Below are 71,782 nucleotides of genomic sequence, written 5' to 3'. Positions count from 1 at the left end.
CCTTCTCCTTGTAGTAGTATCTCTTTCTCACCCCTTAATCTTATTTTATTTTAGATATCATCTCATCACATTCAGCTGACACCCTTATCCTTTATCTGTGCATTCTACTTCTAACTGCTCTAATTCTTAGGAGTTACAAGAATTATCTTCCCATTCCAGTATGTGAATAGTTTAACCTTATTGAATGTCTTTTGATTTCTCTTTCTTGTTTATCTTTTGCTGTTTCTCTTGAGAATTGTATGAGAATCAGATTTTCCGTTTAGCTCTGGTCTTTTCATCAGGAATGTTTTAGAATCCTCTATTTCAAATGCAAATTACCATCTCAAACCTGTTAGATTGGTCAATATGATAATAAAGGAAAGTGATAAATGTTGGAGATGTGGCCAAATTGGGACATTAATGCATTGTTAGTGGAGTTGTGTGAATTGATCCAACCATTCTGGAGGGCTGGAATTTGGCTATAAATATTCACAGGAGTTATCCTTTTGAGATCTCTTTTAGGAGATGATTGGCGGATTATTTTTTTTAACCCTTACCTTCCATCTTAGAACCAATACAGAAGAGTGGTAAGGGCTAGGCAATGGGGATTAAGTGACTTGCCCAGGGTCACACAGCTAGGAAGTCTGAGGTCAGATTTGAATCTAGGACTTCCCATCTCTAGGCCTAGCTCTCAATCCATTAAGCCACCCAGCTGCCTCCTGGTGGATTCTTTAAATTTTTCTTTTACCCTCTGGTTCTAGAATATCATGGTAGTTTTCCTTAATAATTTCTTGAAAGATGATGTATGAGTTCTTTTTTTGATCATAGCTTTCATATTCTCCAATAATTCTTGAATTATCCTTCCTGGATTTGTTTTCCAGGTCAATTGTTTTTTTCAATGTGGTATTTCACATTTTCTTCTATTTTTTTCATTCTTTTGACTTTATTCCATTGTTTCTTGATATCTCATGAGGTCATTAGCTTCTACTTGTCCAATTCTAATTTTTAATGTTTTATTTTCTTCAGCGAAGTTCTGTACCTCCTTTTCCATTTGTCCAATTCTATTTTTTAAGAGTTCTTTCCCTTCACTAATACACTGCTAGTGGAATTGTGAATTTGCCCAACCATTCTGGAGGGCAATTTGGAATTATGCACAAAGGGTTTTAAAAGAATGCTTACCCTTTGACCCAGTCAAACCACTGTTGGTTTGTACTACAAAGAGATAATAAGGAAAAAGACTTGTACAAAAATATTTATAGCTGTGCTCTTTGTGGTGGCAAGAAATTGGAAAATGAGGGGGTGTCCATCAATTGGGGAATGGCTGAACAAATTGTAGTATCTGATGGTAATGGAGTATTATTGTACTGAAAGGAACAATGAACTGAAGAAAATCCATGTGAACTGGAAAGACCTCCAGGAATTGATACAGTGCAAAAGGAGCAGAATCAGGAGAACATTGTACACAGAAACTGATACATTATGGCACAATTGAATGTAATAGACTTTTCTACTAGCAGCAGTGCAATGACCCAGGATAATCCAGAAGAATTCATGAGAAGGAACACTATCACGTCCAGAGAAAAAACTGTGGGAACAGAAATGCAGAACAAAAACATATTATTGATCACGTAGTTTGACAGGGATATGATTAGGGTTTTGGTATTAAAAAAATCACTCTATTGCAAATATGAATAACATGGAAATAGGTTTTGAACAATGATACATGTATAATGCAATGGAATTGCTTGTCAGCTCCTGGAGGTCTGAGGGAAGGAGACAGGGGAAATCATGAATTGTGTAACCATGGGAAAATATTCTAAATTTAAAAAAATTTTTAAACAGAATTATTTTCCTTAGTGAATTTTTGTACCTCTTTTTCCACATGGCCAATTTTGCCTTCTAATGATTTCTTCTTTTCAATTAATTTTTGTACATCTTTTACCATTTGACCAATTTTGCTTTTTAGAAAGTTCTTCTCTTCAGTGGATTTTTGTGCCTCTTCTACCAATTGGTCTATTCTGTTTTTTAAGATATTATTTTCTTTAGTATTTGTTGTGTCTCCTTTATCAAATTATTGAGTTTTTTCATGATTTTTCTATATCACTCATTTCTTTCCCCAATTTTCCTTCTAGCTCCCTTATTTAATTTTTAAAATCCTTTTTGAATGCTTCCATTAACTTATTTTGGGCTTGAGACCAATTCATATTTTTCTTAGAGGTTGTGACTGCAATAGTATTAAATTTGGTGTCTTCTTCTGAGTTTGTGTTTTGGTGTTCCCTGTCACCAAAATAACTTTCTTTTTTTTAATTGTTTGCTCATTTTCCAGACTTTTTTTTTTCTTTTAACAGTTAAAATTGGACTTAGTTCCTGTGGTGAAAGGAGCACTATTCCAAGCTTTATGTACTTTGTACAGCTTGCCTTAAGAGCTAGCTCTAGGGATTTGTAAGTTTTTAGTTTTTCCAAGGTAGTATTATGTAAAGTGAAATGTGTTTAATACTCTCCTGGCCTGTGCTATGGTCTGTAAAAAACCACAAGTGCTCTTTTCCACCTTGGAACTGTGACTAGGATCCCCTTTTTCCCTGTGGCCACAAGCATTTGTGTATGCTAGTGCTCCTTCTCACCATGAGAGAATGACCCAGGATTGCCACCTGGATCTGCATATAGACAATGAGACAAGAACCTTGCATGAGAGCCAGCAAAAAGAACCCCTGTAATCTCCTTCTGAGCAGCTGTCCACCCCACTCCCCATCATATGTGACTGAAAGTTCTAGAAGCTTTTGCTGCTGATTCAGTGACCTCCAAGGCTTGCCTTGGTGGGACATGCCTTGGTGTGATGCTTTGCACTCTACTTCCAACCTGGTTCAATAGAGCTTTTGTGCCAACCTTTTAAGTTGTTTATGACCAAAAAATTGTTTCGCCCTGCTTTTTTTCTGAGTTGTGTTGCTCTAGAATTCATTTTGAGGCATTATATCATAATTGTTTGGAAGGTAATTTCATAGAGCTCAGTTGGGTCTATGTACCTTCTCCACTACATTGGGTCTGATTTTTTGGAAAGGGATTTAGCAGAAAGTAGTATTTCTGTCTTTCACTAACTTCCTCTTCTGATGCTTCTTTGTGACAGAGAAATGTCCCCCTATCTGAGAAGAGCATGAAACAGAAGAAAGCTAGTTTTGTTCATCCTTACCAACCTGGAAGTTCCCAAGGATGGGCTAAGGATGAGGCATATATATCTGTCTTCCAGAGAGACTAATTAAATTTGAAGAGGCTCTCCATGGTGGTAGGAGTACAGTGGAGATGTTTTTTTAATACAGTAACTCAGAAAGACCACTTCCCAAGCCAAAGAGAATTTGCATTCTATTGGACAGGGAAGGACCAACTCCTGTGAAATCCTAGATCTCTGAATGTTTTAAAATAAAAGTATGCTGGTCATGGATCATGAAGTCCCAGTTCTCTAATTCAGCATTTCTGTAATTACATGTAAGCTCATATGTTTATATTTTTATCTCTTTCACTAAAAAAGAAGAAAAGTCCTTTTAGCCACTAGGGCACCTTCTCTCAGATGTGGATCATCCCCCACCCTCTAGAAAGCTAGACAACATTAAGGCACTCTGAGGCTCAAACCTTACCTCACAAATCCCCACCAGTGTGTTTACATTTACCAATTAGCCAGAGTATGTTAGTTCAAGCAAGACATTTAAACAAAGAACATAGTAAATAAAGTGAGAAGATTCCCATGTGCATATGAGATACAATACAGATAACACAAATGCCTAAGGACCACACATGAAGGAAATCTATGTAGATAACAGGTATGACCAGGGAACATACATGAAGGAAAACACACTGGGAGTCTATGTATCTTTCCTTAAAGCTACTTGCTGGCCATCTCATTATCATCTTTTATGGTGGAATGACCAGGAAGTTTCTTCCTGACATGAGTAGGCTGATATCTCAAGTCCAGAAGCTATAAGTAATAACAACCAGCAAAGAAGGTGCCAAAAATAGCCAAGCAGAGGGTACCTAGGCTGAATCTTCCTTACTTTCCCATCACTCTGCTTCCCAGCTTCCCAACTCACCCTGCATGCGTGGAGCTAAATCCTTTGTCTCAGACAACAACCTTATTTTATTAGGGCAGCTAGGTAAAAATGGTGGCTAGAGCACTGAACTTGGCATCAACAAGACCTGAATTCAAATCTTTCCTTGTAAATTTACTAACTATGTAAGTCTAAGCAAGATACTTAACTGCTATCTGCCTCAGTTTCCTCATCTGTAAAATGGGGGTCTAACTTCCAGGGCTGTTGTGAGAATAAAGTGTGATAATATTTGTAAAGCACTTTGCAAACCTTAAAGCACTATATAAATGCTAGCTAATATTATTTTAGGATTAGAAATTCCTTAGAACTTCTATTTTAAGGGGCAGTCAGGTGGTTTAGTGGATTGAGAGCCAGGCCTAGAGACAGAAGGTCCTGGGTTCAAATCTCAGATACTTCCCATCTGGGTGACCCTGGGCAAGTCACTTACTCCTAATACCTTAGAACCAATACACAGTATTGATTCTAAAACAAGAGGTAAGGGTTTAAAAAATAGAAGAAGGAATTCTATTTCATTGTCTCATGGGGATACTGTGCCCCTGAATTCATTTCAAGATATGCTGCCAAAGAAATAGGAGCTATGTGACTTTAAAGTACCAATGATTTTCTGAACACCACCCCAGCCCCCACCCAATCCTCTGGGCCTAGCACATAAATGTATTTGATCCAAAACAAAACCTAAAGGAAAGAATCAAGGTTATTTTCCATTGCACATTCCTGGCTCATATTCCTGCCTTTACGACATCAATACTTATATTGCTCTATATTAAATGCTCTATATTATGCTCTACATATGTGCTTTATATTATATAAAGACATGTTTGCTACAACAAGAGGCTGGCATGCAGAAAGATGGTATCAAAGATAGGAAGACCTGGGTTCGGATTCTTCCTTGGAGCAAGTCCCTAAACCTCTTGTTACTCTAGGTTCATGTTGGTGAACCTATGGCAAGAGTGCTGAAGCATACTGGAGAGGGCTGCCCTCTCCCCCCTTTCCACGTGTGCCTGAGGACATTTATCCCATCACCCACCCCTCTGCCCAGCAGCCAATGGGAGCACTTCCTCCCTCCCCTGTCTGGGGTAAGGCAGTAGGGCTCACATGTGGCATGAGGGTTGCAGTTTGGGCACTCAGTCTCTAACAGGCTCACCATCCCTGCTCTAGGGAATTCTCTAGAACCATAAGTTGAAGGGAAGGTCCTGACCTGCCTTAGGAGAGGGAAGGTCTTCATCCAGAAGTTCCCTATCCAAATGAAATCAAGGGGTTGTCAAGTTCGACTTATGGTCATATGGAAGTATACACACATATGGATAACACACATTTAAATATATATTAGCTGGGAAAAAAAAAAACAACACAAATAAACTCAAGAACCGACAGTGCTGTATTTTACCCAGCCAGATGCCTCACTGTCTCCTACACCATTTGTGAAAATTCACTTCAGATGGGATGGAGCTGATTGTGGTAAAAGAGAGGGAACACAGAAATGAGACACTCCCAGGAATATTTTGAGGCTTCAGCTCTGGGGGCCCCCGGCCAGCCCCCCTCCGGAGAAAAGTGGAGGCAATGGTAAGGTGAATTTCAGTCGGGAGCTGCCTTTTGATTTGTTCTCATTTCCAAGAAAAGCTAGTAGAGCCTTCTCTCACAGCAGGTTTCCTAATGGAGACATTCGTGCCATTGGAAGGCTCCCCTCCTCTGCAATCCCCACCGTGGCTGGGCTGGGAATGGGATTGAAAGGAAGTGAGGAGAAAACATTCCTGGGGTCATTCCAGAGGGAGCAGACTAGGCCCAGGGAGGAGCCTCAACCCCAGATATCAAAGGATTCCAAAGGGAATATTGCAGGAAGAAGTTAAAGGAAGGAGTCAAGGGAAAGGGAATCTGGGATTAAGATGTGCAGGAAGACAACAGAAGTGAGCTGGACTGGGTACACTCTGAGTGGGTGGGGGGTGGGATCTGGAATGTTCCTATATGCAATTCTCTAATGGAATCTTTTGGACATACTCTTGGCCTTAGTTCCAGATGGGATTATGGGGTGGGGGTGGGGGTTGGCAGGGGAATAGGTTAGAGTATAGTAGAGCGGAGATCATTAGAAGAAACTAAGAATTGGGACTTTGGAAGAGATACCAAAACTATTCCCCTATTTGGACCTGCAGAGATGAATAGGAAGGTGCACAGATGTTGCCTTTTTGGGGAGAAGGAAGGGCCAAGAAGCCTCACAGATGTCCAGCCCTTCAGCTTTCACCTGGAATAAAAATACTAGGCAGCAATGCTGACAATAATAGTAGCTGACACTTTCATAAGCTTTTTTTTTTTTTTTTAAACCCTTACCTTCTGTCGTAGTGTGAATTCTAAAGACAGAAGAGTGGCAAGGGCCAGGCAATCAGAGTTAAGCGACTTGTTCAGAGTCACACAGCTGAGGCCAGATTTGAACTCAGCTCTTCCCAACTCCAGGTTTGGCATTTTCTGTCCATTGCATTACTTAGATGCCCCCGTTCATAGCACTTTAAGGCTTAGAAAATTCTTTACACGTATTCTCTTCTGAGACTTATGGAACCTCTATGCGAGAGTTATGCAGGCATTATTATTGCCATTTTACAGATGAGATAATGAAGCTTCTCTGAAAGGTCAAATGACTTGTCCACAATCACATAGTAAATGGGAGTGTTCAAATCTAGATTTCTCTTGCTGTAAGTCCAAGGCTCTTTTCTTTCTTCTTTCTTTTCTTCCTTCTTTTTCTTTCTTTCTTTCTTTCTTCCTTCCTTCCTTCCTTCCTTCCTTCCTTCCTTCCTTCCTTCCTTCCTTTCATTGAATTTATTTTTTTCAATTATGTGTAGAAACAATTTTTGACAATTGTTTTCTGACATTTTTTGATTCAGATTTTCTCCCTTTCTCCCTCTCTCCCCTCCCTGAGGCCAGGTTCTTTTCAGCTACTAATTTACAACACTGCCCTCTAGGACCACCTTCCCTCTTCCCGTTCACATTGGCAGACTGGTTACTTAGAAGACCGCTAGTATTACTTCTTCTCCCCTAAAGGTTCTAAGAGTAACTCTGAAGACCTTATTTTTTTTTTAAATAGTTTTGCTAATAAGCCCCCATTGGTGTGTTTCTCACTGATGATCAGCCAGAGTTTTTAGAAAGGGCATATTTATTAAAGATATATATGTATGTATACATACACACATATGTATATAATATATGTATTTCCTAGGGCATAGCAAAGACAAGACTTCCCCAAACTGAGGATGCACTCTCCCTTTCTCCCCACACAAAATCCCTAGGAAAAGTAAGCTCCGACTTAAAGAGCATATGTGGCTAAATAGTAAATTCTGAGTCTCTGGTTACTGAAAGTCTTTTCCCCCCTCTTTCATCAAGGATTCATGACATTCCTCTTAGGGCTGGGCTCTGAGAGTAGGTCACTTTTTAGAATACTAAAGCTGTCTTTCCTCAAGGTGTCTAATTTATCTTTGATGTACATCTCAATTCCAAACATAGATGCTGCTATCAGCACTTTGGGGAGACTGCTACTAACTGATGAGAACTCCAAATCTTTGACCTTTCAGAGTGAAGATTGGGTAGAAGGGAAGTGTAAATCAACTACAAACTTCTTCCTCTTTCCCTCAGAGGCAAGGCTCTCTCCTGAATCCTTTACTTTGGACTACCACTCGCCTAACCATGCTGGAATGCATTATTCCAACTGGACAGGTTGGAACAATAAATAGGTTCAGGGGTGTGACCACTTCTTTCAGCCAATCAGAAGATATTTCCTTTGGGGGCACCCTCGGTCTTCATCCAATGATCAAAATATTTTACTCTATTCAAATTGATTGACTAGTTTGAACTGAATCTATGCCCTTGATTGATTGAATGATTTAGTTCAGCTGTCTAGACCTTCTATGATTACATTTAATTGGCAGGGGAGGGGGAGTTGACATGGTGGGTTGGATTTACACTAGGCAGCCTCTACAGTAAACAATCTGTTAGGTTCAATACAAAATCTCTTTGAGGGTAGAGCACTGGGTTGGGTGGCAGTAAGAGATTTAGAAGAATAGAGAGAGATGATCCCCACCTTCTGGCAGCTCTTAGTCTGATGAAAGTGGCAAATGCAAAGATAAAGGTTTTTATCAAAGATTCTCTCTATCTAGCTCTACAGAATTGGGCCTGTCATTTTGGGGAAGATAGAAAAGGAAGGAGAACAGGGGGAGGTCTAAGAGCATCTCAGAAAATGAGGAACCAATGTGGAGGAAGAAGATTAAGAGATAAGATAATAAGATAATAAGATTAATCTTATCAGGGGCAGAATAAAGTGGCTGCCCAAGTCACAAAAAAAAAATGGGTGTTATCCTGGCAAAGCCCCTTTCCAAATGGGACAGATCTCCCCAACTGACTCTGCCATAGTGCCTACAATCAGATCTAAAGGACCTACCTAAAAATTCATCTAGCCCAACACTCTCATTTTACCCAGTACAGTGACAAGAACACTGGGTTTAAATTCAAGATGGGCAACTCACCACTTGCATCACTTTAGTTCTCTCATCTCTACAGTGTGGGAATTGGATTCAATGGAGCTCTAATCTGTGAACTGTGTTTAAGTGCCAATGGGAAATATTATCAGCCCTTGACACCTCAGGGGTTCAGGCAGGCTGAGAGTGAGTGAGAGCTTTAATGAAAGCTATGGGAGAAGCAAGAAAAGTTAAGGTCTGGGACACTTCAGGAGAGAGCAGTCTCAGGTGGGCTATTAAAATGTGGAAGGGACTCAGTAGGGTCATGAAGGCCCTGGAATCCCAAGAAGAGAAGGGAGAAAAGGGACTTCAGGGAGAGAAGGGAAGAGTACATTGGGGGATGCTGTTGGTCAATACCTCCTAAGACCATATTTTTGGGTCTCAAACATTTTTTGCTGTACCCAGACAGCTTGGGGCCCAAGCCCCCTTCTTCCCTCTCTCCCTTGGCAATCAGCCCACCAGCTGCCACAGAGCTAGAGAGGAATCTGCTTTACATTACTAAGAAGCTGCCTCCCCACAGACATATGGTCAGCAGACCCCCACCCCAACCCCAGGGCATCTTGGGAAGTGTCTCCTCCTAACTCCAACACTAACTGTGGTTTTTCCTCCCCAGAAAGAGCCCTTGCAAGACCAAGTCCCAGAATTTGAGTGGTTTGTCTCTTTTTCTCCCTACACCCATCCCAAGTTGGGAAGCCAGGATAATGGAGAGGGACTTGGATTCCAAGTTTCTCTTCTTTCCACTTCTCAAACTCCAAGGATGAGAAAGAAGGGCTGTGATTCAGGAATGTGATGAGTGGAAGACTTCCGAGTGACAAAATCACAGACTTGAGATCCTCCAAAAGTGTAGATGGGGGAGAGGCAGGAGATCACCTGTGCTCTGATCCTACTGAAGTCAGGTTAAAAGCAGATGGGCCAAAGCTACACCAAGAACTAAGATCAGAAATGGGGGTGGTCTCCCTACTTTGTATCAAACATTTGTTTCTAGAACTTGTCACTGAGGTAAAGCAGAAGAGAAGGAGCTATAATAGGAGGAGTTGAAACTAGACATAAGGAAGGGAAAGGCTTCCTCTTTCCTTCTGCACCCCCAACCCTGAGGGAATTTTTCCAGAATGAAAATTCAATTCAAAAATCCTCTAGTGATGTATTAGTGTGTGAATAACTCTCTCTCTCTCTCTCTCTTTCTCTCTCTCTCTCTCTCTCTCTCTCTCTCTCTCTCTCTCTCTCNAGGGACAAGGCCAACCCTGGGATTTTTGGTCTTCCTTTGACCATATTCAGTAATTCTTCAGGGAACCATTAAATTGCATCTTCCATCTTTTTTTTTCTTTTCCCCTTTTCCTTTTCCACTTCTGCCTGTACCAGACTTCTTACATCTCCAAGGTCTGGGTTGCCTGGGAATAGTATTAAAAATTTAGAGAGGCAGTTCGGTGAGGAGAGAAGGGAAGTTCTGGGTTCAAATGGCCTCAAGCACTTCCCAAGATATGTGACCTTTGGCAAGTCACTTAACACCCATTGCTAGCCCTTACCACACTTCTGCCTTGGAATCAATACTTAGTATTGATACTAAGACAGAAAGTAAGGATTTTAATTTAAAAAAAAAATTAGAGAATGGAAGCTACTTTGGATCTCTCCCTCCCCCTCCTCTCTCTCTCTCTCTCTCTCTCTCTCTCTCCTCTTCCCTCCCTCCCTCTATCCCTCCCCCCCCTCTCAATGCCCTGAGTTTCTATATCTCCTCCTAATACCTAGCATAGATAGGGCTCTGCCCACAGGATACACTCAGTTTGGAGGACCGATTGGGCAAGAGAAAGAGTGCCTAGTAGGGTGGACTTCCCTGAAACAGAATCCTCTGATTTCGGTTCCCCCAACAGGAATTCTACATTGGTCCCACAATTACTACAGAACCTCTTCCTCTGGCAGGCATGGTCCTCTGAAATAATGTTTCCAATCCCTGCTTCTCCCAGGAGAGAAGGTGCCCCAGGATAAAATCGGCAGAGTAGGGCTTGGGACACCTGAGTCTCAAGGGTCTGAGTGATAAGAGTATCTCCACTTTGTTTTTCTTTTTGTCTCCTCCAGATAGATTTTTCCCAAGTTCCCAAAGGTACTGGAGTAGTGTCCAAATCCAAATAGTGTGCCTCTTCCAAGTGCTGTAGATTCAATGTCTTAGGAGGTTGAATGGGATAAGGGGAAGAGTTATTTATTAGAAACGAGAAATATGGGTTCAAATCGCAGCTCCTAGGAGCATAGATTTAGAGCTGGAAGGAACATTAGAGGCTGTCTAGTCCAAATCTCTGATTTTACAGATGAGTAACATGAGGCCAAGAGAGTAAATGACTTGCCCACAGTCACACAGGTGGTAAGAGAGCATGGACATGCCAACCCAGGTTCTCCGATTCCAGTCACGCTTTCCTAATTGCTATTTACTGTCTAGGTAGCCTTATGCATATCACTCAGTCTCTTGGCCTCAGTTTCTCCATCTGTGAAAGAGGGAGCTGGCCTTGATGATCTCTAAATTTCAGTTCTCCAAAAATCTTCAAAATGCAGCCATTGTAAATACTTTGGACAGTGTTTTTTTGGTTATCTTCTTCAGGGTCTCATTTCTCTTTTATACCTCTCCTTTCCTGGGAGAATAGGGTTCATTTTGTATGTTATTCCTTGGGTTGGTCTATATGTGGTTCTCTTCTGAATGTCTATCCTCCCCCACCCTCCCCCCACCCCGATCAGCTTAGGAAATGCCCGAGATCAGGAGGTCTCCCCACGAAGCTCTCTAAACATATTTTGGTATATATAAGACATTGCTTTTGGTCTTTGACCTTCTTGTGACAAATGTTGGCACCGGAGGTACTGCCTAGTTGCTCTTCTTGCCACATTTCAAACACTATTCAGAATAACTAGACCATTTCCGGGCTCTGCTAACAGTGTGTTAGATGAAGGGGAACTTCTGACTTTCTTCCTAGGATTGGAAACTCCCTGAGGGTAAAGATGGCGTCTCCTTCAACAGAGTCTCTTCCTGATGCCTATCAAAGATCTAGTCCCGTGCAGGACCTCCACAGGATATCTTCGGTTTGTGGAAGGAAAGGGTAAAAGAGTGACGAGCCTAAATACCTCTCTCTCTTCCTCTTCAGTTTCTCAATGATCTCCAATTCCCCAAATCATCCAGACTTCTGGCTGAAGCTACTTTGGCTTTTCTCCTTGCACTCCAGAGGCTGATTTTGTTTGTTTTTCCTTTGGAGGACAGAGCCTGACACTCATCCCCCAGTCTTCCCAGCCTACCACAGAGCCTGGACCTCCAGTGGACAGAGCCAGGGAGCTGGAGCGGGCTGAGGGATGCTTAAGAAGGCTCCCAGACCCTGCATTCAGAGACATGGAGAAGAACGGACGACAGAAGGGCCAAATATGGGAGAGGAGGGCAGGGAACAAGAGAAGGCTAAGAGGGGAGCAGAGAACAGCAGCAGTCTTAGATGAGCTCCGAGATCCGTGCCAAGAGCTGGCACCAGCAGGGTCAGGATCAAAGCTGAACCAAGTTGGCAGAAGCCAAGGAAGGATTCAAGGGATTTGAGAATTTTGGCCCAGGCCTATCCCTGGAGAACTGGGTGGGGTGACCTCCCTGCCTGACTATGGGATGAAGTCCCGACTGACATCTGGAATCAGACTCATTAGGAGGGGGCTGGTTACTGGCCAGGCCATCTGAGTGGTTGTAGGTGTTAGAGAGTGAGTAACCCCCTTCATCAAGGCCATTGTTCCCCCGTGATCAGTTTCACTTATGACACACAGGTCAAGTTCGCTGCTGGTCATTTTCATGCCTAGTCAATTTCACTTTCCCTGGCCGGCCTCAGAAGAGGGGGCGGAGGTGAGAATGGCTCCCTAATGGCTTTCAACTCCTCTCGTTGGCTTGGAAAATTAACCATTTCATGACTGTAAATTTTTACTTGATCTTGGTTTAAATCTTTCCCTGTTGGGAGGTGGTGGTGGTGAAGGAAACCAGTCTTGAAGCCTGGATTAGATACCTGGTTCCCCTCCTTTCCATTTTTTTTTTTTTTTACTTCTTATTTACCCCAATATTTATTCTGAGAAAATCTGTACTTTTTTTTTTTTTGCCATTTAATTATCATCCTTTATGTTTTATGTGTTGGTTTCAAGAAGGTTCAAGAGACAATTACACAGGATGCAAGGGGATAGGGTATTGAGGACTGGAGGGCGGGCAAACACAGGGACAGATCTGGAGGTGTGGACAAGAGCTGCCCCCCCTCCCATGGGAAAAAGGAGGAATGTCACCCGCCAATCTAATGGGGGTGGGCAAAAAAGGTGATTTCGGGGTCAGAGGGGCCAAGCACCCATACACATGCTAAAACATACTTGCAAAACCTTCTCCCAAGTGGAGCAGCTCCCACCCCCACCCCCATGCCAACCCCCTCCTTCTCAAAGGGAGGGAGAAATAAATAAAACTCTGCTTCAGGGAGTGACCACAAGGCCGAGCCTCTCATTCCCCCAGACAGAACCAAGTCAAAGAGACGGCATTATGTACAAAGTTTCTGGTTCGCCACAGTTTCCTTCATGATTTTGCCCTGCCTCCACATCAAAATTAAAAAAATCCTTCCTTCCTTCCACAGGGCCTGGAGAGCCCTGTCCCAAACCAAGAGGAAGGGCCTCTCCCAGGGGCTGGGATCTCTTCTTTACTCCAGGATAAGTAGAAAGAGGATCACAGTTATTGCAACATCACTTTTCCAGGACTGAGGAAAGCAGGATGGGAGCAGAAGGTAGTGGAATTCTGTAGACAAATGATGGTCATTCCCCTCTGTCCTTCATCTGCCTGATGATCAAGATGGGAAGAAGAGTCCCTTCTGGGTCCCCGATACCTGGGAGAGATCTCCAGCCCACCGTTCTGCTTCTCTGATTCTGAAGTTTCCCCCTCAAATTGATCATCCTCTGTACTGCCACCAGCCCAGATCTGATCAGCCTTCATCATCCTTCATCCCAGACCCAGGTGGGCTTCCAACCCAAGTGGAAGGAACTCTGCTGCCCTTTCTACGGTGCCTAGGAGTGGAGGTGGAGAAAAGGGCATTCTCATATGGTCAGCCTACCTCTTTTCTCCTGCTCTGGAGGAGGGGAGGGTTTCAGAGGGGGAGGGAGGAGAGAAAGGAGGGATCCCTGGCTTGGTCTAGGGCTGGAGCTGCCAAAACCAGGGTTTGAAAAGAAAGGAGAAAGACAGATTCCAAATTCTCTCAGAATCTTCTCTGGCAGCTTCCCAAGATAGGATTCTGTCCCAGCCCAAAAGACAAAAAGTGGTTGTTGAAGAGAAAAAGTGTGTGTGTGTGTGTGTGTGTGTGTGTGTGTGTGTGTGTGTGTGTGTGTGTGTATGTGAGAGAGAGAGAGAGAGAGAGAGAGAGAGAGAGAATATGGAATGGTAGGGGGCCCCAGTAAGGATAGTGACCTTCAGCTGGATTACTCAGTCACACATTGATCAAAATAGCCTTGTCCCACAGCTCGGGCCCTTTTGGCAAAGGAGTGGGGACTCCTAGAAGTCTAAGATAGGGTGAGCCTGTACCTATAGGAGAAGCTCCCCTATTTTCCCCTTTCCTTATAGAGAGAAGGTTCCATTATCACTGATGGGTGTCTTTGTGACCTTGGGCAAGTCATTTCCCCCTTTCTAAGACTCAGTGTTCTTATCTATAAAAGGGGAAGGCTAGAACTAGGTGGTTGCTTAGGTCCCTGGCAAGTCTGACCATGTAAGATTCTGTAATTTTTTACCCTCTGGGGCTCTGACCAGCGGGGTGAGGTGGGAATAACTGAGAAAACAGTGAGGAATAAAAAAATTCATCAGAGAATAGTATTTCACCCCCAGGGTTCACAGTGTCAAGTCCATATGACCACATCTCCTGTCTCCCACCAAGTTCCCTTTCTGTCACTGACATTGTGGTCACATGGAGAAGAGGGTGCCCTTTCTCCTTACCCTCCATCTCAAGCTCCTTCTCTATAACCAGACACCCAGGACAGTATTCCTATTAAGCAGGAGACAGGAGGCAGGGAGAGGGAGCAGGGAGATACGTGAAAGAGAGGAAGGTGAGGGTGGAGGGGGTGATATCACAGATGGAAACCAGGATGGTCTAGAGAGGGAAAGTGAGGAAAAGAATTGGCCACCTAGGCCCTGACCTTTGACCTCTACTCCTTGGAGAGAAAGGGGGGACAGGGGATGGGGGGGCTTGCTCTCTCCAGCGGAGCTCCTTGGAGTTCTCTTCTCTGGGGATTTGGCTCGAGTGTCAGACAGTCTGAAAGGGTGGGGAGGGTCTGAGGAGCTGCTGAGGGAGTGAGGGAGAAGACACCCCAGTGGGTAACCATTAGCCAAGAGGGTGAATGTCCCCTTGGGTGGAAGGAAGTCTCTCCTCCCTCTCCAGTTTCCTTCATATCTGAAGGGCTCCGCCCCATGGGATGCTGAGGGTAAGGGGCTCAGGGGAGGGAGGGGAGCCCTGGTGCCTGCTCAGACGGGAGAGGTGGCAGTGGACTCGCTGTAGAGATTCTCCACAATGTCTCCCCTCTGGATCCGGCGCAGGGCAGCATAGAGGGCGTCCAGGGTGGCACTGTCCTGGGCAGCCCAGCTGTCGAGCAGAGCCCGGACAGGGTAGTCCTCTCGGGTGAGGGAGTCTATACGCTCAGGCAAGTAGCCCAGCTCCCCTGCCAGGTGCCGCCAAGTCTCCTCTGATGAGCTGTTGAGCAGTTTCTCTACCTCTTCCCGTTTGGCGGCTGGGAGGTTGCTGTAGAGCCCTCCATCCCCCTTGAGAGCTGCAAGAGAGGGGCGGGAGAGTTAGACAGAGAGAGGGATGGGGCAGCAGAGAACACTCCCCTCTGGGGAGTAAACTGACCTCAGCAGGGTTTGGAGGTCAGACTTAGAGAAGGACTTAACCGACTAGGAAGGCCTGGATAAAGGACTCGATATAGGTTGTGTCATCTTCCCACAATCAGGTTCAGAGTCTTAGAGCTGGAAGTACTGAGGCTAATAAGTCATTCTTGACCCTCAGTTCCCTCATCTATAAAATTAGGAGTTTGATTAGATCAATGGTTCCTGAATTTGGACTCTAGGCATTTCCAAGGAGATGGAATTCCATAAAATAATTCCATGCTTACTTCAATATAATTGGTTTCCTCAGTAAACCTGTATATTTTCTCAAACAAACAAACAAAAACAAACCCATCATTCTGAGATGGAGTCCATAGGTTTCATCAGGCTGCCAAAGGGGTCCAGAACACACGAAAAAAAGGGTTCAGAACCCCTAGACCGGATCATCCCAAAGGTCCCCCCTTTTCAGTTCCACATCTTATGAACTGAGAGAAAACCAAAGGAGAGAGTGTGACCACTCTAAGTCCTGAGCATGGCCAAGACAAATTGTGCATTTCCTGTCCCCAGGTCTCCTCCCTCCCCCAACTCTAACCAACCCATGAGGGTGGAGGGAGGGTGGGGGAGACAATTCTCAGCTCTGAATAGTCTATAGGAAGGTACAAGTGCCTAGTGGGTGAACTGGAACCAGGCTATGGGTGGCTAATTAGGGACATAATTAACCACTTGTCCCTGGGAAGTCTGGGGCAGGAGGCTAATTGCAGCCACTTTCTGGGGTAATTAGCCCCAGGGGGGCAATTAGCTTGATGAGTCTGGAAGTTCTGGTTTAGAAAAGACCTCCCAGCTCCTCTGGCTGGAAAGGACTTCCAAGGTCATCCCATCCATTTCCCAGAGTCCAGGCTGACCCCTCCCTCTCACTGGTTCTGGATGCATAGAAACAGCTAGATAGTCCATAGAATGCTAGATTTGGAGCCTGGAATATTTAAGTTTGAATCCTACCTCAGACATTTACTACCTGTAGGACCCTGTGCAAGTCACTTAACCTTCTGTGCCTCAGTTTCCTCGTCTGTAAAATATAAATAATAATAATTATAGAACCTCCTCTCCCTCACAAGGTTGTTATGGGGAGCTGTGGTTCACAAGCCTTGAAGTGCTAGTTATTATTAATAATATTAACATTGTTATTATTGTCATGACAAAGATTTCTCTCGTTCTTTCCTATCATTCCCTGGAAGGAGACATCACTATCCATTCACCTTGGTTACTTTCTCTTTAAGTCTGGCCTCTGCCCCTCCTAGACTAGCCTGTTTGTTTTGTTTTGTTTTAAACCCTTACCTTCCATCTTAGAGTCAATACTGTGTATTGAAGAGCAGTAAGGGCTATAAGTGACTTGCCCAGGGTCATACAGCTAGGAAGTGTCTGAGGCCAGAATTGAACCCAGGACCTCTTGTCTCTAGGCCTGGCTCTCCATCCACTGAGCTACCCAGCTGCCCCCCAGACTAGCCTGTTTTAGAGAACCCAGGTGAGGGTGGCCATCCATGGGTAGAATCAGCCACAGTCTCAAGGTATGTGGAGATTCCTTCTCCTTGACCCTTTCACCCACAGGAGCCCCAACCCTCGCACCTTGGACTTGAGCTGTCTGAGTCTGGGGCTGCTGGTCATGGAGACTTTGACTGTCCACGGAGATCCCACTGTCGCTGTGTAGCTTCTCCCCCTCCGGAGATGGCGTCTGGTTCACAGGCCGATTGTTGGCACCTTGCTTATTCTGCTTACAGCTGTTCCACCTGGGGTCAGAGAGGGACAGGCACAGAGCCTCAAGTTGCTGCTGATGCCTCTTTGCATATTGTTGGCTGATCTCAAGCACCGAAGTGCATGTGTGTGGTTGATGCTATTTGGGTACATGGGAGGAGTTCCCATACCCTGCCTGGATATGGATACGGATGCTCATGGGCATATAATAGGGTAGTGAAGGCCTGGTTTTCCCCTTCTCTCGTGCGTTTATTCCATAATGTCGTCTATTCTAGCTCTCTCTTTGCCTCCTCTCTAACTCCTTGAACTAGAACATCAGCTTCATGAACGAAGGGACTGTGGCTTAGAGAAACTCTGCCTGCCCTTTAGTTCCCAGCATTCTTCACTCAGTGAGTGGCCACCCCTAGCAGGGAAAGCCTAGGAGCTGTGAAAAGGATAGTAGCTAAGGCTGAGCCCCTGATGAGGGAGGGAAGGAAAGAAGGCAGGCAGGACTGAGAGAGGATCTCCTCATTCTTTTCTGATTGCCCACATAAATTCACTTTCCTCAGTCATATCCAGGAAATGGGAAGCCCAAGGGGAAATGGAGTCTGGTTCTAGGCTGAAGTGAAGTGTGAAGTGGGGTTCAAACCACGAGCCAAAAACCAAATGCCCAATGGAAATAGGTATCAAGTGACAACATTTGTACAACCCAGTGGAATTGCTTGTTGGCTCTGGGAGGGGGCAGGGAAGAGGGGAGGGAAAGAAAATGAATCATGGAAACACAGAAAAATATTTTAAAATCAATAAATAAAAATTTTTAAAAACCAAATGCCCAGAGTCAAAGGTCAAATATCATAATTATGACTATCCCAAAATGCAACGGGCTGCCACAGGAGGCAGAAATTAGAAACTACTTATTGGGGATGTTATATTACTATCATAGTCACAACTCAGGTACTAGGGGGGCAAAAAATTTTGGAGGCCCTTTCCAACTCAAAGACTGAACACTCTGTCCTTATTCTAGACCCCCATGTGGCTAGAGAATAGAAGCTTATTGTTTATTATTATATAATTCAGAAAAAATGTATGCGACTTCTACAAGTCATTTCTCTCCTGAGTCTCTGTAAAATGGGAGAGCTACACTCCATAATCTTTAAGGTCCCTCCCAATTCTGACATGTGGAGGTTCTTTCCTGTGCCAGAAGGACAATCGAGGTCCTTCCTCGTTCTGACATCCTTTGTTCTAAGGTTCCACTGTACTGAAACATCTTGCAGTTTTATGATTCTTGGTCAAAGGTCAAGAGAGCAAATTACATTGACCCAGAGGCATTCCCTTCTCCCAAATGTGGACAAATCGACGGCCAAAGGGAAAAGTCGGATATCTGAGTGGAAAGGCTTCAAGCTCCCAGGCTGTCACCCCTCTTACCTCTTGAAGACAATGTAGGCCAGCAGACCCACAACCACTGCAGCCAGGATTGAGCAGTAGACAGGGATGAGATTGTCGGTGGTACCTCGGGTCACTACGGGTTGGGAGCTGCCCATCACAGTGGTCACCACATCGGCCACTGTGCTGGCCTCATCTTCAGGTTCGGGGGGCTCAGGAGGCTCCTGGGTGACTGGGGCTGGGCTCTCAGAGCCCAGAATAGTTGTAGTCCGGGGTATCCAGCGGGCTGGGATCTCTGCCCAAGGATTATAAGACATAAGAGATCTAGGTGAGTCCCTCCACCTTTCACCTTGCATTCTCTCCCTCCACCGCCTCCCCTTTAGGCCTTCTTTTCTTGGATCTTCCCTTCTTCTTTAAGGCCCAACTTAGAAGATCCCCTTCACCTCGAGACTCCCCCACGGCACATTTCAGAGGCATGGGGTGGTAGGAATGGAAAGAGTGTTATGATTAGAAGAAGAGAGATGAACTTCTGTCTGACTTGGAAGGCCAGACTACAATACTCAGTAGCTGTGTGATCTTAAGGAAATCACTGAATCTCTCTGAACTTATTTCCTCATCTCTAAAATGAGAATGTTAATACCTACTAACAGGTTGCTCTGAAGATCAAATAAGAAAATGTATATAAAGTACTTTGCCAGACTGAAAGCTCTACATAATTATTACTTTCATTGTTTGTGAATGTATATATTATGAATGTGTGTGTACAGATGCCAGGAGAGAAGAGCCAAGATCATAGAAGGAAAATGGACAACAGAAACTGCCATAAACCAGAATCCCCAATCCCAGGACACCTAGGGTAGCACCGTGGATAGAGTGCCAGGTTTGACTTGGGAGGACCTGGGTTTAAATCTGGCTTCATACGCTTCCTTCTGTGTGACCCTGGGCAAGTCACTTAACCCCATTGCCTAGTCCTTGCCCTTCTTTCTTAGAACTCATCTGAAGACAGAAGGTAAGGGTTTTTAAATTTTTTTAAAGAAAGAAGGAATCCCCAAACACAGCTCTAAACCTCGGTGCTGTGTGATTCTGGGAGAGTTCTCTTATTTTCCTGGGTTTTGCTGCCCCATACGGCCTCCAAGAAGCTCTACCCTGAAGGATAGGAGATTGTTGTTCAGGTTTAGACAGGAGGTACCCCACCTTCCACAAAGAGCTGGGCTCTGTCTCTGTCCCATCCCATTCCCTGTCCCCCAGGCCATACTCCCCCCCTCCTCCATGCCACCAAGACTCCTTGGGAACTGAAGAGCTCAGCTGTCTCCCTCTCCTTAGCCAGTGACTAGGCAAAGCCCAACATCTGTTTCCGAACTGGCAAGGGCCCTGCCTGGCCCAGGCCCCACAATGTGTCTGGTCTTGCCACCCAAAGAAATGCTGTAGGGCAGACTTAACCCTTTATAGGGAGGGAGCAACACCCAAATCCTGGGAAAGGAGGGGAGATTGTAGGGAGCTAAGCCAAGAAAGCAAACAATGCCCAGCAGTGGGAGAAGGGAAGGAATGGATAACCTCGACCCTCTGCTAGTGCCAGCTGGGCACTGACAACTTCTCTGCTAGATCGGACATTTCCTGGCACGAGTGGGTGGGATTTTCCATTTCGCTGTTTAGCCAGGGGGTACCCGGTGCCAGGTATTGTGGCCTCTAGATATCCTGAGGTATCTGCCTGGGCATGGAATGCCTACCCTCACTCAAGGCAGGGCTGACTGAGGGGGGAGAAGAGGCAGGATATCTTATAGGCTGCATCTACCAGGCAGGCACTTCTGGATAAAGGATCTATCTCCCCCGCCACTGCTACCACTCCAAAGTAGCCTCTGGTTCACCCACCCAAGCGGGAGCTACCTATTTGGCTGCCTGGACTTCCTCGGCTTGAGGATGAAGCCACTTCAAAGCATCTATATTTCAGTCCCTGCTGAGGGATGTGTCTTCCAGATGTGTATCTGGAGTCCATCTGATTGGGAGGGATGATGGGGAGGGGAATACCATCTGCCACGAGCCCATCATTCCACCCCTGGGGTGAGACACCAGCAGAGTCATCTGGCAGCCTCGGAGAAGGCATCAGAGCTTTCTGAATTTTTGCCATGACCCTGTTATAAGATTTTTGGGGTGAGCCTCTAGGACCACAGTCTGTTCTCGGATGGATGTCCCCGTATCCTTTCCCTTTTCCATCCCAACCACTGCACTTCACACTTTGCCATGCCCTCTCCTCTGCCTGTAGCAAGCATACCTAGTCAGGCTGAAGGGGCCCAATTTACAAGAGAAGAAGTGGCCAGTCAGGTCATTATGGAAATAACCAGGGAGGTCCATGGTATAGAAGGAAGGGAACAGGAAAGGGGCTTTCTAGGGCCAGAATCTGGATGGAACTTGGGTCAAGAGCCAACAGTGAGTTTATCCCCACTCCAGGCCCCCTTTCCCCCTCCGTCTTCCTAATTCCCTCTAATCTTTTTTGGGGGGAGGGTGGAAATGAGATCCAGATGTGGCCACGTCCCCTAACATCCCAACCTGCCAAACCCTTGGTCTGTCTGGACAGCTGTTTCCCGGCTAGAAGCTGGCTCTGGGTGGCAAGAAGGGAGGGAGAAGCTCAGAATGCTCGACAAACAGCTGTAGTTTTTCATCTCCCCCACTCTTCACCTTAAAGCTAACCTGGACTCAGAGCATAGACCCAGGTGGGAAGGTGTCATTCCACCCTGAAGGGCAAGTCACCTGATTCGCATCAGATACATACATATATCCAGGTGAATATGTTACATGGGGGTGCAGGACAATCAGATTAAGAGCCTAATTCCACTTCCAAGAACCTTATGAGTCTAGGCAGGCTGTTAACCCTTTGATGTTCTGGGAAGAATAGATTTGGAAAGAATTGGACTGGGGGAGCTGGCAAGATGCTTACATGTCCCCCAGTGGCAAACCCTCCTCCAAACATCTCATTCCTCTGTTTCTAAGCTCTTACCTGGCCTTTTCCCAACCCTGGGCTGTCCCAACTTGCTCAAGGAGAGAAGCTCAGGTAGGGAAACTCTTCCCCTCCTTGCTCTGCCTGGAAGCAATAAGTTTCCAGGCTTTTTTCCTCCTCCTCCTACCCACCAATCATTTTCTCCAAAATTTTCTACCAAGACACAGCACCCTTATTCCTTTCCATTGCCCAGAAGCCACACACACACACACACACACACACATGCACACATATATACACACACAAACATACTCCCTGTTTTAGCCCAGATGGAAGAAAGAATAAACTTTCCCCAACCACTTTTCTGTGGTTGCCTTGTTTCAGGGAGATCTTGGAGTTGGTGGGGAGCTATCTTGGGGCTCTCCCTGAGAGCAGAGACTGTAATAGGGCCTTGGTCAGGCTGGAAACCTCTGACCATGGGTCTAAATTTCCCCTTTCCCATTAGGACGAGTCCCTGCTCTGTGAATACTTAGTGCTGCAGGTCAGCTAGGAATAGGCTAAATCTAGCCCTCTGTAACAGTGCTAATAGCAACCTCTTCTGATCTCCCCTTCAGGTTAGGACTCTGCATCCTGGGTCCCTTAGAGAGCACAGCTCTCATGTGGCCCCCTCCCCATGTCTTCCCCTCTCCTGATGTGGGGCTTCTCCACTGATTCTCAGGTTGGCACTGCCCCATGCCCACCCACCATATTTCTAGGAAAAGAATAATAATAAACCAAGGACCAAAAATAACTTTGAATTTCCTTTGGGACTTCTGTCCTCTCTTCTCTTCCTGGCCTTCATGTCTCCCTTACAGATGATCACCATCATTTTCCTAGCTTCATCGCTAGAGGAACTCCTGTTGACTACCCTCCCCTGATGCTCCCCCCTACCCCACTCTCTTCACACAGAGACATCAGTCTGAAGAGTTCAAGCCAAACACACCGTGGGTTTCTGAGTTCCCTGAGCAAAGCCCCTTCAAGTCCTATATTTCCTAAGCCCCTCATGCCCCATGAACTTTGTTCTACCTGCTCTAGTTGCCCCTTTCCCTTTCTTTTGTTATAGGAAGGAGAACACAGATCTCAGAATCTAGAGCCGTGTGCTAGGATTAGCTTGACCACTGAGTGACTATGTGATCTTCAACAAACCACTGCCCCTCTGGATTCTGATTTTCCTATCTGTAAAGTATTTGTTTTAGAAGGGATCCTTTCTCAGTGAGTTACATTTTATGATTCAAACTTCTGCTCACCTCTTATGCCCCATCCCGGTCCTTAAGCCCTGCATAGCAGAAAGAACCATGACTTGGATTCAAAAAATTTGAGTTCGAATACTGATCAGATGTTTACTGGCTGTGTGACCCTGGGCAAGCCACTTAACTTCTCTTAGCCTTAGTTTCTTCATCTGTAAAATGGGGGTAATAACTCTTATACTAGCTACCTCACACAGGGTATTGCTTAATAAACCTTAAAGTGCTATAAGAAGTGCCTAGGTGTTGCAGTGGATAGAATGCTGGCCCTGGAGTTAGAAAGACCTGAATTCAAATCCAATCTCATTTACTTATTAGTTATGTGACCCTGGGTGAGTCACTTAACCTCTGTCTGTCTCGGTTTCCTATAAAATAAGAGTAATATCAGCACCTATCATTGTAACAATCAAACGAGTAATATTTGTAAGGCATTTAGTATAGTGCCTGGCACATAGTAGGTATGAGAAAAAATTCTTTTGTCCTTTCCTCCCAATAAGTGACTTCTTTTCCTGGGGTTCCCAGTGTCTACTCTATTCCTAGACTGTCTCTAAGAACTCTATTGCAGTATTATCTTACCTAACTCCAGGGGAAAAATGGAGTCACAAAGAAAAGTAACTTGACTAAGGTCATACAGTGAATTAATGGTAGAACTAGAATATAAGTCCTGGCACCAAGTTCAGGATTCTTCCCAATATGCCACAGCAGCTCTAGAACATCAGAAATGGAAGGAGACTCAGAGTTCATCTAATCCAACTCCTAATCAAACAAGAATTACCTCTGCAGAATAAATACCTGACCAATGGTCTCCCAGCCTTCCCTTGTTGAAAACTTGGCTAAGCAACCCCATTTCTTGCAACTGGTCATGAACCAAGACCCTTTGCCATCCTGCTTGCCTTCCTCTGGATGATCTCCAGCTTCCCTGCCCTTCCTAAAAACTACTACCTGCAATCGAATGTATTGCAACAAGATGGCAAAGGCACTGGGTCTGAAGTCGGGAAAGACCCCGGCAATAAGGGCTCAGGTTTACACAGCTAAAAAGTATCTGAGGTCAGATTTGAACTCAGGTCCTTCCAACTCCAAGCCGCCTGGAGCTCTGTCCACTATGCTACCTCGCTGCCCCATGCTGATTCTTACTGTTTTCAGTCCTCTGATACCTTCAGATCTCTTTTAGACAAACTACTTTGCCATGCTTCATTCGTTTTTGTACTTGTAAAGTTGATTTTTTTCATCCAAATATAAGAGTTTACACTGATCTCTATTAAGTTGAATTTCTTTTGATTCCACCCAACACTCAGCCTCTCTAGGTCTTTTTGGACAGTATTTACAGTATTTATGTTATCGGAGGTAGCTAGGTAGTGGAGACGGAAAGACTTGGATTCAAATCCCACCATTGACATTTACTGGCTTATGTGACTCTGAGCAAGCCACTTTAACTGCTGTCTGCCTCAATTTCCCCAGATGTAAAATGAAAATAATAGCAGTATCTACTTTCCAGGGTTGTTGTGAAGATCAAATGCCAGGCACGTTTGCAGGTGCTTAATATCTATTTATTTTCTTCCTTTCCTTTCTTCCTATTTCTCTTAGGTTTGCCATTTGCAAATTTGGAAAGCATGTCATCTATTCCTTTTATCAGATCACTGACAAAAATGTTAAATAGCAAAGGAAAAAGCTCCAATCTCTCAGAGCACTCCATTGAAGACCATCCGTCATCACTTTTTTTAAACCCTTCCCTTCTGCCTTAGAATCAATACTAAGCATGGGTTCCAAGGCAGAAGAGTGGAAAGGGCTGGGCAGTGGGAGTTAAGTGACTTGCCCAGGGTCACACACCTAGGAAGTGTCTAAGACCTTTTATGGTGCTCATTTATATGGGCACATTAACAATTACACTTTGGTTCCAGCCACTCAATTGGTTTTAGACCCACCTAAATACACTAGCCCATGTCTCCAGATTTTTTTCTGAATAACAAAAGAGAGTAGGAGCAGCGAGGTAGGATAGAGTAGATAGAGTAGCAGGCCTGGAGTAGGAAGGACTTGGATTCAAATTTGGATTTATACACTTCCTAGCTGTGTGACCTTGGGCATGTCACTTAACCCTGATTGCCTAGTCCTTGCCATTCTTCTGTCTTAGAACTGATACTAAGATAGAAGATAAGAGTTTAAAAAAAAAGAATAACAAGGGAGACTTGGATAAAAATCTAGGTAATACTGTCTTGCAGCAATCCCCTAATTTATCCATTTTAGCATCCCTCCCTAAAAAAAGAATTTGATTAGAAAAGAAATGACCTGTTCTTCATACATATTACTACTTTCTTTTAGAAATGCTTATTACTTCATTTATATAATAATATATTCTACAAGAATCTAGTCAGACTTTACTGCATCCTAAGAAACTATGAACACATAATTTAGAGAAGCCTAGAAAGACTTATGTGAGCTGATGGAGAATGAAGTAAACAGGACCAGGAAAACTACATTCACAATGACTACAGCAATGAAAATAGAACAATAAAATCAAACTGAATGCTACATGATTGCTTTTTAAACCCTTAAGACAGAAGGGCAAGGGTTGGGCAAACAGGGTTAAGTGACTTTTCCAGGGTCACACAGCTAGGAATAGCATATACTTATAATGACTATCTAAAGCCCTAGAAGAGAGCAGAAAATGCATAAAATCCTAGGCATTGAATATGGTGTCCAGAGACAGCTAGGTGGTATAATGTACCACTGCCTAGAGACAGGAAGAACTGAGTTCAAGTCCCATCTCTCATCTAAACTGGCTACATGACTCTGGAAAAATCATTTAACCTCTCAGTGCCTTCCGCATCTCTCTAGAACTCTTAAGTTTCCAAGAAGGAGCCAGTCTGCATTATGGAAGGAACTTTCTCATCAAAGTGTTCCCTATATAGTTAAACCACTGTTCGAAGTCCCTATGCCTATGTGCTAAGAGCTGTGGCAAAATACGTTAATAAAAAAATTAAATAGAGTCTAGAATTTTGTGAGAAATTGAAATCAGACTCACTTGTAAAGTAGTTTCTTTCCTTTTTCAGAAAGTGGGGCCAACATTCACTCTTTCCCAATTCTGTCTTATTCCTCCCATTCTCATCTTTCAAAAATCATGCCAAGAAGCTCTTTTTGGTCCCATCCATGCCGACTCCTTTGCCTGTACCCAATCCTCACGCCTACCTTTGCCTCTGCTCACAGGTCTGCCAGTATTTATCCTGGTCTCTAGCCTCCTGCCCCATTCCCTGCTCACCCTCACACTCCCTGTCGGACCATCGGGTACATTCCCGGGTCTCTCGTTCAGTCTCCTCGCAGGCTGTGCAGGGCAGGCAGGGGTCCACGTGGTTGGCCTCATCTGAGTAGGTGCCCTCCGGGCACACCTCGCAGACAGTGTTCTGCTTATCTTGGCAGGAGAAGACGAGGCCAGAGCCTGGCTCACACACACTGCAAGGCTTGCAGAGCCCCGACTCCTCATCTTGATAGTATCCATAGGCACAGCGGCACACCGCGTCATCAGCCTCCACGCAAGGTGCTGACATGCTTTGCAGCCCCACGCACTCAGTGCACGGCTTGCAAGTTTCTGTGGCACTGATTGTGTCTGAGAAGGTCACACCTGCAGGTGGGAGAGAAGAGAGCAGGGTCAGATCTAGCCTTGGCCACCACCTGGGCTCCCCATCATCCTGGAACTTAGCTTCTTCCACCTCATAGCAGAAGACCTTCACAAGTAGTCTCAGGTAATCTGCTCTCATCCGAGGTCCAGCCAGAGTATAAGAACTATAAAGTCCTCTACACAAAGCCCTCTAACCCTAATAGTCGGGTCCCTTCCCACACCTATCTATCACTCCACCACCAAATCCTAGACACTGAGTTCTCCCTTCCAGGCCCCACTGGACCTGGACCCTCTCTCTATCTATTTGTAGACACTCAGTTCCCAGATGCCAACCGCCTTTCCCAATCGATCCCCAGACACTGGGGTCTTCCTTCCAAGCCCTAACCACTGAGTTGTCTCCTCTTCCCCAGATATTGACCCTCCATAATCCCTAGAGTGTTTCCACTCCATAATCCCCAAACACTGAGCACCCACACTTTTCAGACATTGAGTCCTTCCACCAATTCCCAAACGCTGACTTTCTTCTCAGTCCTCAGACACTGAATTTTCCTTTTCCTTTTCCACTCCCCCTCTCCCTCCTCCATCTCCAGCTACTGACTTGTTCCCACAGCAGGGCAGGAGTTATGAATTTATTTTCACTGGATCTTAAAGTGCTGAAGTCCTCATTCTCAGGTGAAAAGCCCCCAGCCACAAGGGTGGATTGTGGTTGGGGCACAGAAATGATTGTTGCATCTCAGGCCCTGGAATCCCCTTGCCTGGACTGATGCTTCTGCTTTAGGTAAATATAAATTAATCTCTGTGGGGTTCCCATCCTGCTTTCCCCAAAGCCTGGTCTGGATGCATTGGGGATCACCTGGGCTACAGAGCCTTCAATCTAGTAATCCTTCTACCTGCCTTCCACTCCCTTTTCTTCTCCTCTTCTTCAGGAAGAAGGGGGTGTGGGAGGAAGCATAAAGTTTAAAGGGGCAAAAATCTTTGATTTAGCATCAAAAGAGGTCCTAAAGAGGAGGCTTGGTCTATAACAGGAGAGACTAGGGTTCATTACAACATAGGTAGGATTTCCTGACCAATGCCCATAACTTTCTGACACTCTCAACTCTGAAAGTTATTCTAATTTAAAGATCACCATTTAACTCCATCTAAATCTGTGGGTTTAGACTGGGAAGGAAGATGCTGGGTCAAGACCAGGGGAGGATTATGAAATAATAAAACTAGGGCAAAGAGAAAAGGGTAGAATCAAATTATTTAAAGTTGAGCCCTTGGTTTTCTGTGAATATGGCTCTCAGAAATAAAGGGAAAGGGGAAGCTGGGTGGCTCAATGGATTGAGAGCAAGGCCTAAAGATAGGAGGTCCTGGATTAAAATTTGACCTTAGATACTTCCTAGCTGAGTGATCCTGGGCAAGTCACTTAACCCCCATTGCCTAGCCCTTATTGTTATTCTGCCATGATTCTAGGATGGAAGGTAAGGGTTTAAAATAAGAAAAGAAAAGGAAAAGGAAAGAGGATAACAGCACCCTTAAATTCTTACCCTGCCCTCTTTAGTGGGTCCATGTAACTGAACATGTAGATGAAGAAAGGGTAAGAGAAAGCCCAGGGCTACTCAATAACAACAAAATAATACTAATTCCTTAATATTTCTAATAAATTCTATAATTTAAACCTTTTATTTCCATTTAGCAAACTGAGACCTAACAAAATAATTTTCCCAGCGTGACACAACCAATACTAGTACCATAAAATCCTGGATCAGATGAGAAATCATAACCCTGAAGGGTCTAGGATTGGAAATGAGGGGTAGAAAAGGGCTAAGTGCTAAGAACAGGGGAGAATTCTGAGACTTAAAAAATGGTGATGGCTCTTTCCCATTGGGGGAGAGTTAGAGGCAAAGCTGTGAGATGGAATTTTTGGCTAAGCAAAGATATAAAGAGATGAAAATGTATCTATAGATCATCAGACAGGGAGCAGGAGTGGGAAGGACAAAGACCAGGAAGAAGAAAAGAATATGATAGAAAGGCAGGAGGGAAAGGAAAGGAAAGAGAGTAGGAAAGATTGACCAAGTAGGAAAAGCTTAATGATTTTCAAATCCTCAAGATCTTTCAAAACATGACCCAATGAAGTTCCTTTCAGAGAGAGAGGTGGTGTGTATAGTGAAAATGGCACTAGTCTCATTTTAGAGTCAGAGGAGCTTAGTTTGAAAATCTTGGCCCTGCTATTTACTATTTATATGATGTTGGGGAAGTTACTTTCTCTCTGTGGCCTCAGTTTCCCCAATTGCAAAATCAAGGGGATAGATTAGATGATCCCTAAGTTTCCTAGTAGATTTAAATTTATGATCCTAGAATGGGTCAGGTGAGAAGAATTTAGATTAAGTTTCAGTGGGAACAAAATTCCTTAGGCAGCAGAAAATCCATTCTGGCAATAGTTAAAGCAGGGCATGAGGTCTTAAAAAAGAGAGAGCCTCAACAAGATGGGTCAGTAAAGGCCCAGAGACAGGGGGATGGATGGCAGTTGTATGGTTATGTGTGGAGGGGAGGGTGCTCTCCTCTGCCTCTGGGAGGAAAAATTGGCAGGCGATCTCCTGGGAACATGTTTTAAGGGGTGTGAAATATGTGGTGGGTTTTTTTTAACTACTAGGGAAGGTGAGAGCAAAACTGGTTTCTGGGTGGAAATGTTTTAGGAACAAGAGAAACTCTGCTGGGGTCTCTTCTTCTGAATAAAATAGCTCATTAAACCAGGCCAATGATGGTGCTCAGGGCCTGAGGTGAATTCTTGGCAAGGCTGGAAAGACTAGTTCCAAAGGAGGGGCAGCTCCCTCCTTGCTCCAGCTCTCTCCCTAGGTATCTTCTCTTCCCAATTTACTCTGGTCATTTTCTGCAGAAAGACTAGATAGTAGGAAGAATTCTCAGTCTAGCTCTAGTGAGTAGATGAACCTGATCTAGGAAAGTCAGGTAGAGACTAGGTCCAGGGATGGGGTCATCAGTTTGGGGCATAGAGACCAGCAACTGATCCTTGTTCCAGACCTAGGAATTCCTATGGAGAATGGTGACTAATTCTTGTCACGTTCCCAAGTTTTACTTTTCTCCCAAGAGCTGGAAGGGGCTTTAGGTGTTATCCAGTCCAATTCATCATTTGATAGATTAGGAAGTTGCAGCTATGAAGAGTTAAGTTGACTGAGTCACTTGACTAGGGTCACCCTAGTAAAGGTTTGCAGCAGGATTTGAATTCAGGTATTCCTGACCCCAAGCCCAGTGCTCTATCCATCGTGCTGTTTCTAAGACCCTTCACAAATGCTTCCCCCTTCCCCCTAGGATCTCTTGCCTTTTTCTCTAACCAGATTAGAGAATATCTTTCCCACCCCACCCCCTAAGTCCCATGAGATGCTTCATGAATAAATAACAGCCCCCCATTAGTTCTGGTCTGGAAGAAGAGGCTGAGTGGGCATATTTCAAAGGTGGGGGAGAAGGAGAAGTTGAGCTGGGAAACTGGCTTGCTCTCTGTGGGTACACCTGGACTACCCCACCCACAGTGTTTCAAGATGATCAGGTCTTAGAGAACAGAGAACATGGAGTAGAGGCAAGGAGGATTGTGGAGGGAACTGTCAATTGAGTTCCTTAAGAAGTATGAGCTGGGGCGGGGTGGGGGGGAAGGGAGAGGAGAGAGAGAAGAGAGAAAGAGATGGAAGGGAGGGAGAGAGAGAGAATAGAGAATGGGAGGAGAGAGAGAGAGAAGAGGGAAGAGGGAGAGAGAGGGAGGGGGAGAGAGAGGGAGAGGGAGAGGGAGAGAAGAGAGAGAGAATGAGAGATTAGAAAGAGAAGGAAGGAGGGAGGGAAAAGGAGAGGAAGAAGAAGGAAACAGAGACAGAGAAAATGAGAGAATAAGAGACTAGAGAGAGAAGGAAGGAGGGAGGGAGAAGGAGAAGGAGAGAGAGAAGCAGGCAGACAGACAGAATTAGGAGGAAGAGAAAGATTCTTCTAATACCAAGTGATTCTTGAGGCAACTATATCTCTAATGTTGATTTCCCAATCCCTGTCCTTGACACTGAACTCCTCCCCACCCCCAAAGCTGACATTGCTGGGCCCAAACCCACAGAGCCCACAGCTCCTTCTGATCCAACCCTTCCCCTCCATCCTGTGCTTCTCACTTCTCCCTGTCCCCATCCCCCTTCTTGAGGAAGATCAGTCCTGTGGGTGAAGGAAAGGAAGGGGGAGAGATGTACTTCCTCCTCTTAGTTAAGAATTCTGACAAGTTCTGGGATTGGGGCCAATTGAAAGGCTGTTTTAAAAGGGATCCCGGGGGGCCCAGAGCACCCACCTTCCCTCAGGGGCAGATTAAAGGTCTCCCCACCTCCCCATCACAAATTGGAGGTCTGGAGAGGAAGGTCTGCGTGTTGGGAATTTAAGATGGGGGAGGGAAGGAACAGCATCCCAGGCAAATGACTTCCAGTGAAGTAGAAGAGGGGTTGGGTTGGATTTGAGCTGACTTTTTGGAAACAAGAGTCTGTGGAGTGGGTATAAGCCCCTATGTCTATAAGAGAGTGAAGAAGAGTCTTTTCTAGCCCTAAACCCTATGCGTGCTGTTGTTGTTCAGTCATGTCCAACTCTTCCTGGCTCCATATGAGGTATTCTTGACAAGGATATCAAAGTGGTTTGCCATTGCCTTCTGTAGGGGATTAAGGCAAACAGAGCTTAAGTGACTTGCCCAGAGTCATATAGCTAGTGTCTGAGGTTGGATTTGAACTCAGGTCTTCTTGATTCCAGGCCCAGCACTCTATTATGCATTGGGCCACCTAGTTTCCTTTGGATGTAAACCCTATTCGTTGCAAATAGGTGATGAAGCGGATAGAGTGCTGGGCCTGGAGCCAGGAAGACCTGAGTTCAAGTCTAACCTCAGACACTTACTGTGACCTTGGGCAAATCACTTAACTCCAATTTATCTCAGTTTCCTCAGCTGTAAAATGGAGATCATCATAACACCTGCCTCTTACTGTGAGGACCAAATGAGATATTTGTAAAGTTCCTGGCACAAAGTAGGTGCTATACAAATGCTATTATCATTATAGTTGCATTATTGTCACAAGTCACAATTTTTCTGAGCCTGTTTTCTGATATCCAAAATGGGCATCCTAATACTGGTTCTCTGCACTCCGTGGGGTCCATGAATTTTAAAGTGTTATATCATCATCATCATCATCATAACGTTATTATATCATACATCATCTTAACATCCCAGGCAGGGCCCCAAGGATGCCCTCCCAGGAAAGGATCTGTGCCTACTAGAAAAGTGTGTAGGGATCATGCTGGGCACAGCAAGGGAGGGCATTGGTTCCCTGCCTGGACCAGACAAAGGTCCTGCTTTTTCCCAGAAGGTTTTTCTCCCTTTCAGGACACAGTCTCTTCCTTCCCTCCTCCCTCCCTCCATACCTTCCCACATCTGTACTAGAAAGGACCCCCCTCAGCAGGAGAGAATGGTCATGTCCTCGATGGGATCCCCAAGGTCAGACTCCCCAGCTTGTCGGGGATTCGATCTCTCATCCCCTAGCCCCACTCACCAAAGCAAAAGAACAGTCATTGATTTTGCTGCTTGGCTGATATTTTTAGCCCAGATAGTCATCGGCCTCTCCTCCCCCTGCCTGCCCCAGACACAACAGGGGGCATTTCTCTCGGGGGATTCCTTTGCTTACCTCCAAGATGGGTTTTTTGGAGGGGGGGAAGGCAGTTATTATTTTTTAACTATACTCTCTTTCAAAATCAAATTTAATTCAGCTCAGCTAGTATTTATTGTGCTACATGGCAAGCCCTGGGCTAAAGTACTGGAGAATCAGAGGTAAAGATGGAACAAGAGCATCCTTTGAGGAGGATTGAATTCTAATCAAGATAGGAGGCTTCTCAGGCATAGTGGAAGGAGTACTGGACTTGGAGTCAGGAAGACCTGGGTTCAAATCTCCCCTCTGATAAATAATAGCCATGAGGACCTGGGCAAGTGATTTAACCTTTTTCAGCCTTAGTTTCCTTATCTGTAAAATGGAGATAATAATACCATTTGTAGCCCTAGTCTCCCAGGATTGTTCAAAGGAAACAATTCCTAAATTGTTTCTGGAAAATCTATTAAGCTATTAGAACTGTACTAAAACTTTTTGGGACACCTAATATATGTAAAGTACTTTGTGAACATTAAGGCACCATATAAATATCAGTTATCCATTAATTATCTATTGTTATATTCACTTATTATTAATATATTCACTATTATTAAATATTTATTATTATTACTAAATCTTCCATGCTGAGGAAACCCAATGAATTCTTTCTACTTGTTATGGTATTGTTGTTCAGTGATGTCTGACTCTTTGTGAACATCTGGGGTTTTCTTGGCAGAGCTACTACAGTGCTTTGCATTTCCTTCTTCAGCTCAACTGGCAGATAGGCAAACAGGGTCAAGTGACTTGTCCAGGGTCATACAGCTAGGAAGTATCTGAGGCCAGAATTTAACTGACCCCAGGCCTGGCACTCTATCCACTGTGCCACCTAGCTGTCCTAGTCCTTCTGCTAGATGGAGTCCATAATATGAGGTTGTCCTTTCTCCCTTCCACCTCTTGGTCCCTTGTGTCCCTTCAAGGATCAGCCCAAACACCACTCCCTCCTGCTGGCCTTTCCCAGTCCTCTGGTTATGAGTGTCTTCCCCATCACGTGCCTTTCTTTTGTATACATCTTGGATTTCATTATTGGGTGAGCATGCTCTGTTCTCCCAGTAGAATGGAAGCTCCATGAGGGCAGACACTATCACATTCCTGTATTTGTTTTATTAGCCCTAAGGACAGTATTTAACACATAGTAGTAGGTAGGCATTATTAGTGTTTGCTGACTGATTGTGTGATTCGTGACTCTAAGCCCAGTAGCTTATCCACTAAGCCTTGCCAGACACAGCTCATCTTCCAATGTGGCTGGAACATATAAATGGAATAATGTGTAGCAAGCCTACTAAAGGATATTGAAGCCATATAACTATTTCCTCCTCTATAAAAAGAGGGAGCAAGGAAATCAAATACTATTCAGGCTGTTCCCTACGCCTGGAATTCGTTCCTCCTCATCTCAACCTCCTGGCTCCTCTAGTTTTCTTAAAAGTTCTAGCTACATGGGTAGCTAGGTAGCATAGCAGGTAGAGAGGAAAGAGTGCTAGTCCTGGAGTCAAGAGGACTGGGGTTTGAGTCTGGCTTCAAACATTTCCTAGCTGTGTGACACTGGGCAAGTCACTTCATCTCAGTTTCCTTAGCTGTAATATGAACTAGAGAAGAAAATGGCAAACCACTTTAGTATCTTTGCTAAGAAAACCCCAATGGGATCCCAGAGAGTCGGACAAAACTTAAATGACCAGATAACAACAAATTAATTGGAAAATAGATTAATAAATTGTGGCATATGAGTTAATGAAACATTATTGTTTTGTTAAAAAAAAGATGACTATAAAGAATCCAGAGAAATCTGGGAGATTTTCTATGAACTGAAAAAGAACAAGGCCAATAGGTTAATAAGCATTTACTAAGCACTGGGCTCAGACATTGTACGAAGTACCATTGATTCAAGAGAACAATTTATACAAGGACTATAACAGTGAAAAGGAAAATAGCACAGAAAGACATTAAAACTCTGATCAATTTAATTGTCAGAGGACTCTCACTGAAACACTTCTTCTCTCCAAAGAGGGAGCTATGTTGTCCAATGGAGAGAATGTTTGACAATGAGTTAGGAAGACCTGAGTTCAAATTTGACCTCAGATACTTACTAGTTTTAATTATCCTGGGTAAGGAATTTAACCTATCCCAGTCCTAATTTCCCTATCTGTAAAATGGCACAGTATTTAGAGTACCAGGGCTTGAAGTTAAGATGATTCCTCTTCTGGAGTTCAAATCTGACCTCAGACACTTACTAGTTATATGGGCAAGTCGGTTCACCCTGTTTGCCTCAGTTTCCTCATCTGCAAAATGAGTTGAAAGAAATAGCAAACCATACCATTATCTTTACTCAGAAAACTCCAAATGGGATGATGATGAGTCAGATATGTCTGAAGTGACTGAACAACAGCACCCATCTCCCAGAGTTGTAAGGGTAAAATGAGATGATATTTTAAAGCATTATGTAATTTTTCAAGCTCTATCTAAATGCTAACAGTTCTTATTATCAATTACAGAGAAGTAGTGAACTGCAGATGTGAGATGAGGCAAATGTCTGATGTGACCAACTGATTTGCTTGTTTTGCTTAACTATATGGGAGCATTCTGCTGTGGGCAGGAATGTTTGGGGAAATAATGATATAAACAATGATATAATCATGATATAAAAAGCAATGGTAAAATGTTTTTTACAAAAAAAAAACAAAATGAAGGGGCTGACACTGGTCATGGCATAGGAACAAAGATACTATGGGGTGCGTGTCTGTTTAAAAAGTGGTTTTGATTAACTGTATTTATAACTCTAAATAGTGACTCCAAAAAGAGATAAAGCAATACTTTGTAAAACCTAATAAAATGTGGCAGCTGGGTGGCTCAGTGGATTGTGAGTCAGGCCTAGAAATGGAAGGTCCTGGGTTCAAATCTGGTCTCAGACACTTCCTAGCTGTGTGACCCTGGGCGAGTAGTTTAACCCACTTTGCCTAGCCCTTACCGCTCTTCTGCCTTGGAACCAATACACAGTATTGATTCCAAGATGGAAAATAAGGATTAAAAACACACACAAACAAACAAACAAACACACACACACACACACACACACACACACACACACACACTAATAAAATGGGGCAGCTGGGTGTCTCAGTAGATTGAGAGCCAGACCTAGAGACAGAAAGTTCTGGGTTCAAATCTGATCTCAGACACTTCCTAGCTATATGACTCTGGGCAAATCACTTAATCCCAGTTGCCTGGCCCTTATTACTCTTGTCTTAGAACTGATACTTATCAATTCTAAGACAGAAGAGTTAAAAAAAAACACTAATAAAATAAGGATGTTGGACTGACCTCTAAATTTCCTTCCAGCACAATCATTCTATGGCTCTGTGTTCCTATAACAAACTACTCCAACCAGGGTTCAAAAGGCCCTCCTGAGGACAACTCTGAGGGGCTTCTGATAAAGAAAGCTATCCAGCCCCACCAGAGAAAGAACTGTTGGAGTCCTACTGCAGATGGAAGCATATGATTTATCACTTGTGTATTTGGGTTTATATTGTGGGGTGTTGGTTTTCTAAGATTACTCCCTTACAAAAAAAATAATATGGAAATAGGTTTTGCCTGATGATATAAGTATAACCCAGGTCGAATTGCCTGCCGGCACTGGGAGGGCCAAGGGAAGAGAGGGAGGGAGATAAGTTCCATTATATAACCTGTGTGGAAATTAGTTATTTTATGTAATTGATTTAAAAAAAAAAGTCCCGGCTGAGAATGTCTGAGCCCCCATGGTTTCTGCCCCTCCGAGCTTCTACTCCCGAAGCACCAGCCCCAAAGTCCCCGTCCTCCCCTCCTCGAGGAACTTACTGTCCAGGCAAGGCTCACAGACAGTCTGGTTGACCCCACAGGGCTGGGCCACACCCTCGCCCAGGTTGCATGCCCGGCAGCACTCGCCACTGTCGGTGTACAGGTTGGTGGCACAATCTTCCTTCACTTCCCCCATCGACACCTGTGTGGAGAGAGGGAGCAGGGTCAAGCTGAAGAAGCCTCCGGAAGTCCGGGGAGAAGGGAGAGAGGGGAGGAGGAGAAGAATGAATCTTCCGATGGATCAAATGCCCCTTCCTAATTCACTCTATTAGAAACACCTGGCCCAGGGATGAGCTCACTTGGGAGGCATTAGGAACATCAAAAGCCTGGGGAAGAGAGGGACACTGGTGCCTCTCTGCACTGATCCCCCCAAGTGTGAGGGAGTGAGGTCAGAACACTTGGAACAAACCAGCTGCTGAGTTCACTCCTAGGTTAGGTCTCTTGAATCGGGAGAACTTTTCCCGGACTTCTAGTCTCCCCACCCCATTCCTGGTCTCTCTTGCAGAATTAGGGGACCTTGAGAACCAGCCTCCGAGCTCCCACAGTCCCCCACCCCAAGAGAAAATGGGAACATGTACAGAGGGATGCTCGTACACGGGACTACAGATCTAGGTTCCAAATTAATCTCTGTCATCTATGTCTTTTCAAATTTCCTTCTGGGTCTCAGTTTCCTTTATCTGTCAAATGACATAGACACAATGCCTAAAGAAAAGCCAACCAAAGAGTAAGAGTCTGGCATGAATAAAGAGAAAACTTGTTATAGATGACTGTAAAATAGCCATATAACCACCAGGCTACTCTGCCTCACAAGGTTTTGATTTCCAGAGAACAGAGGACTCCCCCGCCTCACCACACACATACACAGAGAGACACTTGGAACAGCTCAGTATCCAGGGGAAAGGGGAGTCAGATTCCTGCCGCCGAAGCATCTTTGGCCAGGGATAGGAACAATTTAGCACTAGATTCTCCTGAGGGTGGGGGTAGGAGGGCTGCTGAAGTCTTGTTTTATTTTCTGTCTCTTAAAAAAAAAATGAAAATTAAAAGCATCATAAGGCCTATGCAAACTCCCAAATCTGCCTCACTTGCTGTAGACCACCTAGTCCTATTCAAGTTCTGATGTTATGGGACCAAAAGAAAAGTCACAAGGTCATTTTGTCCATTCCATTTGACTGCTTCTATATCAGCTGGCTGGATACTTTACCCCAATGTCCCCAAATAGGCAAAGATCTGGATACTTTAGAAAGGAATGGAAGAGTGAGGGGGATTGACAAATTGGTTCCTCATGGGAGGCAGCTGCTCTTTAGAAGGATTGTAAAGGGCCTGTGTGGCCCAAGAAGGGGATAGACAGATGTCCCCTCTTCTCAATATTGCACCTTCCCCAGGAGGCAATGATATATCCTAGTCCTGGGAGGAAAACATCTGCAACCCAGGAGGCTTCCTGCCCCAGTTCTACAGCTGCAGGTGGCTTCTGAGAGCTTTTCCCCAAGAAGACAATATTCTTTCCTTGCTGTGATGCTATCCAGGAGTAGTAGAAAGAGCTTTGGAGATGGTCAGGCTGTGCTGTGAACATGTAAATTAATTCTCCTTTCTGGGTCTCAGTTTCTTCATCTGAAAAATGAAGGCAACTGAATGATCTCTAAGTCTTTTCCAACTGTAAATCCAATGAGCCAGCACTGTTTTGCAGAGCAGAGATGTGAAGAGTGAATTAAAGTGGAAAATACTGACCGACCCTACCAAGGATAGAATGAGGAGGAATCATCTGAGGCTGCAGTGGGAAAGATTGCAGTGAAATTTCAAGAAGGACTTTCATGAAGGAGATGGGTGGATGGGACTGAAGAGTGGGGACAAGAGAATAAGCAACTTCAGTATGGGAAGATTGCCATCTGCTTGAGACAGTGCTAGAGACGTAGGATCTGTCTCTAATAATAACAAGAGTTAGCATTTCTAGAGCAATTTAAGGTTTGCAAAGCACTTTACATGGGTTGTCTCAGTTTATTCTTATAACAACCCTGGAAGGTTGGTACTGATATTAGCATCATCTTGCAGATGAGGAAACTGAGGCAGATAGCAATTAAGTTACTTGCCCAAGGTCACATAGCTAATAAGTGTCTGAGGCCAGAATCGAACTCATGTCTTCCATGTTATGTCTACTGTGTTACCTAGCTGCTCTACAGAACCCCTTTAACTGTCTAATGCAATGGTTTTCAAACTTTTTGCTCTTAGGACCATTGACACTCAAAAATTATTGAGTTTATGCACGTTATATCTGCAGTTACTATTAGAAATTAAAACATTGTTATGAAAATAGCTTGGGTCTTGTGGACTGCTTGAAAGGGTTTTGAGGACCCTCAGGAGTCCCCAGACCACACTTTGAGAACCCTGAGCTGATGCCTTAGTAGACTTCAGAGGAGGGACTGGGGTGAGGGGCAGGATGAGAAGGGCAAGGCTTCAAGGAAGGGAGTAAGTACCAGGAAAGGAAAAGGAATTGCTAGTCTTGAGTCTGAGGACCTTACACCATAGTAGAAAGAGCCCTGAATCTGGAATCAAAGGACCTGGGTTCAAATTGAAAACAAAAACATGTTTTCCAATGTTCATTTTGACAGCTTATTCCTTCTGTGACCTTGAGACTCAGTTTCTTCCTCTGCAAAATGAGGAGAGTGGGCTGATTGATCTCTAAGCTCCCTTCTGCTCTAAATTCTAAGAGTCTATGACTTTTTCAAATGACCTGAAAACTTCTGAGACCTTCATGAATCTATAGAATTCACTTTCAAATGTCTGAGAGTGGGGGTAGAAGGAGACAATCAAGCTCTGGGACTGAGGATCCATTGCAAAAGGTGGGGAGACAGGTGTGTGGTGCTCATTTGACCAAGATGTTGATGGAGAAGGGAACCAAATATCACAGTCACCCCTCAGCTCAAAATGATGGAAGAGCTCAATTTGAAGGCTCGGAAGGTCCTTTTTCTGCCACCTTAAGGGGCAAGGGTGGGGTAACCCTAAAATCCTGCCAAAGCCACTCACTCTCCCCTGCTGGGCCTCCTGCCAGATCCCTTCCTCCCCTCTGACTGTCCTGCTCATTTTCTGCCTTTAGCTCCATTCCTATTAGAGGCTGCATTAGCTTCCTAGGCAGCTCCGATTACAGACATCTGAATGACAAAGTGCCTCCATTACCCCAGCTCCCTCCCCCGCCCGCCTGGCCCGGGATGCTCTGGTTTCAGCACTTTCTTGCCAGGACTCAGGAAGAAACCACGACAGCATTGAGAGCACTGCCAGGCAGCATCCCTTGCAGAGCTGGGGGGTTGGATATTCCTGAGCCCCTAAAACTAACCTCCGCCTCCCCAATTCCCAGTCCTGGCACTGAATTTCATCCCTGATGCTTACCTGCCTAAACTAGAAACTAATGCCTGCCTTTCCCTCAGAGTTGCCTCTCTGATATGGTCTTTTTCTTCTGGTCTCTGGGTCATAATTCCCTTCTAGTTTCAGGAATTTGGGGAATAGTTCATGTTTTCAAGCACAGGATTCTGGGGAGCCCACCCAGCTCCTCCAGATTTCTATCATTCAGAGAGGTGCAGAGAGATATGGGCCCAGTTTTTCTCAACCCTTGCCCACAAGGTGAGTTATTAATCACTAGGGGGTCCTAACCTGAGGTCCATTGACCCTTTGGGGATAGATTTCAGGGGGAGCTATGAACTTGGAAGAGAAAAAAATTACATCTTTATTTTCAGCAGGCTCCAACTGAAATTAAGCATTCCCTTCAATTTCTTAGGAACACAATTCTAAGAAGGGGACCATAGTCTTCACCAGAAGGTGAAAAGCATCCATAACACACACACACACACACACACACACACACACACACACACACACACACAGAGAGAGAGCTTAAGCACTACAGATCTGGTTAAAGCCTGCAGCTAGGTAGCCTGGGAAGGAGTGGTGATTGGGAGTGCCCCATGGGGAGTTCAACCCCAATCTTACCTCAGCCACACACCTGGCCCAGATCTGGGATTCTCCAGGGGGCCATTCCACAGTTTCCCTGATGACACTTATGCCTCCTCCCCCCCAAACGATTCCCCTCCCCCCCCAATTCCAGGCACTTCAGCCTCAAGATCAATGCCATCTGAGTGGTTCAAAACAAAGTGCTCTGGGAGGCTGCAAGGAAAGGGTGGTCTCGGCCCCCATCTCGGGCATCCCAGGCTCTCAGTGATTTGGCCACACCCACCCCATGGGTCAGTTTTGCAAGAAGGCAGCTTCGGGACTGTAGTTTCGGCATCTAGGCGGTTTGGAGGTGCCTGCTTGTATAGGCTAAGAAGAAATCCTTACCTGCCTCTGCGCCTCATTTAGAGCTATTAGAGCTAGATTTAGGGTTGACCCCTAAGGACAGAAGCTAATCTGTCCCCCTCCGTGGAACTCTCCCAATGACCTCAAGACTGTGGTGCCTCTGTGGGGGACACTCTGCCCTTCACCTGAGACAGCTCCCCCTATGACTCAGCAGAAGAGGGATCCAGAAGATCCTGACCCGCCCCCCAGGCCACCCCCACCCCCTGTCCCTCGCTCTTTTCTCAGAAGCCAGACTTCTCTGGCTCATGGAGAAAACGCCTCGGACACAGCAACTCAGGCATCAGTCCACTCACTCTTTTCTTCCTTCCCCAACTCCGCCTCTCCCGGCTTCTGCTTTCTGTCCCCCAGAGACCCGGGCTTCACGCCCGTCAGATGCCGACCCTTCTCACCCTCCCAACTCCCAAGACTGGGAACAGAGTGGATTCTTCAGCCCCGCACCAGGCAGCAGACCCAGTTGGGAGAAGTTGAAGATAGCCCAGGGAGTGTGCGGGGCTGGGTGGAACTGGTTCAGCCGTGAGAAAGGATTTGTAAGCGGAATGCGCTGAGCAGCTCAGTACTAATTTTTCAGGGAATGGACGGGACGGGATGCCAGCTGTTGTGGTTGCCCCTTTTCCCCCTCCTCAGAGCGCCCTCTCTTGGCCATTGGCCTCCTGGGTTCTACACTTGATTCATTAAACCTCCGGAGCCAGACCTAACATGTACCACTGCCCCCGGAGAACCTTCCTTGTTCCGTACGTGGGCCAATCTAGTCTCTCTGTCCTATACCGGGGACCTGAACAACGGAAGGGATCCTCTTTCTTTGCCTCCCTTTCTGCCAAAAACAGCTCGTGCAGGCTACCCCCTAGCCCGCTGGCTGGGAAAGGGGTGATGGTTGGAGTGCAAGAGCGTTCTGGGAAGAAGCTCCCGCCGGATGGGAGTGAGAGAAGAGAGTTAGGACGATTTCGAGAAGTGACCTGCAGCGCTCTAGGAGGATAGAGAAGCCGGGAGATTGGCCGCTACAACCCGTGCCTTCTCCATCTACAATCTCCGGGCTAGGTAAGACATAGAGGGAAAGTGTCCTTGAATAGCCCCCGTGCTTTTAGGCTCCAGCCCTCTGGTCTGACCATTTCATCGTTACTTCAGCCCCTTCTCTGTCTTCCACCCCACCTCCCCACTTTTCAGCTTGTCTTTCCTCCTTGCCTGCTTCTGCTCCATCTCTTTTTCATGACCCCTCTTCCTGCTCATCTGCTCCTCCAACGCCCCTTCTCTGCAGCCATCCGGCTTCATTCACTAGCGCATCCCACTCCCCTCCCTTCATTGTCCTGCCCTGTCCCTATTGTCCAAAGTCCCACCCTTAATACCTTCTGCCTACCTCCTACCCCCAATTCCCGAATCCCGTTCCTCATCCCCCATTGCCTCTATTAGAGCTTATCGCTGGAGCCAGCTCCCCCATTCTGTCTGTCCCGAAGCCCAATTACCCCACCCAACTCATCCCCTTCCCCGCCGCTCCCTTGGCCTCGTTGGTCAACAGAAGCTCCTCTCGATGATTCAGGCGTCGGAATACTCTAGCCAACCTACTCCTCCCAGGGACCAGGGAGTCGGAGCATCTCCCCTCTTGTCACTCCCTTCGTGACCCCACTCCGGGGACCAAAGCGCCGGAGACCGCTTCTTGACTAGCCGCACCTCAACAGCTCTCGCCGCTTCCGACCCAAGTGTCCGAGCTGCCACCTCCCCCGCAGACACGCGCTTCTCTCCGAGACAGACATCGCAGTCCTGTTTGCGCCCCCCTTCTCCCTAAGCTTTTCGGAAAGCCCCAGGCTTTGGTCCGAGAGTCTCCCACTCTACCCTGGCGCACAGTGAGTGCCCCGGGGGAGTCAAGTTCCCTCTCCAAGTGTCCGCCTGCTCTACTCCGCGGGCTCTGCGCACCCTCCCAACCCCAGTGCGTGCGAAGAGAGGACACCTCCTATTCGAACTCACCCCCAAAAGCAGCAGCAGGAGCATCAGCAGCAGGCGACACGGCCCTTCCATGGCTGGATAGGTGGGCAATACCACCCTTGGGTGCCTGGTGGCACCTCCCTCCCGCCCCCACCCAGCTTCCTTAGCTCAGTCCTTCTGGTACTGCTTCTGCACTCGCCAGGAGCCGGCCGAGGCTCCGCTCCCTCTGGCTGCTGGCAGGAGGTACTCGGCAGAGCCAGAGCTACAGCCCCGCCCCCTCCCCGCCCATACCGCCCACCCGCCCGGAACCGCGGCTGCCCCGCCCCACCACCCCTCAGCCCCACAGCCTGGAGTAGGGGGGGAGGGATGCAGGGGGACCGGGCCATAAAGCCGAACCGCTCCTCCATCACTCTCCCCGCCTCCCACCCCTCTGCAACTCATCCCCTGTCCTGAGCTTCCTTTTTCTGTCTCCTTCTTCACCAGCCTTGGCCGATAGTGTTTTCAGGGCCTCTCCATCTCTCTCGTTCCCTGCATCTCTTGGCCTCAGCTCTGTCTCCTCGTTACCTCTGCCAGCCAGCCCTCTGTTCTCTCCCCTGGTTTCGTATCTCAACCGCTACTTCTCTACAATCTCTCTGTCTCCTTTCCTCTCTCTGCCGTGCTTTATCTCTTTTTCTGTTTTTGTTCTTCATTTTTTTTGTTTCCCCACCTATGATTAGAGTTTCCACTTCCCTCTCCAACACAGATCCCTCAGTTCTTTGCTCCCCAGCTCCTGGGCTCTCACTTTTACCTCCTGGCCTGGGCAGGAGATGGATTCTCTCTCTATGCAAACACCTATCCAGAGGAAGGCAAGTGGAACTTTGGACTTCCCTTGCAAGCATCTTTCTCCCAGGATGAAGGGATCATCTGGGTTCTGAGGGAGAAAGAGTGGGCATAGGGTTGGAGCTGATTTCAGTGATAACTGAATCAGAATCGGTCTTTGCTCACAGCTGGGCCAGCTCCAGAAGGCTAGCAATCAGACACACATATATACACACACTCACACTCCTCCCTCAAATCATATACATCCGGCGAAACATAGGTGAGGGCCAGGAATTATCAAGCAGGAATTACACCCCTGAGCTACGGCAGCTGTGGCCTAGGACATTAACAGGTACTGAGGCTCTTACAACTCTTGCCTGTCCCAGCCTTTCTAAGCCCTTGTGGTAAAGGGCGGAGCCCAGCTAGGGAACCAGTAGGACAACATGAGGACCAGCTCTTCACCGGTGAATCACAGAACCTAGAATCTAAGAGTTGGATGGGACCGAATCTATTTTGCAGAAAAGAAGCTGAGACTCAGAAAGGGAAAGCAACTTGTCAAAGATGAAACAGCTAATGGGCCTCACATTCCCTTTTCAGTTCCCCCATCATTTGGCTCCTAAGGTCAGGAATCTCAGGACAGAGGAAGTCATAATTCCTTTGTGCTTTTAACACTTGTTACCTTACCATCCTGCTCCACACCCATTGTCACATGCTGAAAGAAACTCGGAACCCTTGGGGAAAAGCCATAGAAACAAAAATTGGTTTCATTGGCCATTCAAAGCAGCACCATTTTTTTTTGATGGGAGGGTTAAGCTTTTTCTGTTGTCTCTGTTCTCTCAAAATAAACATCACTTCTTTGGATGGGTAAAACTGAGATTTACAGAGGTCCTTAGGACCTACGGTCATACAAGTAATTAAGAAGCAGTCTAGAAAACTTTTCCATTCCTCAATAGTGTTTCCAAGGAGTCATGGAGAAAAGCCATGCATAAATGAATATAATCTTAATGTGTTCTACTAAAAGACTGCTTATGGTTAATAACAGCTTTGTGGATGGTAATGCATTATTAATAATTTTGATAACACTGGTCACTTAAACAATAATACAATTTTTACAGATAATAATTATTATTAAGAGTATGATATAGTAAAGACAGTAGTTGCCATAGTAAATAGAGTGCTGGACTCAGAATGAGGAAGACATGAGTTCAAATCCTGCCTTTGAGACTTATGATCTATGTGATCATGGGCAAATCACTTAACCTCTAAGAACTTCAGGCAACTGTCTAATACTCTGTGTTAGGATCCATGTTGGTAGAATTCTCTCACAGTGGAAATCACTCATAGATTTTGAGAACTGGAAAGGGACTCTAAGCATTGTTTAATCGGAGGTCCTAACTTTTTGAAACAAGGAAATTGAGGCCCAGAGAGGTCATATAAGCTAGTAAGCAACAGAGTCAAGATAAGAATCTAGGCTTTAGCATCACCAGCCCAGTGCCCAGAGCTGAACCAAATTCATTTGTATTGGCCCTTTATTTATTTTATTGTCCATTTATTTAGGGAGTTCCTAATCTAATAGGAGAGATAGGATCCCCAGACTTTTATTAGAGTAACACAGTTCAATATTTTGAGGATTTGTGATTTCATGAATGTAAGTTCTTCCTTCATGGATACAGATCAGAACTTATCCACCTTTGAAGATGGTTTCAAGGCTGACCCATACAAAAAATTCATCCCATGGCAGCCAACTCTTGGTGATGAGAGTCTCCAGAGTTAACTGACAATAGGCAACATCTGTCACTAGTCCCATACCAGCCTTTTGAATTTGCTATGACTTTATGGTCCATTGGCCTAGCCTTAAAAGAACCAGGGTCCCTTCCACACATGCTAAAGCCTCAGAGTAGAAATTGTGGGAAAGAGGAATATTCAGTGACATAAATAGGTTTACCCAGAGGTAGTGTGTTGTAGAAAAAGAAAATCTAGTTTGTATATTTTCATGGTTTTTATGATTTCTAGACTTAGTCCAGATTCTCCTTTACCCTTTTCCAGGCATCTTTCCCTGACTTTTCCAATGCCATCACAACAAATTCTTTCCTTCAAATCATTCCCAGCATCATTGTCTCTGGTTTGCTTCACTTCCAATATCCTGGGCATTAGTTTGCTCTCCCCCCAAATGTGGAGCATATTTGCTAGCATCTCTCTAACAAACATTTTTAAATATCAATGGCAAATGAGCCACCGAATTTGGACTATAAGATCTGAGAACTGGACTGGGAGTCCCCAAATTTGGATCCACACTGTCACTTACTAGATGTATAGCTTTGTTTCACTAACCCTCAATTTCCTCATTCATAAAATGAAGGCATTGGATGAGTGATGCCTGAGGTACCTCTCTAGCCTCCAAAATCTATGAAGCTCTAACTAAGTATGCCATATGAAGAAGTAGAAATGTCACTAATGATGAAGGGAAGAACAGCTGGAACAGATCATGTTCATACAAAAGAAATGTGTTAGGGGGACACAATTTTTAAAACACTAAGGGGTCAGTTTTCAAGATGAGAGAGAGAGAGAGAGAGAGAGAGAGAGAGAGAGAGAGAGAGAGAGAGAGAGAGAGAGAGAATGATTAGAGGGAAAGACACATATGGTACCAACATCCAAAAAGAGGGGCATAATTGAGAAGACATCAAGAAATGAATTGGAGTCCATAAAGCCTTGAATCAGAAAAACCAATTAGCAGAATATTGCAGGAGAGAGGTAATAAATGCCTTCACTTGACAAGTAGGAGAAGAGGAAATTGTGGAGGTAATATTGTCAAGATTTGGCAAATGAATATAAAAAATGAGAGTAGGAAGTTGAGGGTAACTCCAAGGTTTCAAACTTGGGAGACTGGAAAAATAGTGTTTTTCTCCATAGATGATAGGGAGTTTGGGAAGAGAGGTAAGTTTGGAGATTAGAGTAATGGACACTGATTTAAACACAATGAAAATTTGAGATGGCTATTATGTTTGGTTTGCAATGTTCAAGAGGAAGTAGATGATGTGGAACTAGGACACAGGAGAAAGGCTAGGACTGGATAAATGGATTTGCATAGAGATATCATGATAATTGGATCTATATAAGATGAATCCACACTGAGAGAGTGTAGAGAGAAGAGAGAACAGGGTGCAGCACAGAACTTTGGGGTTAATGGACATGATACTGATGCTAAAGGGAGGCTGAGGCTGAGCAGTTATATTTGTAGGAGAACCACAAATGTTTCTACTGTCAGGAAAACCCAGAAAGGAGAGAATATCTAGGAGAAGATGGACAACAATTTCAAAAGCTGCAGAGAGAGGTCAAGAAGGATGAGAAAGGAAAAAGAAGCTGAAAGATTGGGCAATTAAAGGATCATTGTTACCTCTGGAAAATAGTTTTAGTTGAGTGATGAGGCTGGAAGTCAGAATCTAAGAGGATGAAAAGTGAATGAGAAGAAAGGAAGTGGAGGCAATGAGGACAGGTAGCTTTTCTAGGAGTTTGGCTGTGAAGAGAAGGAGAAAAAGGAGAAAGCTTGAGGGAATGACAGGGTCAAATGAGAGTTGATTTTTTTTAATATAGGAGAGACTTGAGCATATTTGTAGGCATCAAGGAGGGAATCAGCAGATATGAGAGAATTTTAGAGTGGGATGATGATTGTGGAGGAAATATGCTGAAGAAGATGAGAGAAAATGGGATCAAGGCTACATGTAAAGAGGTGAGAGGATAAGAGTCAGTCCTTCATCAGAGACAAAGAAGGACAGAATGGGTGATGGTGTCAGAGTTTTGAAAAGCAGAGGGGAGAAAATGAAGTTCACAGTTAATTTTCTCAGTTAAATATAAGTCAAGATCCTCAAGTAAAAGTATGAATGGAGGGGTAGTATGGGAAGGGAAAAGGTAATAAGCTTTTATATATTATCTTCTGTGTATCAGACATTAGACTAAATGCCTTTAAAAAATTTCCTTTGATCCTCACAACCCTGTAAGATAAGTGTTATTATTATCCCCACTTTACAGTTGAGAGGCAAACAGAGGTTAGGTGACTTGCCCTGATCACACAGCTAATACATGTCTGAGACTATTTTTAAATCCATTTCTTCCTGACTTCAGGATCTGCTATGCCACCAGTTGACTCAGTGGGAGACATGAGGAGAAGAGGTTTATAATACCTGCTAAGAGGAATGGGTTAAATAATGAATTAGGGGGTAGCTGGCTGGCTCTCAGTGGACAGTTTTGACATTAATGCATTGCTGGTGGAGTTGTGAATTGATCCAACCATTCTGGATTGCAATTTGGAACTATGCCCAAAGGGTGCTAAAAGACTGCCTGTCTTTTCATCCAGCCATGCCACTGCTGGGTTAATACCCCAAAGAGATCATAAGGAAAAAGACTTGTACAAAAATATTTATAACTGTGCTCTTTGTGGTGGCCAAAAATTGGAAAATGAGGGGATGCCCTTCAACTGGGGAATGGCTGAACAAATTGTGGTATCTGTTGGTGATAGAATATTATTGTGCTGAAAGGAATAATGAGCTGGAGGAATTCCATGTGAACTTGAAGAACCTCCAGGAACTGATGCAGAGTGAAAGGACCAGAACCAGGAAAACATTATACACAGAGATTGATACACTGTGGCACTATCGAACATAATGGACTTCTCTATTAGCAGCAATACAATGATCCAAGACAATTCTGAGGGACTTATGAGAAAGAACACTATCCACATCCAGAGAAAGAACTGTGGGAGCAGAAACACAGGAAAAAAACAACTGCTTGATTGCATGGGTTGATGGGGATGATTGGGGATATAGACTCTAAGCAATCACCCTAATGCAAATACCAATAATATGGAAATAGGTCTTGATCAATGACACATGTAAAACCCAGTGGAATTGTGTGTTGGCTATAGGACGGGCTCGGGGAGAGGAGGGAAAGAACATGAATCATGTAACCATGGAGAAATATTCTTAATTAATTAATTAATTAATTAGAATTTCCAAATAAAAAAAAAAAGAATTAACCCAGTTTTATGGTTGGTCAGGGTACATACAAGTAACAGAATAAAGAGTTGAGTGACTTGAGAGAAGAGAATAGTGTACTATAGTGAGATCCACAGCCTCTCTCTAATATTAAAAAAATTTAGTCACCAATATTCTTCTGCCTATTCTATATGACTTCAAATGATAAAACATCATAGTCTGAGAAGAATCAAAAGGTAAGCAACCTAAAAGACTTTGGAAAGATATATGATACATGTAATCGGGATATAGTAGATATCCAATGATGACTTGTTTCTAAGAAATAACATAAAAATATCATCTGGAAAAATATGTGTTCAGAAAAAGAAATGAAAGGGGAAGCTGGGTAGCTCAGTAGATTAAGAGCCAGGCTTAGAGACAGGAGGACCTAGGTTCAAATTTGACCTCAGACACTTCCTAGCTATGTGACCCTGGGCAAGTCACTTAACCCCCATGGCCTGATCACTCTTCTTCCTTGGAACCAATACATAATATTGATTCTAAGATAGAAGGTAAGCGTTTAAAGAAAAAGAAAAAGAAATGAGCTGCTTATAAATGGAGGAGAGCATATATAACAGAGGGACAGTCAGTGTTATAGTGCTATCAGTAGAATGCTAAGACCTAGAGTTCTGGTGCTCAAAAGGATGCTATGGCTTTGCTAGGTGTTTTATGAAACATTAGGCATTGCAATTGCAGATGTGATGAGAAGTGCTACTAGATTCTGAGGGGTGGAATTTCTCTCCCTCTCCACTCAGAGACCCCATTCAATTCTAGACTACCTTCAATTATAAGGAAGCCTGGACCCTCAAGAAAGAGATACGGCTCTTTTTTCTCCCAATCCTAAAGGTCTGGGGAAATTACCCAGAGTCTAGGGCCTCCCTAAACTGGGGGAAGGGATTGTAGAAAGGTACTCAACATCTAATGTAAATTATGAATAGGACAGCTATTTATTTCCCAAACACCAAAGAAAGGCTTACCACAAGAGACAAGTGCACATAGATGAAGACTTAATCAGCAATAATAACTGAGTAATAAACTGACAGACTTAAAACCCTCAAAAATAAAGTGGTTTACATTACTGCCAAATTGGCATTTCATCTTTCACCTCAACTTTGCACTGTCCAAATAATTCTTTCCAGTTCCATTTCTTCAGGCAAGCCTGCCTAGGGTCGCCCTCCTGCTGCCAAGAAGCACTAGAGTGCTTCAGGAGGATCCTCCCAAAATGTAGCTGAGGACCCAGGATCTCCAGACGTCTCGAACTCACAGAGTTGTCTCCAAGACTGAAAATATTCATATTTTGCCATTACTTCTCAGTCACCTTTATTGTTCTATTGTTTCTTTATTTTTAACCCTTACCTTTTGTGTTAGAATCAATACTAAGTATTGGTTCCAAGGCAGAAAAGCTATAAGGGCTAGGTAATGGGGTTTAAGTGACTTGTCTAGGTTCACACAGCTAGGAAGGCCAGATTTTTTTTTTTTTTTAGATTTTTTTTTTAAACCCTTAACTTCTGTGTATTGACTTATAGGTGGAAGAGTGGTAAGGGTAGGCAATGGGGGTCAAGTGACTTGCCCAAGGTCACACAGCTGGGAAGTGTCTGAGGCTGGATTTGAACCTAGGACCTCCCGGTCTCTAGGCCTGGCTCTCAATCCACTGAGCTACCCAGCTGCCCCCGGAAGGCCAGATTTTAACCCAGGACCTGTCATGTCTAGACTTGGTGCTCTATCTATTCACCTAGCTGCCTCTGTTCAGTTGTTTCATTCACGTGTGACTGTTCCTGATGCCACTTCTAGTTTTCTTGGCAAAGATACTGGAGTGGTTTGCTATTTCCTTCTCCAGTTCATCTTATAGATGAGGAAACTGGGGTGAAGTGACTTGCTCAGGGTCACACAACTTAGGCATTGTCTTGGGTCAGATTTGAACTCAGGTCTTCCTGAAACCAGGCCTGCTGCTGGTTAGGTGGATATCTAACTGCTCTATACTCACCTATATTTTTTAAATTAAAACTCTTACCTTCTGTCTTGGAGTCAGTACTGTATATTGGCTCCAAGGCAAAACAGTGGTAAGGGTAGGCAATGGGGGTCAAGTGACTTGCCCAGGGTCACACAGCTGGGAAGTGTCTGAGGTTAGATTTGAACCCAGGACCTCCTGTCTCTAGGCCTGGCTCTCAATTTACTGAGCCACCCAGCTGGCCCTTATACTCACCTATATTGAGGAAGTAACATCCTAAAACTCATACTTGGGGTCACATAATGATAATGATAATAGTAATGATAGCAAGTATATAAACCTTTAAGGTCTGCCAAAAACTTTATACACATTATTACATTTGATCTTCACAACAATCTCATGAGGTCAGTGCTATTATTCCCATTTTACAGATGAAGAGACTGAGGCTAGAAGATGCTAACTGATTTGGCCAGGGCCACAAAGGTAATAAGTAGCTGAGACAGATGAACCTGCACCTTCCTAACTCCAAGTCCAGCACTCTTTCCACTAGGCAGAATATGTCCTTTAGTTGCATTGTGCTTGAAGCCACTATGTTGCCTGAGTGGAGGAAGGACACCCAAGCAGCATCCTCACCCAATCCTCCATGGAGAAACCCATGGAAAGAAAGAGAAACAGTCCCGAGTCACTCCCTTTTTTGAGGTCTACTGACTTAGGGGATCTTCCAATTTAGTTATCAGTAGTAAAGGGATTGCTTAAAAATTTCAAAGTCCTTTAGTCTTGTCCCAAATGTGTCCCTCAAAGCTGCCCAACGAACTGAGCGGAGCCTCCCTTGCATGGCCCCACAGGTCCATCTCCATTCATAGTTCTTGTATAGCAACCTTTTTGAGCCTCGATTCCTCAGGTTAAAGAATACTCTGTCATGAACCAAAGTGTTTGAGAACCACTGACCTCAATGCTTTGGGTAGACCCTTCCTAGCATAACTATGGAATGGCATGGATAGGAGTAGCCCAGGCTATAAATGTGTGAATGGCTTGTAATTTGTACCAGTAGATAGTCCAACCACAACAGTGAGATCATGGATCTATTGAGTTGTAAATTATTGGTTATTTGAATGGTAGCGTTCAAATCATAGCATTCATATTAATAATATAGGCGAAGATCTTTGCTGATTCAGATCATCATCGTTACTGATCGATGATACCATTGATGGGATCACTTACATGGCTCATTCAATAATAATAGCACTAACGTCAATAATTTTCCTGGATTCTCTCTTAGATGTATTTTATTCCATTCCCTCACTTAGGATTCTTTTTCTTTTATGTCCTATGGGGAGGTCTGAAAGGAAGTTTTCCTTGCCTCTCCTTCCTTTCATTTAAAAGATATTATGGGCTCAGATGTTTATATTGCTCAGTGCTGCCCAAGAGAGGACTTCCTGAGACCCCTTCAGGACTCTCTTGGTCTTGTGCCCTTCTCTGTTCTTTTCCCAGATTGGCCAGACAAAAAGTAAAGCAAAAAGCAAAGAGTTTGAGAAGACCTGAACCTGAATTCCAGCTCTGTCTGCTATGCCAGTAAGCTGTGTGATTATAAGAAAGTTATTTAACTACTCAGGACTTCAGTTTTGACACCCTTGAAAATAAGGATGTTAGAGGGCAACTAAGTGGTTCAGTGAATATAAATCTAGGCCTAGAAATGGAAGGTCCTAGATTCAAATTTGTCCTCAAACTCTAACTCACAGTGTGCCCCAGAGAAAGTCACTTAATCCCAATAGCTCTCCTGCCTTGGAACCAATATATAGTATTGATTCTAAGAGAGAAGGTAAAGGTTTTGAAAAATAAAATAAAATAATATGAGGGTGCTAGACTAGATTAGATAATCTCTATAATTCCTTCCAGATTCAATATTTTGTAATTCCATGAACCATAGCAATAGAGGAAGGAAAACTTTTGAGAGTTGATGCAAGACAATTTAGAAGGAGCCTCCTTAGACCAAAGAGTCTATCATTCCTCCCAGTCCCCAAAGGCCCCACCTCCAGGTCCTGGCTATTGGTTAATTAAAAGGCAAGTAGGGAGAAACTCAGTCCTCTTGAACATTGGGTCAAAATGCATTATTCCAAAATGAGTCACTTTTGAATGAAATTCAAAGGATGTTCTGCTCCAGACTTCCAGAGTTCATCCATTCCTCCCACGTATAACACCATCCCTACTTCTCCTCATTCCCGGCATTAGCCTTGGAGAATTCAAGGTATCTAAACTGACTTGATTCATCCTCCAAGTCCCCCCAAATTCATGTCTACGTGCCCCTGAAGATCCTGCAATGGATGCCTTTACCCGTCTTTCTAGCCTAAAAGAGTTATTACCACTAGCCCAGATGCCAAGCAGAGGGGAAATTTCTTGCATTAAAAATGTGTGTCCAGGGGGCAGTTAGGTGGGCTCAGTGGATAGAGAACCAGGCCTAGAGATGAGGTTGTGGGTTCAAATCTGGCCTCAGACACTTCCTAGCTATGTGACTCTGGGCATTTAGCCCCCATTGCCTAGCCCTTACTACTCTTCTGCTTTGGAACCAATACACAGTATTGATTCTAAGATGGAAGGTAAGGGCTTTAAAAAATGTGTCCAGTATTTATTAAATGAGATATTCAAAAAGTGCCTCTCTTTGTTGTCTTTCTGCATGTTTCACTCAAGAAATCATCTACTGTGTCCATTCTTGGTCTCAGCTTTATCTTCAATCTGAAGATGGACCTTGCGTGATTTTCAGTTTCATAGAACCCTCCACTTCCTCTTCATTTTCAATCCTCCTAAACCCCAAATGTTTTCTTTTTGGCTCCATCTAGGAAAAGGGGAGGGACTTCTAGAAGCAACAATTTCCGAGAGAAATTCCTGTGCCTCTCCAGATTTCCTACCCCAGCTGTATCCCATCTGCCCTAGGCCAGGAGCCAGGCAAGGTAAGGAAAACTCTCTGCTGTCCATTAGGTGCTGCCTCTATTGACTTTGATAAGTGAGGTGGTGATTACCTTGTCAGCAGTTCCTTTCTCCTATGCCATAAGGAAACTTGGGAGGGCAGCAGAGATGGAAAGGATGGGAGAAGGAAGGATTCTATAGTCAGAATTCTAAGGCCAAATCTTATCGATTCTGGAGTATTAACTTTAGATTCAAGCAAGGTCAATTCCATGGTTCTCATGGCTTCCATTTTCTCCCACCACCCCCCTTCCAGATTCTGATAGAATCCACCTTCCTGCACTTTCCTACAAAGGCCACTACTGCCAACCCATTGTCCCCACCATCTTGGTCTTTGTTTTTTGTTTTTAAATAAAAACCTTTACCTTCCATCTTAGAATCAATACCATGTATTGATTTCAAGGCAGAAGAGTGCTAAGGGTTAGGTAATGGGGATTAAGTGACTTGCCCAGGATCACACAGCTAGGAAGCGTCTGAAGCCAGATTTGAACCCAGGACATCCCTTCTCTAGGTCTGGCTCTCAATCTATTGAGCCTCCCAGCTGCCCCCCACCTGGGCCTTTATAGCCTATGTCCTACAGTTGTCCCTTGTGTTTTCATACCTCATAATTTTTCCCAAAGCCATTCTCCACTCCAAACTTCTCTTGCCTTTGGCAAAAAAGTAGAGGACATCCACCTAAATTCCCAGGCCTACATTCTTCCCCTATCCCTCTTTCAAGTGATAAAGGTCTTTAATAAATACATATCCACTGTGAATGTCAGCTACTTGATTTGTTTCCCCTCTCTGAGACATTTTAGTCAACATTTTAGTCAACAAACACTGTTCCCTGGAATCTGAAGAAAATGATGCTTTGTCCAGAAAACAAAGTTCTAATGTTTAACATCACAGCTTTAGAAACTATGGCTGTAAGAAGGAAATATTTAAGAAGACCTTCTTGGTGACAATTATCTATTCTACCCATTATATTCCATCAATACCTGCCTTCTCTATATCAAGTTCTACACCTCTCCTCCTCATCTCTATTCCAAACATTCCTCCTCCAGGAAGCCTTTCTTAATATTCTCTGTCAAACTGATAGCTAAAGACTTTTTTAAATTTTTCTTTGTTACATTAAAGCTCCCAGGTATCTCCCTCCTTCCCCTCCTTGCACTAGAGAAGTGCATTTTATACTTTATATATGCATATATGATAAAAAGAAATGATTCTATAAATCATCTGATTTATAAAAAGTACATATAATTTGTTCCTATTTAGCCATTCTTTCTCTGGAGGTAGATATACACAAGTTATTCTTCAAACTATTTCTGTTGCTGTATATAATGTTCCCTTGGTTCTGCTCATTTCACTCTTCATAATATCATGCAGGGCTTTCCCATGTTTTTGTTTTGTTTTTTAAAAAAAGACAATTAAAAAACCTTATCCTCTGTGTTAGTTATCAGTTCTAAGAAAGAAGAGCAGAAAGGGGTAGGCAATCAGAGTTAAGTGACTTGCTCAGGGCTATACAACTAGGAAATGTCTAAAGCCAAATTCAAACCCAGGTTCTCTCAATTCCAGGCCTGGAGCCCTATCCACAGCACTACCTAGCTTCTCCTTTCTATGTTTTAAAAAATTAACCTGTTTGTCATTTTTTATGGCTCAGTAGTATTCCATCACAAGCATATGCCACAACTTGTTTAGCCATTCCCCAATTGATGGGCATCTCCTCCAGGTCCAGCTCTTTGCCAAGATAGCTCATTTTGATAGATCAGTTTATCTCCTTTCGTCTGCTTCCCATGTTTTTCCTTCCATCTCAGCTCCAAGAGAGATACTAAAGACTAAAGGGCTGAAGGCTAAAAGATTAAAGGCTAAAGACATTAAAAGCAAAAAAAAGGCAGACTATAGTGGGTGCCATCTAATTGCACTCCAACAGAAAAAAATGTGGAAGGAAGAGGTGGCTGTCCAGACCAGAGCAATTCCAGGGCAATGGCCCTACATCCTCCCTTGTGGAGATAAGAACCAGCTTTACAGGGAAGCTGTCTCAGACCGAAGTTCCCACGGGAATATCTGGGGGAGGAGAGCATCTAAATAATGGACTTAGTTCTTGGACTCTTATGGAAAGTGGGGTCAAGTGTAATGATCTGAGGCTGTTCCCATTCTAAAGAAGCTAAGGTCAGTCAACCAAACCTTTAGATTAGGATCTGGCCCTCTTCTGCCTAATAGTCTGGAAGAACTATAGATGCCCAGGAAGGAGGAAACACAGTGCCTGTCCCCAGGGAGCTCCCAGTGGAGTGGAGGAGACAGTATGTAGCCACAGAAAGAAAAGTAAATTCTCCAGTTGAACAGATCTCTAGACATCAACATTGGCAGAGTGGGTCTCAAGCTTTCAGCTCCACGAAGGCCTGCCAGGAGAAGAGAGTGGAGCAGAACTGGAAAGAAGGGAGCTAGAAGGACTATGGGGCCCATTTGTTGGAGAACCCGGGAAGGGGCATTCCCTTTTTGAGGATGGAGGCTCTCATGGAAGATGTTTGCTTGGGAGGTGGGTGAATCCTAGTAGGAGACCCCAAAGACAAATGGATGAGATTTGGAGCAGAAAGAGGTGGGACAGGGAGAGAAAGTGACAATGGACATTGTGGGGCAGAGGGCAGGGGGCTGGACCCAAAGGGCAACAAGAGCCACTCACAAGTGACCTTGTGACCCAGGCTCCTCGGTTGAGCTCCCTACGCGGGAGAGAAGGGGCCTGGACCCGGAGTTGGCCCAGAACAGGGGGTAGCAGGTGGCTGGAGAAGGAAAGAGGGTCCTGGGGGTGGGGTAGGGAGGGGGGACGGGAAGGCGGGGTCCCTCCCGGAGCAGGAGAAAGAAGGCAGCAAAATCGCTGAGCTGGTGCGTGCAGTGCCCGCCTGCTGCTCGGTTCCTGTTCCATTATTCATACAAGACTGAGGCTACTGGCGGACACGGGAGGGCGGCGTAGATGCTGCTGCCTCTGCCCAGGAGGCTCCTGAAGCGCTCGCCGCCGCCTACACCGCACCCCACCCCCCCCTCCACCTCCGTCCCCACGACCCTCCTCCTCCCCCCTCAGCTGGAAACTCTTAAGCAAAAAGGTCGTCAAGATGATTAAATGCGAATATATTTTCAGCTCTTTTTCCACTTTAATTAAAAATCTGCTCTCCTTCCCAGGGAAGACAGCAGAGAGACGGGACGGAGGAGGGGGAAGGAGGGGAGCCCGCGCTCCCGCGGGACCTTCTCTTCTACTTCGAAAGGAGGGGCGGCAGGAGGCTCTCAGTGCGGGTCCCACCCCCACCTCTTATCCCCTGCTCTTGGGCCTCGGGTTCTAAGGGACAAACTAGGCTCCCGGGTAGAGCTGGGATGGCCCGGCCCGGGAAGGAATGTGGGAGGTAGAAGAAGCAAAGTCTGCTGGAAATCTGTTTTCTCCTTCAGCACCATGGACTGAACTCTTGCTGGTGGAGCAAAAGGGAAAGTGTCGGACTGGGAAGAGGGGGCAAGGGCCCTGCCCTCTGGGAGTTCCCAGCTTGCCTGGAAAGAGATCCTCCCTACCCTCCAGAAATTAGTTCCCAGTTTGATTGAGGACATACAGTTCCCATTAATCAATCAGCAAGTATTTATTGGCTACTATATGCCAGGCACTGTGCTAAATAAACACTGGCTATACAAAGACAGAAGGGAGACGTTCCCTGCCCTCAAGGAGCTTAAATTCTCTTGACATTCTCTTCCAAAGGCCGGTGTCATCTCTATTCTGTGGCATGGAAGAGAGACAATGGTGAAAGTAATCTGTATCTTACATTAATAAATGGAGAAACTGAGGTTTAAAGAAATTAAGGAATTTGCCACTGCTACAGCAGTAGTGCTAGCAATGCAGTTCAATTAAACATTTGCTAATCCAATACCAATCATTTATACTAGTGATGTTGAACCTTTTAGAGATGGAGTGCTGAGCCCCCTGCCCCCACCCCACCTCCCAGACCAAGTGCTGTGCCCACTCCCTCTCAGATGGTGTACTCTGTCTCTCCCCCTCACTGAGTGTCTGGAGCACCCTGTCCCACCCCCTTTACACCCCACAGGGGAGAGAGGAAGGGATCCCATTGGATTGCTGGGTGGAGGGGTGGGTGAAATAAGGAATGTACTCAGCAAGTGTAGAGAGGGGGAGGGGAGTGGCCCGAGGGCTCTGCTCCCCTCCAGCTTTGTCCTGTAAGTCACCCACCTTACCACCTGTGTGCTCCCATTGGGCTGCTAAGGCAGAGAAGCAGGGGATGTGAAAAAAATGTCATTGGGAATGGTGGAAAGGGAAAGGGGAGCAGTCCAGCCCCCCCCCCAGTCCCTCTGCCTTTCCAGGGGTGGGGAAGGCAGAGGAGTGCCCATAGAGAGTGCTCTGTATGCCATCTTTGGCACCTGTGCCATGGGTTCACCATCACTGATCTATAGTGTGCTATAGTGGGTAGAGGGTGGGGGCTTGGAGTCAGAAAACCTGGATTCATTTCAGAGCTCTGATATCTACAGGCTCTCTGACCCTGGATAAGTCATCTAACCTTTCAGTTTCTCCAGGTATATCTCTAAGACTATAAATTGCTTTGGTAGAAGATTCCTCATGGATAGTTCTCTATTTCATTAAATCTTAGGTCAGATTTTTCCTCTCCTAGCCCCCAGCCCCAGGTTGCAAAGTACAGAATATGTTTTTTCTATAAACATATATTACATACATAATATGTGTATTATATTATATATACACATATGTGCAATTTTTCCATAGATAGTTGGGATTCACTGAAGGTATTTGAACAAGGGGTATAATCAGACCCCAACCTTGGGAAAATCATTTCATAGGATCATAGATTTAACTCTTAAAGGAACCTTAGAGGTCAGCAAGTCAACCCAACTCCCCATATGGCAGATCAGAAAACAGTCACCCAGGTAGTAAGAGGCAAGGATGGAATTGAAACCCCGGTCGTCATCTCCAAATACAGTACTCATTTTCATTTCACTATTTTGAAAGCTTCAAGAGAGAGAATGGAGGCAGGGAATCCTGTTAGGAAACCATCAGCGTAGTCCAAATCTGGTCTGCAGAGAGGATGAGAACTTGAATCACGGGTGATAATGGTTGGAGAATAAAGACAAAGATAAACATGAGTGATGCTACCACAGTCCTTAGCTACAAGTAAAACACCACAACCCATTCTGTAATGGGAATGGAGAAACCATCCTGTAGGTGAATATGTTGAGGTGAATATGTTATTGGGTTCTCTGCCCTCCAGGAGGGATAAAGAGAGATAGTCCTTTTCATCCAAAAGTCTAAATTACTCAGGATATCTGGGGCCCCTAGGTGGTATTCAGTAGCAGTAGCAACAAGATGTACATAGTATAGGGTCAAATGATTTTTTCCCCTCAAAAGACATTGAAACTGTCCCTGAGACTTAATCAGTCTAACAGACAAAGGCTCAAACTTTGATATAGTTTTCCACCTATGGTATAACAAACCCAGCCCATGAGGAGTCAGAGTTCCTCAGAATTCATGGATCCACAGTTTCCAAGGCAAGTAACCCACCTGAATCAGTGCATCCCCAAGTGGTGGGAAAGTCTCTGCCTTGAAGGAATTCACATTCTTATGGTAAGAGGGCTCAGGAGTAAACAAAAATACTTATCAATGAAATCAGTGCCTAGAGTGGAGCTAAGGTTCATAGAATGGAGGAGTGATTGGGTTTCGGAGATGGAAGATCTAAGTCCAGGAGAAGGAGAATCCAGGGCAGAACTGGGAGAGAGGGGATGAGTAGGGGTAGGTATTAGAAAGAGGAGGGAGGACATCTGAGTGTGATCTAGGAGAGAGTGGACATGGACATGGCACAGAGTGGGTTTTGCTAGCAGATTGTCCAAAACAAATAAACTAAGATCATCACCAGGGTGAGACAGTTAGTGGAAGAAAGAGTGATGGAGAAAGAAAACCCCTCCTCCCTTCTCCACTATTCCTCCTCCACTTCCCCTGAAACATCAGAGCACATTGAGGTCAGAACCCTAGAGAAATGAGAGAGGGCAGGAGGGAGAAGAAGAAGCCAGGCTGGAGAGACATCTGAGAATGTATGAAGAAAGGGGAGAGGAGATAGGAGAGAAACAGGAAATTAGGTACAAGCTGTCAGAACACAAGAAGCTAAGCTTCTCTTCTGCCAGATTTACTCTTCCTGTCCTGCATCTACACCTTGGCAGGCCCTGGAGCCAAGAAACCACCAGGGAATCCCCTTTGCATCTGAACTTCCTGTTGTCTGTTCTCAGCCATTCTACAGAGAGCTTTCTCACTGGAGATGAAAGTGGAGACCCAGTACCTGAGGGACCCACGAAAGCCAGGACTGCCCCACCTCTTCTATTGTATCTTCAGCCATCTCCCTGTGAAGGGGAGGTCAAAGCCCTTGTGAATAATTCTGACACTTGTAACTAACACCACAACATGGGCCTCAGGAAAGGGTTCTTCAAATCAACATTTTAGATCATTTAGTTGAATAGAGTAGGACCAAAAAGAAAGCTCTTAGGTCTCACAGTCTAAGACTCCATAAGTAGGAAGGAGAGAACTTGAAACACTATCCTATTGTAGGAGACTAAGACCCTAGAACAGAGGGACTGATGCATGGAGGCCATGGCAGAAGAAGGGGATCAGGGAGGGAACCAGGTTGAGGAGGAGTTCGCCTCTAATGGAGGAGCTGCCAGGAAGAAAAAGCGCCATCTGATAGATTTCTATTTTAGCTAATTACTCTTGTTAACTAGGTGCTAACCTCAAATGTCTCTATCTGTCAAGGAAGCACAAGTGCTGACAGTGTCCTCTAAATTCTGACTCCCTTGGGGAAAGCCGTGATCACCCTACCCTACTAATGGCTCTGTCACCAGCTCCTGCTGGTGGTCCATGTTCAGACTCTCTCTGGGAAGATACTATATCTATCTGGGGTGAGAGGATTCAAGAAAAGAAGGTAAATAATGGGCCATTACCATTAAAAGCAGACATAGATGGGAAGAGTGCTGGGTTCAGAGACATGAGTTCAAGCTGAAGAGTTTGAGAATTTCTGGATTAGTGAAGCCAAAGCCTATTCTTTCAAATGCCTATAACCTTTTATTCCTTCAAAGCAACTCTTCATTCAAATGCCCCCAGGTCCTTTAAATGTTCTTCCTTTGCCCTACTTACAGAAAAACCTAGAAATTTGTATGGCAGGGAGTAGCCTATTTTGATGGAGTCCAAGCGGAGCAATGGGGGAGAAGGGGAGGCGTTTGGGGGGACGCATATCTCTCTAGGCAAGCACTAGATTCCTAGGCACTTGCTTTTCTGCCCCCAATGTTAATTATCAAAATTAACAGAACACTATAAATAACCTAACGTGGAGACTTAAAAAGCCTCACTCCTAATTAATTCATTTCCAATCAAGGAAAGCTCTTCTCAGGGCCCCCTACCCTTAGAAGTTGAAAGACTAGAGTGTCACTGTGCTATTGTTTTGTTGTGTCTCAATCCTTTCAGAGCTCTGAAAACATCCAGAGCCAGAGAAGGAACAAGGCATCATTGGTTGTTCTTGGAGAGGGGAAGCCTATGAATAAGCCAAATAGAAAAATTTGATGGATGGATGGATGACATTTATATCCAGGGCTGCTTCTATCAGAATGAAGTGGGGGGAAGGGGAACCTGGGAGAGGGATACTTCCATCTGCCTTCTCTAGTTGGCAATAAATTCTTAAATGTGATGCTGTGCCAGGGTTCAGGCTGTTACTTGGCTGAGAGGTCTTAAAGCCAGGGATGGATGAATGGAGAGTGAGGAGGAAGGACAAAGGGAAGACCTGCTGATAATGCTGTGAGGGGAGTGAAAGGGGAGAAAGAGAATGATAACATTTCCAGATTCTTTCATCTCTAACTTGTTCCAATTTTCTAGCCAAGAGGCAGAGTGGGGCTAGGATGTAACTCTTCTTTGCTTCCAGCTGCTTTTTCCCACTTATCCTCTTGTCTCCACTCCTCAGCTGGTTCCCTTTGTTGTAATCATGTGAGGTTTAGCTTCTTCCTCCCTCACACTCCCCATTCCTCAATATCCATGGCCTCCAACCCTTGCCTGTGCCTCAAGGGGCTTGGACCCAAACACCTGGAACAGTCTTTCCTTCTACATCTGCTCTTGTGGACTTCCTGGTCTGACACCTCAAGAAAGTCCTCTAGGATGGAGAGGGGTACAGGGACTGGAGGGGAGAGAGAAAGAGAGGAAAACAAATAAGGAGGAAGGAAAAAGGAGGAATGAGAGAGAAAGGAGAGGGAAAAACAGAAAAGGAAAGAAGGAAGGACAGAGAAAGAAGGAATAAGAAAGAGAAAGACATGAAACAGAAAAGAGAAAAAGAAAAAGAAAGGGGGGAAAGGAGAAGATGATGGAAAGAGTGAGAGAAAGAGGGGGAAAATAAAGAAAAAAGAAAAGAGGTGAAAGAAAAAGAAATATGAGGGATAGAAAGAAAAGGAAGGAGAGGGAAAGAAAGAAAGAAAGAAAGAAAGGGAAGGAGGGAGGAAGAAAAGAAGAAGGGAGGGAGGAAGGAAGGAAGAAGGGAGGGAGGAAGGAAGGAAGAAATGGAAGAAAGAAAAAGGAAAGGGAGAGAATGGAGATAGTGATGAAAAGAATGAGAGAAAGGAAGGGGGAAAGAAGGAAGAAAGAAAAGAGGAGAAAAAGAGAGAAAAAGAAAAATGAGGGAAAGAGAGAGAAAGGAAGGAAGAAGATGGTGATGATAAGAATGAGAGAAAGGAGGGGGAGAGGAATGAAAAGAGAAAGGGGAAAAGAAAATGAGGGATCAAAAGGAAGAAAAGGAAGGAGAGAGGGAAAGAAAGGAAGGGAGGAAAGAAAGACAAAAGATCACTATAAACCATAAACATTTGTCTGCCTTGTCTTCTGGAGACAGAGTCTGTATGCTTAGGGGATTACATGATTGCATGTTGGTTTTAGTTTAGTTCGCTTTGGTTCACTTCATGTCCAGATGAGAAAAAGCCATATGGAGCTGAGGACTTTGGGGCTGATCTCATTAGCCCCTTTCTTTGGCTATGACTTCCAGGATAACTACTCTACATCATGCTTGTTTCTCTAGCTATCTTCCCTTCTTCTTTGCACCACCCTCCAGAGGCTCAGAAATCACTCTTCCAGGGAAGAGGTTGTTTGGAATCCTGAGAAGTAAAGGGAAAACTCTATTCTCTCTGAGGGCACTCAGTATATCTAGGCAGAAATACAAAGTGAAATGACATGAATTAAAGTGAGAACATAAAATCCCTCTTGCCTATATCATCATCATGAGCAGCATGACTTCCCCACCAGGCTAGACAAATTCTCAAAAAACAGGATGGGACAGGGGCTTTTCCTCTAATTGTCTATCATTAGACAGAGGGCAGAAGTGACTCAGCTGCATTGCCCCAATTTATCTCTCTGACAAATGAGTCTCTAATCTCCCTTCCTTTCTATCCTAAACATGACTGCCACTTTCCTTAAACACTACTTGCATGCCTTCCCCTACTCCTATACTCCTCCACTTGCCAGGGACCTACTTTTACTCACTATATTCAGAATCCAATCTGAAGTCCAGCCTTTCCTCTATCCAATCCATCCATCCCTTCAACCTCATCCCATTCCCTTGCTTCCCAAGACTCTACAGGCAGTCTTCTTCCTTATTTTATTCTTGCCTGCCAAATTTTCAAACAGACCATTTCCTTAACTCCAGAAATTCACCTTCAGATTCGTCCCTGTGCTCGCTCCTAATGCCTTTCTAGTCTCTGAACCCTATTCTAATATGTCTCATTTAATTCCACTCCTTCCATTCCCTCCCAATCCTCCCTCCTATGCACCAACCCTCTTCTGTCTTTTCATTTAGGTTTGCTTCTGGGTCTCCATTTTGTGTGTCTGTCTGTATCTGAGGATAGAATTGTTTCCCCTATCAGACTCAAAGTTCTTTGGCATTAGGCACTATATCTCTCCTATCAGATTAGACGCTCTCTGAAGGGAAGGATTTTGACTTCCCCAACCCTCTGGGAACTCCTCAAGAAGAGGCACCTTATTTCTTCCTTTTTCTAGGATATTCCACCTCCAAATACTCAACTTGGCCCTGAATTCTGCTAAAACAGGATGCTGAATTCGTGTTGTGGTCTGTTTGACCCAACTCTCTTGACATGCCAACTGATGGACGGGCTGGTTTACTTTCTACATTTGTAAGGAGTTGGCTATACAAACTCCTACCCCTGTACCTTCTGCTCTGGTCCAGCCCACCTTGTTCCACTTCCCTACTCCCCCCCACTCCCACACTCCTGCTGAGATTAAGGGAATTGACCAGGTGGGCAGAGAAGGCCATTCCCTATACACATCCTGTTCCTGAGACTCTCCTTTCAGCAGGTTTGAGAGAAGGGCTGCTCAGAGCCCCCTGGCAATCTGATTTTCATTACCAATGGGTCCCTCTCTGCTTCTCATTATCCAGAGCTGGCTTTGGGAACATATAATTTCCCAGTTGAGTTTTCTCTCCTTTCTCTGTTGTTTGAGGTTGTTCTCCCAGCCCAGCCCCCCACCAAACTCCCTCCCCCAGAAGACCAGGCAGAGATCATGAAGCAATGATAATGGAATCACATCCTCAGCACATCTCCTGTCTTATGACCCATGATCCTAAAGTAGTCAATGATGAGAAATAACCTGAAAAATAACCCCATGTTAGAACTGGGTGGTGGTTTTTACTCAACCTCTCTTTCTTCATTTTCACTCCCTAGAACCAAGGAATGGTGGAGTTGGAATCATCTTTGTTAATGGATTAGAAAGAGGCCGCTCCTGAGTACCCTCAGTTTTAGTTATCTGCTCCTCCTCCCAATTACCTTGTATTTGTTTCAGTTTTTAATATTTATTTTTCTGTAAGCACTGTGACTTAGCCAATAGAAGCTGACCTTGAAGCCAAGAAGACCCGAGTTCAAATTCGACCTCTCACTCTCCCTTTGGGCAAGTAAGTCATTTAACTTCTCATTGCTCTGGGATGGGGAGGCTTTCTCACACTCTATGCATTTGTCCTTACACAGAAAAAGTCTTGACTTGCTTTCTTAGCGGATATTTCCTCACTTGGGAATTCCTCATAACAAAGAAATCACAAATCCAGCACCCATTCCTAAACTATTCCTCTGTTTCCCTCCTTCAGAAAAGAAACCTTTTGAGGAAAGAGACTTTTTTATTTTTTGATTGCAGAGTACCTAGCAATGCATAGTAGGCTTGGGGAATTTAAATGGTTAGAGATGAAAGTAAAAAGAAAGGGAATAAGCATTTTATGGGGCCACTTTGTTCCAGACACATTTTCCCCCACATATATTATCTGAGTTAGGCACTTGGGCCAAGCATACCTGATTTAGATGGAGAACTGCTTTTGCTGTTAGGTTATAACAGAAGGTATGAAATAGGTGAGATATAAATTTGGACCAAGGTTGAAATGGCTTATAAGAGTCATTCCAGGGAGTGTACACCCAGAATTTGGGGGAGGGGAGCAGTTAGGTGGCTCAATGAATTGAGATCCAAGCCTAGAGAGAGGAGGTTCTGGGTTCAAATCTGGCCTCAGATACTCCTTAGCTATATGACCCTGGGCAAGTCACTTAACTCCATTGCCTAGCCTTTACAGTTTTTCTGCCTTGGAATGAATACGCAGCATTAATTTTTTTTTCTTTTTCTATTTCTGTTCTCCAGCTTTTTTTTAACATTTATTAATATTCATTTTTAACATGGTTACATGATTCATGCTCCACCTTTCCCCTTCAACCCCCCCCCCCGGACCTCCCCCACCCATGGCCAATGCGCATTTCCACTAGTTTTGTCATGTGTCATTGATCAAGACCAATTTCCAAATTGTTGGTAGTTGCATTGGTGTGGTAGTTTCGAGTCCACACCCTCAATCATGTCCACCCCGACCCATGCGTTCAAGCAGTTGTTTTTCTTATATGTTTCCTCTCCTGCAGTCCTTCCTCTGAATGTGGGTAGCATCTTTACCATAAATCCCTCAGAATTGTCCTGGGTCATTGTATTGCTGCTGGTACAGAGGTCCATTACATTCAATTTTACCACAGTATATCAGTCTCTGTGTATAGAGTTCGCAGCATTAATTTTAAGGCAAAAGGTAAGTGTTCTTTTTTGTGTTTGTTTTTTAAACCTTTACCTTCTATCTTAGAATCAGTACTATATATTGGTTCCAAGGCAGAAGAATGGTAAGGGCCAGGCAATGGGGGTTAAGTGACTTGCCCAGGGTCACACAGCTAGGAAGTGTCTGAGATCAGATTTAAACCCAGGACCTCCCATTTCTAGGCCTGGCTTTCAATCCACTGAGCCATCTAGCTGCCCCCATCTTTTTTTTTTTTTTTTTAAGAAAGAAAAAAAAGAAATTTTAAGGCACTCTAGGGACAGCATCTAGGTCTTTCAGGGATAACTTCCTGACTGATAATAGCTACAAGATGGCCTGATACTGAAAGGATTTGTCAAATCATTCAATTTAGAACTGGAAAGGGATCTTACATGCAAGCCATGAAATCTAATTCCCTTATTTTACAGGTGAGTAAACTGAGGTTAAATAACTTGCCCAAAGCCCCACAACTATTGAATGTCTTACATAGAATTTTAACCTAAGAATTCCTAACTCCAAGTTGAGCAAACCCCATCCCATCTACAGACTATCTTATCATTTTGTGGGCAAAATAAAACCCTGCTGGTCTTCATCTAACCATTGACAGCAGTAGGGAAAGGGAAGGTACCACTTTAGTAAAAAAAAAAAAAAGATAGTTTCCAACTAATTCCATATTCTTTCAACCACTTATGTAGCATCATGGAATAATGAGACTTTCAATGAAGGGTCAGGGTTGGACTGCCAACCTCCCATCCAGCACCAATACAACAGGAATCAAGTGGCATCTAAAGCAGGGGGATCCCATGGGGTCATCTTTCCTGGGGGCTTCTGGCTGATCTTTAGGTTTCTTTTCCTGGGTGGGTGACTGAGCATCAACCTCAAGATTGTTGCATTCAAAAGGTCCAAAAGTCCTGCAAAGTGCTTTTGAGAAACTGGGAGTTGTTTGGACAGTGCAAACCCAAGGTGAAATGTAAAATGCTTAACCAGCAAACCCTTATTTTCTGATACGGCTTAATCATCCCTCTCCCAAGAGAATTTATAACAGTTATAAGTTGTTACTGAATCCTGTTTTAAGTTGTTCTGCCAATTTGAGCTGTGAACCTTTTTGTCCATTAGCATTCCTTTTCTATGGATGAAATAAATACCTGTCCTGAACTAAATTGTACACCGAGTGCCTTTCTACTCCTCCTTTTGGGAGATTTGGACACGAGCCAAAACCAAAGCTTTAAATAATTTGCCCCAGAGGTGCCTGGATGGGAATTTAAGAAGCTGAAGAGTGTAAAAAGAGGGAGCTTAAACACTTTAGTTAGAATCCAAGAGCCTCTGGACTGAATTCAGTCAGACCTTGTGCAGAGGTGTGAGAAACCTGCACCCCTTTTTCTTTTCTTGGTTCCCTAAGATGAGTCTTGGGTTTAAAGGGAAAGTTGCATAATGAAAATATGAAAATAGCCCATTCAACCCCACCCTTTGATTGAATTAAGAACAAGGCCTGGGGCTTATCTGTATATGGGGGAACGGCATGTGCACTCTGGGAAGACGCCAGAAACCTCGTGGCTCCCTGGCACTGGGAAGACTCTTGCCTCTTGTCCCACATGACTCCTGGCGCCAGGAAGACTGGTCTCTGATCCGGACTAAGGTTAGAATCCACCAAGTCAGAAGGACTCAAAAGTGAGGCCACAGAATTTTAAAAAGACTTGGGAAAGGAAGTAGAGCTCTTCGGCCTTGGAATCGCACAAAGAGGAGGTGGTGAGGACTGCGGTGCCCATATTGTGGCCCCGAAGCTGGCTTGGGGGGAGGCTGCTAGGAAAGTGCCAGCAGGTAAGCTCTGGATAGGAGACCCCTGATACATGTACACACTGTCAGCCTTGGGGCTGTCCAGGAGAGTGTCCAGGCACACCTGAAGACTGACTAAGAAGCTGGCCCAGCCAGAGGCTTGTGAAGGGAACAGCTGGCCACATGTGGAGAGTGCTTTTCTTTCTCTGACCTGCTCTTTAAAATTATTTAATAAATGCATGTAAATTAAGATGCAAGCTCCAGAGAATTTTAATCTTAACTAGGTTCAGAATAGATGGACCTTGAAAGAAGGAGCGAGCACAAGAATAGTACATGGAACCATTAAAGACAGTAAGTGGAGAAATTTCTAATGCTATGGATAAAACCAAGAGTTCTTAACCTAAGGCTCTTTAAACTTAAAAAAAAAATCTTTTAAACCTAGAGATGGGAGGTCCTAGGTTCAAATCTGGCCTCAGACACTTTCCAGCTGTGTGACCCTGGGCAAGTCGCTTGACCCCCATTGCCTACCCTTACCACTCTTCTGCCTTGGAGCCAATACACAGTATTGACTCCAAGACGGAAGGTAAGGGTTTTTTAAAAAAAGCTTTTAAAAACTTTAATTAAAAAAAAACCTTTAAGTGGAATTGCACTTCAGCTAAGGGGGAAATAGGGGGTTTGGGAGAGAGGGAAAGAACATGAAATATGTAACTAGGGGAAAATATTCAAAATAAAAATTTAAAAAAACTTTAAACTTTAAAACTTTCCCAAAAAAGTTTTTATAATTGCTCACTTACCTAGATTTCTGAGTTTTGCCTGTCCCTCTTACTAAGAAATGTGGAAGGATTCAGATGAAGTTTCAAAGCTATCAATAATCATACAAAGAATGTTTTAAATTCCTCTTGATTGGAGAAATGCAAATTAAAACAACTCTGAGGTACTACCTCACACATCAGATTGGCCAATATGTCAGGAAAGGAAAAGGATAAATGTTGGAGGGGATGTGTCAAAATTGAGACACTCGTGCATTGCTGGTGAAGTTGTGAACTGATTCCACCGTTCTGGAGAGCATTTTGGAATTACTCCCAAAGGCAATAAAACAATGCATACCCTTTGATCCAGAAATACTACTACTAGGTCTGTATCCCAAAGAGATTTAAAAAAATTTTTATTTTGAATATTTTCCCATAGTTACATGTTTCATGTTCTTTCCCTCTCCCCCAATCCCCCTTAACTCCCCTTGGCCGATGCACGATTCCACTGGGTTTTACATGTATCATTGATTAAGACCTAATTCCATATTATTGATAGTTGGATTAGAGTTATCGTTTAGTGTCTACATTCCCAATAATATCCCCATCAGCCCATGTGTTCAAGCAGTTGTTTTTCTTCTGTGTTTCTCCTCCCACAGTTCTTCCTCTAAATGTGACTAGTTTTCTTTCTCATAAGTCCCTCAGCCTTGCTCTGGATTCTTGCATTGCTGATAGTAGAGAAGTTCCGTTATGTTCGATTGTACCATAGTGTATCAGTCTCTGTGTACAATGTTCTCCTGGATCTGTTCCTTTTATTCTGCATCAATTCCTGGAAATCATTCCAGTTCACATGGAATTCCTCCAGTTCATTATTCCTTTGAGCACAATAGTATTCCATCACCAGCAGATATCACAATTTGTTCAGCCATTCCCCAATTAAAGGACATTCTCTCATTTTCCAATTTTTTGCCACCACAAAGAACTTGGCTATAAATATTTTTGTACAAGTATTTTTCCTTATTATCTCCCAAAGAGATTTTTTTAAGAAAAGGAAAGGACCTACTTGTACAAAAATATTTATAGCTGCTCTTTTTGCAGTAGTGAAGAATTGGAAATTGAAGGGATATCAGTCATTTGAGAATGGCTGAACAAATTGTGGCATATGATGGTGATGGAATACTATTGTGGCATGTGATGGTGTGGAATACTATTGGAATAAGGAATGATGAACAAGATGATTTCAGAAAGAGCTGGAAAGACCGTCATGGACTGATGCAGAATGAAATAAGCAGAATCAGGAGAACACCGTACACAGTAACAGCAATATTGTATATGATCAACTCTGATAGACTTAGCTATTATTGGCAATACAATGACCCAGGACAGTTCTGAGGGTCTTATGACAAAAGATGCTGTCTACCTCAAGAGAAAGAACTGCTGGAGTCAGAATGCAGATGAAAGCATACAATTTTTCAATTGTTTACTTGGGTTTATATTTGGGGATTTGGGTTTTATAATATTACTCACAAAAATGAACAATTGGGAAATGTGTTTTGTATAATCCAGACCGAATTGCCTGCTAACACTGGGAGGGTGAAGGGAAGGGAGGGAGGAAGATAAGTTCAATCATATCACTTGGGAAAACTTGGGTAGAAATTTGTTTTTACATGTAATTGGTAAAAAATAAATAAATTTTTTTCAAAAAAGGAATTAACAACAATAACAACAAAGAAATGTAGAAGAAGGAATTGGAGACCTTAGTATAGAACAGACTGGTTACAATGAGGAAATCCAGAATCTGGTCTATTCCTATTCTTGTTGGGAAGATAGGGAACAGTCAGGGACCAATTTCATCATAACAACCTTTAATTTATTAAGGTGACAAGGAGTGGAGGGAGAAGACTCAAGGCTTGGTGATTTCCAGAATTCATGTCATCCAAACTAAGCTATAACTAACCCCTTCCTCTTTCCTTTTCTTATGAAAAGAACTTTTGCATCCTTATTACTTTAAAATTTGCAGAACCTTTCCTTTTGTTATAATGTAGTAGAATAGGCACCAAGAGACTTATGTTTTAGCCTTGTCTCTGAATGAATGATTCTATCCCTTTTTACATATTCAGCCCAGAAAAGTGAAGTATCACACTCAAGGTTCCAAGAATATAGTATCGATTCCCCAAGATTCCAAGGTCTTTCTGGGAAAAGCCTACTCTGTCAGCACCCCTTTCTGTAGGAGAGAGGCAGTTACCCTGAAGCTAGGACACATAGATAAATGGCTAAGCTCCCCTCCCCCATCCACTTCACAGTCTTTCCATCTTCCCATCCTTCCCTCTACACACACCCTCCTAACCAACTAAATAAATCTTTGAACCTTATTTCATAATCATTAGTCACTCTCCCCACTGAGCCATTAGTGTCCTGGGACAAAGCTTCCAATATTCATTCTACTTCCTATGTAATCCTCTGCTACCTCCCCCAACTTTCTTCCCTGGAGCCAGAAGGAGCACCCAAAATGAGACTGGCATTGGCATTCTGAGTGGAGGGATATTTTTGTAATGGGAAGGTTAAATGGAATTCTATTATCTGGCTGGGACATTTCTTTGCTTAAAAATCAAAATCTGGCCTTTACCCTCTCCCTGTCATTCCCTTAGTCCCCTCTTGCCCTTGTTTCCTCTTTTTTCTCCTTCTCTATCTTATTTCACTCATTTAGCTTTCTCTTTTGTTTCCCCTCTTTTTTCTCTTCCCCCTTCCTTATGTCCTTCCTTCTTTCTCTAATTTCTTTTCTTCCTTCCTTTTTACCTTTTCTTTCTCTATTCTCCTTCAGTCTTCCGGTCTCCATTCTTTTCCATTCTTTCCTCTTTTTTCTGCCCTCCTCCTGGCTCTCCACCACCTCACTAGGGTCAGACCTCTAAGACAATGTCTGAAGCTTGGTGACTTTCTGTAAACAATTAAATTTGTAATAAAGTTGATTGTATTATATCCATATTAGAAGCTTATAACATTTGGAATGAGAGAATTGAGCCAAAGAAGAAGCTAATATCCCATCTGATGACTGAGTGCTTTGTAGTGGAAGGATCCCATTTTCAAATTAACTCCAGCTCTAAATATTTCATTATCTCCCTACATTTCCCCCCAAATGGCAAGGATCAGAGCATCTCATTTTCCTTTCTCCATGTCATCAGAGATACCACCAGACCCAACGAGTCTCCTCCCCCATCCTTTACATCCCTGCTTCCCCATCAAAGGAAACATCCTGGTATTGAAGCAAAGCAGTTGCAGGTTAAACCTCAAGAAGGGTCCCAATTGCCAGGTCAGTAGACAGTCCAACAATTAGGAGGAGGAATGGAGTCTAGGATAAGAGAGGCAGAGGTCAGACATACCAACTTCATGCCTGGGGAATAGTCAACCTCAAAGGCCAAATCAACATCCATCCCTAAGATGAAGAGTCAGAGGACTTTGGACAGCATGGTGGGAGGAAACAGCTGCACACATCTGGAATGAGCCTCCACAGTTCCATTAGCTCAGGCACCAGCCAGGCCTGCTTTTGATGTTTGATCTTACCCTCAGTCTTCAGAAAACAACCAATGAGACATTGGGGAGAGTTCCTGGAGCACCCCCCATACCCTAGTTTCCCTTCCTCAGAGTTCCTGACAGCCCAATCCCATTTTCAAAGCATAAATGAAATGCCCAAAAACCAAAGCCTGACACGTCCCCCATAATGACAGAGACAAAATAATTCACCATTGGAGAGGCTGGATCTTCCTTCTGCATACTGCTTCTGCTCTCTCTTCCTCCTTTTCCATCTCTCTTCTTTTCCTCTTTCCTCCTCCACTTTTCTTTCTCTCTTTGTCTCTGTCTGCTTTATCTGTCTCTGTCGTCACACACACACACACACACACACACACACACACACACACACACACACAGACTCCAAGGCTAGACAGAAAAATGTCTCATGGAAGTGGGAGTCTTTGGAGTCTACAGCAAAAACATGCAAAACAAAAAGGACGAAGGGAGAAAAAGTTATTTGGGAAATTAGCTGGAAATGGATTTCAAAGAAGACAATTTGTATAACTGTACTAAATACCATCTGTGGATAGCTCCTAGTCTCAGAGAGGACTGTAAGACAAAACAAACCACTGAGGTGAGGAGAGGGGCAAAGGGGAATCGCTTGCTGCTGAGCTCCTGATCCCTCTCTCTGTAAGAGTTTTTATGGCATTTGGAGCCTGACTAGGTCAAGAGGAGAAATACCTGTTTCAGTGCCACCGGCCCCTGCTAAGCTTCTAGGTTACCTGGATTCCCCTAGCTCTACTGCCCTAGTTGAATAATGAAAATT

At 44.4% G+C, this 71,782-nt stretch overlaps 1 protein-coding gene across 1 annotated transcript; it reads right to left on the bottom strand.

The window, feature by feature from the left end:
• Positions 1 to 14,261: 14,261 nt before the first annotated feature.
• On the bottom strand, positions 14,262 to 42,194 carry NGFR (nerve growth factor receptor). Its single transcript, XM_044674247.1, has 6 exons — positions 42,144 to 42,194; positions 35,850 to 35,991; positions 25,969 to 26,328; positions 18,543 to 18,795; positions 17,013 to 17,173; positions 14,262 to 15,337 (listed from the first exon to the last, which is right to left on the bottom strand). The coding sequence occupies exons 1-6, from the start codon at positions 42,192 to 42,194 to the stop codon at positions 15,036 to 15,038; spliced, it is 1,269 nt and encodes a 422-aa protein (XP_044530182.1). The 3' UTR covers positions 14,262 to 15,035.
• Between the last annotated feature and the right edge of the window lie 29,588 nt (positions 42,195 to 71,782).

Source organism: Gracilinanus agilis, chromosome 4, assembly GCF_016433145.1.
Source record: "Gracilinanus agilis isolate LMUSP501 chromosome 4, AgileGrace, whole genome shotgun sequence".
Taxonomy (NCBI): Eukaryota; Metazoa; Chordata; class Mammalia; order Didelphimorphia; family Didelphidae; genus Gracilinanus; species Gracilinanus agilis.
Note: the sequence above shows the minus strand (reverse complement) of the source record. Positions and strands in the feature narration are given on the sequence as shown.

Bases quoted from the DNA above. Each gene is read 5' to 3' on its own strand.
- NGFR (XM_044674247.1), bottom strand. From the start codon at position 42,194: ATGGAAGGGCCGTGTCGCCTGCTGCTGATGCTCCTGCTGCTGCTTTTG. The intron at 35,992-42,143 runs GTGAGTTCGAAT...CTCTCCACACAG, and splicing joins TCCTGCTGCTGCTTTTGGGG to GTGTCGATGGGGGAAGTGAA. The intron at 26,329-35,849 runs GTAAGTTCCTCG...TCCCACCTGCAG, and splicing joins CTGTGAGCCTTGCCTGGACA to GTGTGACCTTCTCAGACACA.